At 43.0% G+C, this 72,089-nt stretch overlaps 1 protein-coding gene across 1 annotated transcript; it reads left to right on the top strand.

Moving 5' to 3' along the window:
- Positions 1-14,475: 14,475 nt before the first annotated feature.
- EXTL1 (exostosin like glycosyltransferase 1) lies at positions 14,476-70,948 on the top strand. The gene is made up of 11 exons (XM_034413517.3): positions 14,476-17,024; positions 45,654-45,747; positions 48,434-48,541; positions 49,774-49,893; positions 52,637-52,769; positions 57,711-57,829; positions 64,251-64,340; positions 65,067-65,153; positions 66,260-66,420; positions 68,347-68,518; positions 70,511-70,948. The coding sequence occupies exons 1-11, from the start codon at positions 16,087-16,089 to the stop codon at positions 70,697-70,699; spliced, it is 2,211 nt and encodes a 736-aa protein (XP_034269408.2). The 5' UTR covers positions 14,476-16,086; the 3' UTR covers positions 70,700-70,948.
- The last annotated feature ends 1,141 nt before the right edge of the window (positions 70,949-72,089 follow it).

The raw sequence follows: 72,089 nt of genomic DNA, 5'->3' as shown, positions 1-72,089 counted from the left end.
CACCAGCGTCAAGGTTGACTCAGCCTTCCATCCTTCCGAGGTCGGTAAAATGGGGACCCAGATTGTTGTTGGGGGCAAGAGGCTGACTCTGTAAACTGCTTACAGAGGGCTGGAAAGCACTGAAGCAGTATCAGGGGTGGGTTCTACATTTTTTTACTACCGGTTCTGTGGGCGTGGCTTATTTTGTGGGCGTGGTTTGATGGTCATGTGACAATTCTTTAGGATTTAGCAGAGGTACTGGTCTACCAGGCTTTTAACTGCTTGCAGAGCTGTACCGGTCTACCCATTTGTTCTTGGAGCGTTCCAGTCTGCCCATTTGTTTTTGGAGGCACCGGTCTACCCATTTGTTTTTGGAGCGCACTGGTCTACCACCATACTGCTTTTAACACTGATCAGCTGTAGAGCGGCCCTTTGAAGCCCCGCGGCAAGAGTTTAAACAGTTTTTTTCCTTCTAGCCGATCAGCTGGGACTCGGGAGGCAGCGAAGATTGGGGGTGGGGCCAAATAAAAGGTAAGAATAATGCGGGGGGAGGGGCAGGAGGGCCCAGCTCCCGAACAAAGAGAACTGGTTCGGTGACGTCATATCGTCACTGCTATCAGCTCGGCCGAACCGGCCCAAACCAGGAGGAACCCACCACTGAGCGGTATATAAGTCTAAGTGCTATTGTTATTAAGAACTAGCCTAATTACTAGTACATCACCTGAAGCATCAGCAGCTTCTGAAAGCAGCTTCTAGAGACCATCATCATGATCACTTCATTCTCCTTCAAATCAAAATCAACTCCATGTGACTTCATGAGTAATTCCCATAGTACTGTCTTATGCCTAGGAAATTTACCCATGTAAGTATTACTATTATCCTTCTCATCCTTCATACTAGTACCTTCTCCTATTGGTATCTTATGATTTTATTACTTGGTTGTTTATGTATACTGAGAGCTCCTGAACCAGAGACAAATTCCTTGTGTCCAAGGAGCCGATAAAGAACATTCAGATAACTGTTTGTTCTGTTAACTTTTTCACATACTGGCTGGGAGAATTCTGGGAGCTGAAGTTCACACATCTTAAAACTGCTGAAGTTGAGAAACGCTGCTGCAGTCAAATGCCACACTAATACAGCAGCTTGCAAAGCGGTTGAAACGAAGCAGGATTTCATGAAGACAGATGCTGAAGTTGCTTCCAGCAACGGGAGAGTCTCTGAGCAGTGTGAATTTTCTCCCCACCGAGATTGCCCAGCTGAGGCTTTCCCTGCTCAGCAGTTGCCAGTTGCAAGCACTGGGTTTGCCTGCACAATCTTACTGCTTGTTCATTAACACTCTTACTTTGATGGAGTGCAAGATGCATAGGCCAGGAAAGGGTTGCTTTGCTTCTTGGCACCCACGTTAACTAAAGAGGGACCTGAGAGCAGTGGTGAAATCCAATTTTTTTTATTACCGGTTCTGTGGGCGTGGCTTGGTGGGCATGGCGTGGCGTGGTGGATGTGGCAGGGGAAGGATACTGCAAAATCTCCATTCCTATCCCACTCCAGGGGAAGGATACTGCAAAATCCCCATTCCCTCCCCACTCCTGGGGGAAGGATATTGCAAAATCCCCATTCCCACCCCACTCTGGGGCCAGCCAGAGGTGGTATTTGCCGGTTCTCCGAACTACTCAAAATTTCCACCACCAGTCCTCCAGAACCTGTCAGAACCTGCTGGATTTCACCCCTGCCTGAGAGGTATCAGTGTTGGACTTAGTGGCTGTTGAATCAGTAGGATACTGAGCCCAGTGGGATCTGATCTGCCTGCATCTTGCAGCCCGGTTCTGAGGTCATATTAGCCAATATGTTGGCTGAGGAATTCTGGGAGTTGAAGTCCACACATCTTAAAGTTGGCAATATTAGTAAGCATTGCTCCTCTGCCTTATCTGCTACAGGTAGTCCTTCATTTATGACCGTATTAGCAATAGCACTTAGACTTATATACCGCTTTACGCTGCCTACAGCCCTCTCTAAGCGGTTTACAGAGTCAGCCTATTGCCCCCAACAATCTGGGTCCTCATTTTACAAACCTCGGAAGGATGGAAGGCTGAGACAACCTTGAGCCTGGTGAGATTCAAACTGCCAAATTGCAGGTAGGCGGCAGGCAGCCGAAGTAGTCTGGAGTACTGAACTCTAACCACTGTGCCACCACGGAGCTTACCCCATTACAGTTATAAGTCTTGATGGTCATAAAACAGGTCACTCACGTAACCAATCCGATCTTACGACCCTTTTTTGTGGGCTGGGGAATTCTGGGAGTTGAGTCCACAGGCTTTAAAGTTGCTGAGGTTGGACAAACCTGGAGTAGCAGCTGGCTTGATTCAAGAGTCATTTTGAAGTCTCCTTCTCCATATAGGTAGTCCTCAACATATGACAACAATTGAGCCCAAAATTTATGTTGGTAAGTGAAACATTTGCTAAGTGAGTTTTGCTCTATTTTACGACTTTTCTTGCCACAGTTGTTAAGTGAATCGCTGCAGTTGTTAAATCAGTAGCATGGTTGTTAAGTGAATAATTGGTTTCCCCAATGACTTTGCTTGTCAGAAGGTCACAAAAAGGAATCACATGACCCCGGGACACTGCAACCGTCATAAATATGAATCCGTTGCCAGGCATCTGAATTTTCATGTGACTATGGGGATGCTACAACGGTCGTAAGTATGAAAAACGGCCATAAATCACTTTATTCGGTGCTGCTGTAACTTTGAACGGTCACTCAATGAACTGTTGTAAGTTGAGGCCAGGGGTGAAATTCAGCAGGTTCTGACAGGTTCTGGAGAACCTGTAGTGGAAATTTTGAGTAGTTCGGAGAACCAGCAAATACCACCTCTGACTGGCCCCAGAATGGGGTGGGAATGGAGATTTTGCAATATCCTTCCCCCAAGAGTGGGGAGGAAATGGGGATTTTGCAGTATCCTTCCCTTGGAGTGGGGTGGGAATGGAGATTTTGCAGTATCCTTCCTCTGGAGTGGGGTGGGAATGGAAATTTTGCAGTATCCTTACCTTGGAGTGGGGTGGGAATGGAGATTTTGCAGTATCCTTCCCTTGGAGTGGGGTGAGAATGGAGATTTTGTAGTATCTTTCCCTTGGAGTGGGGTGGGAATGGAGATTTTGCAGTATCCTTCCTCTGGAGTGGGGTGGGAATGGAAATTTTGCAGTATCCTTCCTCTGGAGTGGGGTAGGAATGGAAATTTTGCAGTATCCTTCCCTTGGAGTGGGGTGAGAATGGAGATTTTGCAGTACCCTTCCCTTGGAGTGGGGTGGGAATGGAGATTTTGCAGTATCCTTCCCTTGGAGTGGGGTGAGAATGGAGATTTTGTAGTATCTTTCCATTGGAGTGGGGTGGGAATGGAGATTTTGCAGTACCCTTCCCCTGGAGTGGGGAGGAAATGGGGATTTTGCAGTATCCTTCCCCTGCCATGCCCACCAAGCTACATACCTACCAAGCCACACCCACAGAACCGGTAGCAAAAAAAAAATTAAATTCCACCACAGGTTGAGGCCTACCTGTATTCCTTCTTTGGCCAGTGGCTGGCAACAGCATTCCACAAATGACTTTTTTTTAAAGTCAGCTTAGAAAAAGAGCTGATTGTGGAAAGGCTGTTTTTGGGCAGCACCTCTAGAAGGGCTGCTCTCGGGGGTGGGTGGGTGGGTGGGTGGGGGGAGTGAGGGTGTGTCTGTCTGCCCCTGGCTCCGTCCCGTCCTTAAAAGAGGATCGAACTGCTGTAGTACAGTTGGTTTCTGTGGGCTTGACCAGAGTTTTAAATTACAGTAGCCGCACTCCAAACCTGAGCCTCACCTTTAAACAAAGAAAAGCTTTGTTGGGGTAGAAAAGAGCTGCAAATCCGTCGTGCAGAAAAATAAACACTGCAATGGCAGCCTGACTAACACAAGGAGTCCTTGACTTGAAGAGTTTCAGGCTGCTCCTTGTTTGCTCTTATCCAGGGCACCAGCAGCAAGTTTCTACACCCAACCAGGTCATGTTGGAAGCTTAGATTTCTTCCCGACGGAAAGGAGAGAGAAGGTAAGCAGACACCCCTCGTCTTCCAGGCACTGCTCTTGGGAGTACAAGTAGTCCTCGACTTACAACAGTTCATTTAGTGACTATTCAAAGTTATAACGGCACTGGGAAAAAAAGAGACCTATCGTATTTTTCGGAGTATAAGACGCACCGGAGTATAAGACGCACCTACCTTTTTGGGGTGAGGAAAAGAAGAAAAAGAAATCTCCCTCTGCCTCTGAGCAATTTTGCCTCCTTGCAGCAAACAGCCAACAGCCTGCTTTACTTTCAGTTTCGTTTTCAGCATAGCTTGATTAGCAAAGAAAAAAAAAACCCATGACCTGGATGATTGAGAATATCCACAGACAGTTGAATCCCTGCTCCTAGAGGACATTGTAGAAGGAGAAGCGTATCAGTTTGGGGTAGGCAAAACCAGTGGTGAAATCCACTTTTTTTTACTACCGGTTCTGTGGGTGTGGCTTGGTGGGTGTGGTGTGGCTTGGTGGGCATGGTAGGGGAAGGATACCGCAGAATCTCCATTCCCACCCCACTCCAGGGAAAGGATGCTGCAAAATTCTTGGGCCACAGTTATATAATTCTTTTAATAATTTTAAATTTTGTATTGATATGTGTTTTAGTTCTGGCTGTGCACCGCCCTGAGTCCACTAGGAGAAGGGCGGGATATAAATTGAATAAATAAATAAATAAAAATCCCCATTCCTTCCCCATCCAGGGGAAGGATACTGCAAAATCCCCATTCCCTCCCTACTCCTGGGGGAAGGATATTGCAAAATCTCCATTCCCAACCCACTCTGGGGCCAGCCAGAGGTGGTATTTGCCGATTCTCCGAACTACTCAAAATTTCTGCTACCGGTTCTCCTGAACCTGTTGGATTTCACCCCTGGTCAAAACCCCAGGAGAATCGTGGTAGCCCCTTTTTCTGACTCATGGATTTTACTGAAGAGGCAAAAGCTTTTATGAGCTGCAGCTGCCTTTTTAATAAAATCTCTTAGTTGGAAAAAAGGCCGCCAAACGCCTCCTGATTTTTTGGCTCCCGCTTCTACACACCCACCTTTAATGAGTGTGCCGTCGTGCCAGCTGCCCTGGCCTTTAGCGATGGCACATGCCTCGTTTTCTGAAAAAATGATCAAAAGAATGATGATGCACTGATCAGATGAAATGGAAGCTTTTTTGCCTTTGAGATTCCAACTTGGTCTCCTAAGAGAGACTTGGGTCGGCAACTTTAAACATTCAAAGAGCCACAAAGGTCCTAACCGGAAGCCCCCATTCAATTCTGGAGCCGACCGGAAGTCCGGTTCCTCCACCATAAAGTCTCCTCCTACCACAGCGCCCTTTTTCCTCTGCCGACTGGAAGTCAGTTCCCCCATCATAGAGTCTCCTCCTAGCACAGCATCCTTTTTCCCCTACCTGTCCTCACTGAAAGCCCTATCAATTGTGGAGCTGACCAGCAAAAGGGAGCCGCAGCAGAGGGATGAAAGAGCCACATGCGACTCCAGAGCCGCAGGTTGCTGACCCCTGTCCTAGGACACCCCCAGAGTCCGGTCACGATTGTGGAAAAGATACGGTATAAGCATACGGTATAATTTTTAACCTGCTGATGGGTTAAAATGTTTTTAAGGACTTGAGGAACAATTGAGTTCATTGCACTGAAGGAAAACGAATTTTATTTACATTTTAATGCAGGTTAACCAAATCCGTGTTAGGGAGTCCTCGATTTACAGCAGTTCATTTAGTGACCATTCAACGTTGCAATGCACTGAAAAAAGTGACACGACCATTGTTCACACTTGTGACCGTTGCAGCATCCCCATGATCATGTGATCAAAATCTGGATGCTTGACAACTGGTTCCTATTTATGACGGCTGCAGTGTTGGGGGTCATGTGATAATCTTTTGTGACTTTCTGACAAGCAAAGTCAACGGGGAAGCCAGATTCACTTAACAACCAATGTGCTAATTTAAGAACTGCAATGATTCACTTAACAACAGTGGCAGAAAAGGTCCGCAGTTAAGTGAATCATGCATTAAGTAAATCCAGCTTCCCACACTGACTATGCTTGTTGGAAGCCAGTTGGGAAGGTCGCCAATGGCAACTGCAGGACTCTGGGATGCTGCAACCATCATCAATATATGATGGTTGCAGGTGCCTGAATTTAGATCAGGTGATCATGAGGATGCTGCAATGGTCGTACGTGCGAGGACCATGATAAGTCATATTTTTTCAGTAGTTGTAAATTTGAATGGTCGCTAAATGAATAGCTGTAAGTCGAGGACTACCTGAATACAGATAGTCTTCGACTTACAATTCATTTAGTGACTGTTCAAAGTTACGACGACACTGAAAAAAGTGACTTATGACCATTTTCCGTACATTTTTCACAACCGTTGCAGTATATATGCAGGACAACTTCACTCCAGAAGTTGTGAATGCTCCAACCCTGGAAGTTTTTAAGAAGATGTTGGATAACCATTTGTCTGAAGTGGTGGAGGGTTTCCTGCCTAAGCAGGGGGTTGTTCTAGAAGACCTCCAAGGTCTCTTCCAACTCTGTTATTCTATTCTATTCTATTCTATTCTATTCTATTCTATTCTATTCTATTCTATTCTATTCTATTCTATTCTATTCTATTCTATTCTATTCTATTCTATTCTATTCTATTCTCTTAATTCTTATTCTAATCTATTCTATTTCTATCTTATCTTATCATCTTATCTTATCATCTCATCTCATCTCATCTTATCATCTTATCCTATCCTATCCTATCCTATCCTATCCTATCCTATCCTATCCTATCCTATCCTATCCTATCCTATCCTATCCTATCCTAATTCTTATTCTATTCTAATTCTATTCTATTCCATTCCATTCCATTCCATTCTATTTCTATCCTATCCTATCCTATCCTATCCTATCCTATCCTAATTCTTATTCTATTCTATTCTATTCTATTCTATTCTATTCTATTCTATTCTATTCTATTCTATTCTATTCTATTCCATTCCATTCCATTCCATTCCATTCCATTCCATTCCATTCCATTCTGCTTTCATTTTCAATGGTCCCTTCCAACTGTTATTCTATTCTAAAATAATCGTTGTCATGTGATCAAAATTCAGACGCTTGGCAACTGATTCATATTTACGACGACTGCAGTGTCCCGGGGTCATGTGATCACCTTTTGCGACTTTCTGACAAGCGAAGTCAATGGGGAAACCCAGATCCCCTTAACAATTGCAGTGATTCCCTTAACAATGGTGGCAACGAAAGGTCGTTAAAATGGGGCAAAATTCGCTTAACCAATGTTTCACTTAGCAACAGAAATTTGTTGGGCTCCATTGTGGTCATGCGTCGAGGACTACCTGTACACTCTAGAACAGTGTTTCTGAACTTTGACAACTTCAATAGCCTCCAATAGAATTCTGGGAATTTTTAATTCCTGGAGAATTCTGGGAGTGGAAGTCTTCCATTGAAGTCCGCATCTTCCAAGTGGCCAAAGTTGAGAAAACTCAGGTTTAGAGAAAAAGGAAGGGTTCCTAAATGCAGACCTCAGGAGTCAGATGAGAAAACCACAGTTTTAGGGTACTGATTGGTCTTCTCTCCTGCATGTCAGATGGTTTCAGATTAAACCTCCATAAAGGATTCTCAATGGAAAAATGAGGTTTAGCAAATACAATTTCTCCCCTTCTCTTAGTGTTCAAGAGGCGAAGGAAAATGCACCGACTTCAATTCTTATTTTATTTGCACCAATTAGTAGCACAGGGGGTCTTTTATTTTAATGAACATAATCCAGAACCTGTTCATCAATTATCTCCATTGGGGGGGGCACACTCACCCAAATCCTTTTCTCTCCCATCCTTCCTTCCTTTTTCAATAATTGTAGCTTTATTTTAATGTCAGTTTTAAAGCCGCAGAGAGTGTTGGTTTTGATAACAGCAGGCTGCCAATTGGCAGGGATGTGCCATGCAACTTTCCTACAAATCAGGTCAATTGTGTTGCCATGGTGAAAGGCTGTGATCTCATAAAGAATGGAATTATCAGATTATGAGCAGAACCGAGAGATTCCGATGAACAAAAGTGGAAATGGGAGGTGGCTGGGGGGATCAGTCCGGGGATCCCATTATGAAGATCTGCAGGGAGAGAAAAATATCCCTCTGGCCTAATTCAGTATGATCTAGTGGTGAAAGCACCAGGCTAGAAACTGGGAGGCTGTGAGTTGTAGTTCTGCCTTAGCATGACTTAGCACAGCTGGGTGTCTTTAGGCCAGTCATTCTCTCTCAGCCAAACCCACCTCAAAAGGTTGTTGTGAGACTCTAGAAAGAGTGCAGAGAAGAGCAACGAGGATGATTAGGGGACTGGAGACTAAAACATACGATGAACGGTTGCAGGAACTGGGCACGGCTAGTCTAGTGAAGAGAAGGACCAGGGGAGACATGATAGCAATCTTCCAATATTTGAGGGGCTGCCACAGAGAGGAGAAGGGTCAAGCTATTTTCCAAGGCACCTGAAGGCCAGACAAGGAATAATGGATGGAAACTGATCAAGGAGAGATTCAACCTGGAAATAAGGAGAACTTTTCTGATAGTGAGAACAATCAACCCATGGGACAGAAGTTGCTTTCAGAAGTTGTGGGAACTTCATCACTGGAAGCTTTCAAGAAGAGACTGGACTGCCATCTGTCAGAAATGGTGTAGGATCTCCTGCTTGGGAGGTTGGATTAGTTGGAAGGGACCTACATCTGTTAATCGGTATCTGGATTAGGTATGTTTGCCTCCTCGAGTTATTTATATATAAACATATAAAAGTGGGATATAAATAAAACGCTTGAGCCATCCTGCAGTTTCCTTACTGTTGTTTGAGCATACTATGCACACATTCAGTCATCAGAGTTTACCAACCAGGGTTTACAGCTAAATGTATTCTATGAATCCAGCCAATTGGGGTTTATTCAATAAACCATAGTTAAGCAAACAATGGTTTAATACAAATGGTGAGCCAATTCTATATTGCTTTCTTTCTGCCCAACCCACCCCTGTCATTGAATAGGTGCTAGAAGAACAATGCAAGAGCCTAGGGGTGAAATCTAAAATTTGTTACTACCGGTTCTGTGGGCGTGGCTTGATGGGGTGGGGGGTAATGTGACTGGGTGGGCGGGCCAACTTTTTTTTTTTTTTAACTTTTCAAAGCATTTTTTCTAATGCTTTGAAAAGCCTCTGCTGATCAGGCAACTCAGCTGGGATCGTCAGACTTTTCAAAGCATTTTTTTACCACCTCTTCAGCCAAGAGGTTGCAGAAAAAAATGCTTTGAAAAGCCTCTGATGATCCCAGCTGAGCCGCACGATCATCAGAGGCTTTTTTTTTTTAACTTTTAAAAGCATTTTTTGTCGGAAGAGGTTGTAGAAAAAATACTTTGAAAAGTAAAAAAAAAAAGCCTCTGATGATCGCGCGACTCAGCTGGGCATGGTGGGGGGGGGGCGCAGGGATTTTTGCTATTGGTTCTCCGAACCACCCGCCGCCATCGCTACCGGATCAGGCGATCCAGTCCGAACCGGGAGCATTTCACCCCTGCATGAGCCCTCACAATGAAATGATCCTTTGAGATACTTTTCTTTGGAACTGCTATCCTTTTCACCATAGTTCTCTTCCTAGCTTGAAAGGAGGCAATACCTATCCATTGCACAGGTAGTCCTCAACTTATGACCAGTCGCTTAGCAATGGTTCAAAGTTCTGGATGGACCTCCCCAGAGCTATTTACAACCTGATTTCAAAGTTCTGATAGCCGCCCACCCACCCCACTCTCCGATCATGTGATCACATTTGGGGCACTTGGCAACTGGCCCACATTTACAGCCATTTGCTGTGTCCCACAGTCACATGTTCATAATTTAAGTTTTCTGCCAGAAACCAAAATTTATGTTGTAAGATGGGACCCGGTCACGTAGCGACATGTTTAATGACCATTACAATTTACGACTGTAATTTTGGGCTCAATTACAGTCATAAGTCAAATGTAGTTGAAACACCAGCATGGTCAATTGCACAGGCAAAGAATTCACCATGTGGGCAGTGGTGAAATCTAAAATTTGTTACTACCGGTTCAGTGGGTGTGGTTTGGTGGTGGTGGCGTAATGTGACTGGGTGGGCGTGGCCAATTTTTTTTTTTACTTTTAAAACCATTTTTTCTACAACCTCTTCCGCGAAGAGGTTGTAAAAAAATGCTATTGTTACCATGTTTCTTATATTTTTTTGAACCCTGAAATAAGCGCTTGGCCTTATTGCCATGCGCTCAAAAGCCTGATTGGGCTTATTATCAGGGGATGTCTTATTTTGGGGGAAACTGGGTATATAAATCTAAGCGCTATTGCTATTGGAAGTTCTGTATCTGTCCTTCAAGATGCAGAATAGAAACAGCATTGTTAGTCTTACCTACTCTGGAAAGACGCAGTTTAGATTTGGTTTATCACGGTTTGATTTTAATTCAGCAGGAGCTCTTGTTAACAGGATGTGTTCCTGAGCATAAGCAGGGTGCTGAAAGAATAGAAAGTATGCAAATGGAGAACATCCCATTAACCAAGTTAAATATTCTCTTAAAATAGTTTTCTTGGATACAGGCAGACAATTAGTATATTTTGGAGCAAAAATGAGGCTTATTAAGAAGTACATGAGGATAGAAAAACTCATTTTTATCCAAAGTAGATAACGAAGAAGAGGAAAGAGCAGAAAATTGAATAATATTTCAACTTTGCCTTTAATATTAAGTATAGCTCATCTAACTAGCAATAAGCAGGTAAGGAAGACCAACAGAAACAGAGATAAGTGATCAAACTCCAGCCATTTGCTCTAGTGGGTCAAAACCAGAGGTGCTATTCAGCAGGTTTTGACCAGTTCAGAACCGGTAAATACACCTCTGACTGGCCCCACCCACATCTATTCTCTGCCTCCCGAGTCCCAGCTGATAGGGAGGAAATGGGGATTTTGCAGTATCTTTCCCTTGGAGGGAATGGAGATTTTACAGTATCCTTCCCCTGCCATGCCCACCAAGCCACGCCCATCAAGCCATGCCACCCCCACCAAACCACCCCCACAGAACTGGTAATAAAAAAATTGGAAACCCACCACTGGTTAGAAACCACCTCTCAGTAGCTGATTATGGGAATCAAACATGGCTTAGCTTTGATCAATCAAGCCATGTATAATTTCTCAACAAACAAACCTCTAAGCAACCCATAGCTTTTCAATTTAACATCAAGATTTTAAAGGCATCCTATGCAATGCTGAGTCAGAAGCAAAGTTTACTATGATAGGTACTCCCAACAAAGTCTTGCCCTATTCTTTTCCAAAAAAAAGCAGGGTTTGTAAAAGTAGTGGTCCTACTTCAGGTTGGAATGATGGAAGTACTCAGGGGTAGGTAGGGAACGGCACAATTATCAAGATAGGTTTGGAATTATCTAGCCCAGGGGTGTCAGATGCGATTTCATTGAGGGCTGCATCAAGGTTGTGTTTGACCTGGGGGGGGGGGGCTGTGTGGGCGTGGCCTGTGTGGGCGTGGCCAGCTCGACATCACTCATGTCAGAGGCACCTGTGGTGGCACAAGAGCTCTGCCAGCGAAAGAGGGCTCCCGAGCTCTGTTTTCGGCTGCAACAGCCTCCTGCAACCCTCTGCCAGCGAAAACGAAGCTCGGGAGGGCTGTGCATGATCCTCCCAAGCTGTTTTCACTGGCAGAGGCACCGCAGGCCGGTCCTTCGCTATTTCCAGGGCAGCCACATGGGCCAGATCTAAGCACCTCGTGGGCCGAATCCAGCCCCCAGGTCTTGAGTCTGACACCCCTGATCTAGACCATTGGTTCCCAATGTGGGCCCTTTTTTGTCTTTGTGTGTGTGTGTCCCTACTCCAACATGTAGTAGGGCCACATACATACACATGTGTGCATCATAAAGTTTTATAAAAGTAAAAATTAAACAAAAAGCTAATAGTCAAGAAAGACTATAAAAATTGTTGTTGTTGTTGTTAGTTGCGAAGTCGTGTCCAACCCATCGCGACCCCATGGACAAGGTTCCTCCAGGCCTTCCTGTCCTCTATCATGCTCTGGAGTCCATTATTATTATAAAAATAGTAGAAACATAAAAAATAAAAAAATAGAAATATCTAAAAAAGATATTCTGGGCTTCGAAAACTTAGAACTACATCGCCTTTGGTATGACCTAAGTGTAGCTCATAAAATCCTCTGTTACAATGTCCTTACCTGTCAATGACTACTTCAGCTTCAACCACAACAATACCCGAGCATACAACAGATACAAACTTAAAGTGAATTGCTCCAAACTCGATTGAAGAAAATATGACTTCAGCAACAGAGGGGTCAATGCCTGGAATGCACTACCTGACTCTTTGGTTTCATCCCCAAACCCCCAAAATTTTAACCTAAGACTGTTGACCTCACCCCATTCCTAAGAGGTTTGTAAGGGACCTGCATAAGCGCACCAAGGTGCCTACTGTCCCTGTCCTAATATTTCCTCTATTTGTATCTATTTTATGCATCCAAACCATGTTTATACTTATTACCTAAATACGTTCTTGACAAATAAATAAATAAAATAAATAAATAACTATAACCTTCTACCTTGCTGCTGGTCGTCTCTTTACATTCATCTTTCCCAGCACTAGAGCCTGCCGAGAGGTGGATCTTTACATCCTGTGCCCTAAATAAGATAATTTGAACCTGGTGGTGAATCAAGATGACATGAAGCATTAGTACCGCTTTATAAAACCCTAGCAATTTCACATCTGGAATATTGCAATCAATTTTAGTCACCATATTACAAAAAAAGATGTTAAGACTTTGTAAAAAGTTCAGAGAAGAGCAACTAAGGTAATCAAAGGCCTGGAGACTAAAACATATGAAGAACAGCTGCAGGATTTGGGTTTGGCTAGTGAGAAAAGAATTAGGGGTGGACATTATTATAGCAGTATTCCAGTATTTGAGGGGCTGCCACAAAGAAGAGGGGGGGTCAAATTATTCGCCTAAGCACCAGATGGCAGGACAAGAAATAATGATTGGAAACTAATCAAAGAGAGAAGCAAGTTGGAATTAAGGAGAAACTTCCAAACAATGAGGACAATTAACCAATGGAACACAACTTCAGAAGTTGTGGGTGTAACTCCATCACTGGAGGTTTTTAAGAAGAGAGTACTTATCTGAAATGGTATAGCTTCTCCACAGTGGTGGAATTCGAATTTTTTTTTTTACTACTGGTTCTGTGGGTGTGGCTTGGTGGGCATAGCTTGGTAAGTATGGCAGGGGAACGATACTGCAAAATCCCCATTCCCTCCCCACTTCTGGGGGAAGGATATTGCAAAATCTCCATTCCCTCCCCACTCTGGGGCCAGCCAGAGGTGGCATTTGCTGGTTGAATAATAACAGTAACAGAGTTGGAGGGATCTTGGAGGTCATCTAGTCCAACTTCCTTCTTCACCTATACTAGGGATTCGAACCGCCGAACCGCCAATCTTTCTGATCGACAAGCTCAGCGTCCTAGCCACCTATCCAGGCTAGTGGTTCTCCGAACTACTCAAAATTTCCACTACCGATTCTCCAGAACCTGCTGAATAGAACCCCTGGTTCTCCTGCTTAAGCAGGGGGCTGGACCAGGGGTGGGTTCTAAATTTTTTTACTACCGGTTCTGTGGGCGTGGCTTATTTTGTGGGTGTGGCTTAGAGGTCATATCAACTACGTGGGCATGGCTAGCTGGTTAGTCATTTCTGGAAGGTCCTCGCACTTACGACCAGTCCTCGCACTTAGGACCCAACTCATTTGTTTGCTTTTAACACTGATCAGCTGTAGGACAGCTCTTTGAAGGCCAGGGGCAAAGAGTTTAAACAGTTTTTTTCCCTCTAGCCATCAGCTGGGACTCAGGAGGCAGCAATAGATTGGGGGTGGGACCAAATAAAAGATAAGAATAACGTGGGTGGGGGGGTAGGAGGGGGGGGAGAACCGGTTCGGTGACTGCTACCGACTCGGCCGAACCGGACTAAACCAGGAGGAACCCACCACTGGGCTGGACTAGAAACCTCTCGAGGTCCCTTCCAGCTCATTCTATTCTCTTTGTCCCATGGGACAACTGTTGCTCCCCTCCCCCCCCCAAAAAAACCCCCCAACTAGGTTAGCAACCCATTCCATCTGGGACGCTCATGCTTGATCCAAAGTTAACCCACCCTGACTGACTCTCAGCGGCCCTCCGGAGTTCGAGACAAGAATTCCTCCCATCCACCCCCGGAGAGAGAAGCCTTGGCACCCAACGCGGCGCTCCAATTTTCCCCACGTGGACCAGCATCCCGGACAGGGCGCGGCAGGAAGGAGCCAATGAGCAACCTTCCCTCTCCCCCTTGGCGAGGAAAGAGTTAGGCAGCGGCCACGCCCTTGGAGGGGGCCGGGGACGAATCAGAAGAGAGCGGGGCGGGGCCGGGTGGAATGTTGTGAAGGTGGAAGCGGAACGCTGCGCGTAGAGTTGCGAAGGCGGGCGAGGAGGCAGAAGCGGCGATGGAGAGCCGGAGCTGGACCGGCGACGCGCAATGCCCGTGATTGACGGGCGGCGGAGAGACGGGACGGCGGAGAAAGGCGGAGGGGTTGCCGCTTGCCCAGGTTATTGGTGGTTGCAAGGAAGCCGGGGAGCTCGGATAATGCGGAATATAATGGACTGAGAAGGAAGGAAGGAAGGCAGGGCGAACGGGAAAAGCTTTTAAGGTGCGCTAAGGGCACTGCGGTGCCGTTGCCCTGGGATTCCCGCCGGATTGATTCCCTCTTCTCGGGGTAAACGGGGTCTCGGAGCCTCGGAAGAACCGGACGATCCAAGGACGAGCATCAAAGCGCCGAAAGCCCCAGTTTTCCGGCCAAAGAGAGAAAAGTGATAAGCGGGTTGGGGGGAAAAAAAGATAATTAAAAACCTGCCACCCACCCACCCCCCTCCGGACAGCGGTTTGAGAGAAAGGTTGGTGACTTCCAGGAGCGAATTAACTGGGTCCCAAAAAGAAGCGCAGGTGATGGGGAAAAAAAATAAAAATCAACGGGGGAAGGCTTCTGGGAAGGTTGAGAGTTAAAACTTGTTGAAAGTCCTATCTTCAAAGAATAAGTTATATTAATAAAACAAAGGAAAACCGCAGGGGGGGAAAAAAAACTTGGCTTGGCTTGACTTGGTGGATGAAGATTTGAGTTTATTTCTTCGGGAGCAGAGAAATGTCTCATCGGACAGCACCGCAGTGCCAAGAATCTAAGAAATTTGGGACTGCAAGTGTTTCTTTGCCTTTTTTTCCCAAGAGCAGAAAACAGTCACTGTTCTTTTGAAGCAAAAAAACAAAAAGTAGGATTCAAACCAATTTTCTGAGTGCAAGAAAGGTAGATTCTCCATGAAGGATCTGTTAAGGATCTAGTATCCCGTGAGACTTTTATCTGTTACTTGTTGGATTGTCTGCTCGTCCCCTAGAGGAGTGTGATAAGGGAATAGGGCTGTGCCAGGCCAAATCAGATAGCAGAACAAAAGAAGAACCCAATATAGTCACAAACTGGAAGGGTGAGTTGATAAGATGACACAGATTTATTTATTTTTTTAAATCTCAGGGGAAAAAGATAGGGCAGTCACCAAAGATTTAAAAAGAAAAACACCAGGAAGTAGTAAAGAGAAAGAAAAACACCCCGTAATCAAACTCAGGCTGTTTACCCAGCCTGAAATAAATACGAAGTGAAGATTATATAGAAGATAAAGACTGGGGTGGTTCAGAACCACACCAAATTGTTGGAACTGAAGAAGCCACCAAATCAACTCTTAACGTGAAAAACGGTGGCGTGGTGAATTTCAAAGCTAGGGTATATCCTAAAATGGGGAGAGAAATTGGACCCTTAGAAAGTCCCCTCTGCAGCATTCTAGACTCCCATTTCTCCTGTTTCTCTCCAACGAATTTAATTCCCCCTTGTGCCTGAATAATTCACTTTCTGGATTGCTGTATCGAGCTGATTGATTTCCTTTCTAAATAAGGATTTGGTGGGTTCTGCATGAACCCATGCAGGCCAAGAAAAAATACCTGTTCGTGACTCTCTTGGCCACGTGGCTTCTGCTTGTTTTGCTTGGAGGAGACCAAATAAGACACTTTCCCTTTTTCTCCAGCAAAAAAGCTGAAGTCTTAAAGACCTGGCCTCCTTGGGCCGACGAGTTTCTTCTCAAGAACTTTGCAGATTCTGAGGAGCTCCAGAGCAATGAAAGGGGCCACAGTGATGAATCTCCCCAAAGCTGGCAGCAGCTGAAGTTGAGCGTTTACAAGAACAGCAGGTGCCGTATGGAGACTTGCTTTGATTTTTCTAAATGTAGGGAACACGGGTTCAAAGTCTTTGTTTACCCCCTGGAAGGAGGGGATCTTGTATCCGAAAGTTACCTCAAAATCATCAGCTCCATTGAAGGGTCACGTTATTACACTTCCAATCCTGAGGAAGCCTGCCTGTTTGTTCTAAACATTGACACATTGGATAGGGACCATCTCTCAATACAATATGTCCATAACATCAACGAGAAAATCCAAAGTTTCCGGCTTTGGAATGACGGACAAAACCATCTCATATTTAACCTGTATTCTGGCACGTGGCCTAATTACACCGAAGACTTGGGCTTTGACATTGGACAGGCTATCCTGGCCAAAGCCAGTTTTTATGTCGAGAACTTTCGGCCTGGTTTTGATATCTCCATCCCTTTGTTTTCGAAGGAGCATCCTCAGAAAGGTGGGGAAAGAGGCTGGTTATACAAGGCTGCTCTCCCACCCAAGAAAAAGTATCTCTTGGTTTTTAAAGGGAAGAGATACCTGACCGGCATTGGTTCCGACACCAGGAATGCTCTCCGCCATATCCATAATGGTAAAGATATTATTTCTCTGACCACATGTAAACATGGGAAAGACTGGGAGAAGCACAAGGACAAGCGATGTGACAAAGATAATATCGAGTATGAAAAGTAAGTCGACACTTTTTCCTCTCCAAAATGCCTCATGAAAGGGAGGCAAATGGTGAAGCACTCAATTTTGAATATCGTTCATTATTGTTTAATTGACTCTGCCCCAGGTTATAACAGCATAGAGTGCAGTTTTCAGCTTCAGGTATTGAAATGTTTAGGGCAAGCTCAGATGGGTTTCTAATCACTTTAGTTCTTGGGTTATAGAAATTAGAGGAATCGGCACCTTTTAAAAAATGCAAATACTACAGAGATTCTACAGTTAAAAACTGGGATATATGTGGAAAACCTTGTTTGTTTTATGTCCCCTATATAAATTGGATTTGAGTGTCATTAGGATGTTTGCTCAAACTAATAGGGCTAAATTGTCCTAGTCTTTTTCACTTTCAGAACAGACCTGGAAAATGTCAAATGAAAAGTGGCTTTGAGAGTATGTAGAATATTTCTCTCCAAATAATGAATCATAGGACTAGTAGGGACTTTGGAGGACTTCTAGTGACCCAATATTTCTCAACCTTGGCAACTTTAAGATATATGGATCTCAACTCCCAGAATTCCCCAGCCTGCCAAGATGGGGAATTTTGGGAGTTGAAGTACACACATCTTAAAGTTGCCAAGGTTGAGAAACATTAGTCCAATCCCTTGTCCACATCAGGAGTCTTTATAATGTACTATATGGAACAAACTGTTACCCAATCTTTTCTTGTCCAGGATGGTATAAGGACTCCTGCCTTTGAAGCTGTTGAAGTCCATTTTTGTAGGATAAAAGACCAAGACACAAGAAATTAATTTCTTCTCCCCCCTATTTTTGAGATTTGATGCCTCCGTATTTCTGCATTCAAATGTTGGTTTTTCTCAGTATTTCACATGATTTGTAGGGCTGAAGCAATATGCATTATCCTCTGTGGTATCTAAACTAAACTAAAGGTCAGTAGAGATAGCTAAGCAATCATTGCTTTTGTTTTATCTCTTGGGATTCCCTAACAACTAAGTCTGAAGACTTCTGTGTGACTTTTAAGCTTGCATGGGACATTTACAGCACTGTAATAAAAGAGTCGTGTTAGATGCATGCATTAGTGTTTCACGCTCAGTTCTGGAGGCAGCAGCTGGTTTATAATCTTCCACTAATCTGCATATTTGATTTATTGAAATTGACGTACCTTGCAAATTATTTTCAGAAGGGAGGAGAATGTTGCTCACAGTTCATTGGTTCTTTTATGTAGTCATGTTTATCCTTCTCCTGATTTTTTTTGAACAGTCTTCTTTTTAGTTTTTAAAGAAATATTTATCCACTTTTCAAAGGTACAGTGGTACAATGGCATTGGACTTCTATTTATCATTGTGTGTCTTCACAAATTCATTTTTTTCAGTTAGCATATATTTTTTTTTATTTTTATCCTGCCTTTATTTATTGTGTATAAATAACTCAAGGCTGCAAACATACCTTTTCTCCTATTTTCCTCAGAACAACAACCCTGTCAGGTGGGTTGGGCGGAAGGATGGTGAGTGGCCCAAAGTCACCCAGCCAGTTTTTCATGCCTAAAATGAAGGGATTTGTTGATTAAGTTAGGGCACACATCTGTTGATAAGGTCATAAGTAAATCCACCCTGTCTTAACCCTTGGGTATAGGCTGAACCTGAGTACATAAATACGTGCAAGATATTTGTGTGAAAGGTTGATCAACATGTCATTAGGATAGTGATGAAACCATATATCTCATATTTTTTAAAGAATGTTTATAGAGGGCAAATAGATTACTTTTGATAGATAAGGAAAAATCCTTCAAGGGTCCTTCCGTGACACCTTTTTCTATTTTTTCTAGATGAAATATATGACAATAACTTGCATATGATAACGCACTCTTAAGATTCTGCTTTAGAAATATTTCTTATACTTTTTTTTGCTGCTTAATCCCATAAAATAATATATCAGCATGGCTTTAAGTTCTTGGTGTTCCAAGCATTTGATTTTTTCCTCATTTGTCAGTCAGTCCTATAAATACACCATCTTCTGGCAAACAGAGACGGTTTTCAAGTGACAGAAAAGCAAATTGTTGTGTTGGAAAGACAATTGTTCCCTGGCTTTATTATACTGTATATAATCAAAGGGCTACCCCGCTATTTAGAAATTCTAAATTTGCTGGACTTGAACATTTTGACTCTACAAAAAAACCACCTTACTCGGAACAGCTTACATCCTCCAACGATACCTTAACAGTTCCTAGGTTCTTGGTTAGGACTCGAGCTGCTGAGCTATTAACCAGCCTCAAAGGCTGTGAATCTCACTAAAGATTTAATAATAATAATAATAATAATAATAATAATAATAATAATAATAATAATAATAATAATAATAATTTTATTTCTATAACGCCCTTCTCCCGGAGGACTCAGGGCAGTGTACAGCCTATTAAAAGCACAAAGACAAACATCAATTAAAAATAATTAAAATTATTAAATAGTTTCGGCTCAAATTTAAAAAACCCCAAATTTAAAACACCTAATTTAAAATCATTACATTGATAGCCCAGCCTGGCGGAACAGCAGGGTCTTGAGGGCACAGCGAAATACACGGAGGTCGGAGATCTTACGCATTTCCGGGGGCAGTTCATTCCACAGGGCAGGGGCTCCTATAGAGAAGGCCCTCCCCCTGGGTGTCGCCAGCCGACATAACTTGGCCGATGGCACCCTGAGGAGACCCTCTCTGGGAGCGGACTGGCCGGTGGGAGGCTATTGGTGGCAGAAGTCGGTCTCGAAGGTACCCGGGTCGTATGCCATGGAGCGCTTTAAAGGTGGTAACCAGCACCTTGAATCGCACCCGGAAGACCACTGGGAGCCAGTGCAGCTCGCACAGGAAAATATATATTTTCCCCATGCTTCCTCCACATCCTTCAACATTTCATTATTTGTTTATACTCTACCTTCATAATTTGTATAAATAGCTCCAAGGTGACTAACAGTCTTTCCTCCTCCTATTTTTCCCTCTACAACAACCCTGTGAGGTGGTTGGGCTGAGAGACAGTGATTGGCCCAAAGTCCCCCAGCTGGTTTTCATGCCTAAGGCGGGACTAGAACTTACAGTCTTCTGGTGATTGGCCCAAAGTCACACTGCAGACTTTCTTGGCTAAGGTAGGACTAGAACTCACTTGTCTCCTGGTTTCTAGCCTGGTGACTTTCTGGCCACCAGTTTACCATAGGCATTAGTATGTGTGTCTATATATCTGTGCACCATTATTATGAAGTTCTCAGATAACATTCCTGTACTTCAAGGACCAGAGGTATCTGATTTTTTCCCCCTGAGTGATATTTATGAAGGAACTTCTGGATTTATTACAGATTGTGAAAACAAATTTTTGAACATACAGGTCTCTTTCCAGACCCAGTGCATGTGGTATTCCCCCAAACTTATTAAAACTCTCCCTTTTAATTTGCTTTACAGAAAGAGTGCGGGGCGAATGCAGGAAAAAAAGGGCCAATAAATCAAAACTCAACATCTCAAAAGAATATCTGCCCCCCCCCCATTGTCTTCAGTCCAGAAAATGAGACAAAGGGAATGTAAAAAGATGGGGGAGGGAAGGGAGATGGATTGGACATGTATATATTTATATGCATAGCAATGCATCTCCTCCGTGCTATTCTTCCGCTTAGATAGGTAGTACATAAAAATGCTGTGGGAGAGCAGATGTGAGCAGCGGATATTTGATGGATCAGGGAAGGAAGTTGCTTTATATCTTTTCTTCTCACCTTGAGAAATCTTGAGCTCTGCAGTGCTGATAAAGAATATGATTTTTGGTTTCGGGGAGAGTAACAGATGGTGAGTCATTTCCCTGATCTTCCTTTTCTTTGACACCTTAATATGTCACTGCTCAGTTTTCTGGATGGGAAAGATAATAAATACAGAGGGATTTTTTTTTTCCAGGCATCACCTCATTAAAACTCAGATAATCTAACCAGATCAGTTTCCATTTTCTTGTGTGAGTGTGTGTGACTCATCCTTACCAGAATTCAAAGAAAATGCAATGAGTATTGTAGTGGTTTCATCAATACACATTTGATAAAACTCAATCTCAGGGGCCAGTTGGCACAAGCACAAACATTGCTTGTGACTCCGAGCCAGATAGGTTAACTATCTTATCTCCATAAATGTGCTTAAAAAAAGGTGAGAGACGTGGGGATTCAGTTTGCTTGATCTTTGCTGGTTTTGTCATATGGACACAAAGGGTTCAGCCATTTTGTTAAACTACAGTTTATCTATTGGTATAACAAAGTCTTTGAATACCAGATTTATGTTTAGGTATCCATAGCTGTTGAATAAATCACTTTTGGCTTGATTCAGACAATGTATTTAAGCCATAAACTGTGGTATAGAAACCATTTGTGGTTGAGTTCGTGCAAAATGCAGAGATAAAACCAAATAAACCATGATCTGGCTCACCATAATGGGCGAATGCAGTCATGCCACATTTCAGTTTCAGCCTCACTGTGGGTTTAGATAGTGTTTAAAGTTTTGAAACAATAGAAAAATCCAGGGCATGATTCTTCTACATTATTCCTATTGATCGATATTATAGAAGTGTTGTTTTGTGAGTGTTTAAAATGGTTGCATTCTATGATTCGGATAACAGTCTAGAAATGAAAATTTTGATGTGGTAAGGAAAAGCAGCTGAGGAGAAACGGTTTTGGGGTTTGAAATATTGTTTGGGACTTATTCTGCTTTGTAGATACCATCGTACTGGTGTGTCATTTTAATATATATGTAGGCAAGGGAGAATGGGTCTGCTGTGGCAGGTTCTGTCACATAAACCAGGATTTATTAGAACAAGGATTACTTTTATACTATATCTCCTTCATGAGCTGCCCTGTACTACTTTGTTTCTTATTGGAAATGTTCTGGGACTATCAAACTCCCCTTCCTTCCTTCAGAGCAATCAAACCATATTTGAAATGCCAATTAGAAACCCAAGACTGGAAAAACAATCAGATTGCAGTGTTGTGGTCTGCCAGCAGCCTGCAGAGCTAGCAGTGGAGTCAGACAGTGAGGAGGCTGGGGAGGACCATGGGCCAGTCCTGGAGTCTGGAGAAAGCTGGAACGAGGGCTCTGCGTCAGAGGCAGAGATGGGACCAGGGCCATCTAAGAGTGATGTGCAGACTCCGGAGCCTCCAGAGGCGGATAGCAGAGAGGCAGAGAAACAGGAGGACCCTGTTTCTAGTGCGCGCATGCGCAGAGCTGCCAGAAGGCAAGAGCAGCTGAAGCAAAAAGGGCGACTCAGGAGTAAGGCCAGGAGATGATTGGCCCCTCCCATAAGGCTTAAAAGACTATTGCTTAACGCATTGTAAACCGCCCTGAGTCTCTCGAGAAGGGCGGCATATAAATCAATTTTTTTTTAAAAAAAAAAGAGCAGCAAAGGCTCTTGGGCTCTTTGTAGGAAAGCAACGTTGCTAAATCTGTTTTCCAGTCGGTGTCTCTTATTTCTGAACTTCGTGGGACTTTGCCAAGAAAGGCCTTTGGCAGGGTGTCAAAGAAGATAAAGGTTTGTGGTAAAAGTCCTTCAGAAGGACTTTTTCTGAAGGACTTGTTTTGGAATTAATTTGGACTAAGCTGGGAATGAAGTAATTCTCAGCTGTTATAATAAAATAGTTTTGTTTGAGACCAATTGTGTCCTGTAATGACTAAGTGAGCCTAAGTCACAACATGCAGGTAGTCCTTGACTTATGACCATAGTTGAATCAAGAATTATGGTTGCAAGTTATGCCAGTTGTTAAACAGGTCGCCATGTGTCCCTGATTTTATGACCTTTTTTTGTGGCAGCCATAAGCGAATGGCATAGGCTTTATGTGAACCTCAAAGCTGTTAAATTAATCCATTATCCGTAATGGTTGTTCTTTTGCCAGGAACCAGACCAGTGGTGGGATTCAAATTTTTTTACTACCGGTTCTGTAGGGGTGGCTTGGTGGGGGAGGCTTGGTAGGCGTGGCAGGGGAAGGATAATGTAAAATCTCCATTCCCTCCCCATTCCAGGGGAAGGTTACTGCAAAATCCCCATATCCTCCCAATCAACTGGGACTCGGGAGGCAGAGAATAGATGGAGGCGGGGCCAGGTATTTACCGGTTCTCCGAACTACTCAAAATTTCCGCTACAGGTTCTCCAGAACTGGTCAGAACCTGCTGAATAGCACCTCTGATTTACCAGACGTAAAAGACAGTTTCTGGCAAAAAAAAAAAAGTTGCAAATTAGAGTCACGTGACCACGAGATGTGCAAACGGTCTAATGAAGAGCCAGTTTGGTCTAGTGATTAAGGCACCAGGCTAGAAAACAGGAGACTGTGAGTTCAAGTCCCGCTTTAGCCATGAAAGGGTAACTTTGGGCCAGTCACTATCTCTCAGTCCTATCGACCTCTCAGGGTGGTTGTTGTGGGGAAAATAGGAGGAAGGTGTGTTGCATATATTGGCTGCCTATTTGTGAAAATAATAAAGGCAGGATACAAATAAATAAATAAAAAGGCCAAAAATGCAGTCTGGTTTCAGTGACGTGACTGGGGGAGGAGCAAGCAGCTGTATTAATTTGGAATCTGTGTCATAAGTAGGTCCATTGTAATTTTGAACAATCATTAAGCAACTGGTTGTAACTCTAAGATTATTTTATGGTCTTCAGTCCAGGGCTGGAGTTGGAATTTAAACTGTAATTTCTTCCTTTGCATTTTGTAGCTTCTCATTTTGCGTTTTGTAGTTTCTCATTATGTCATATATTTTTTTCTTAAAGTTTGCAAGAAAACCAGGAGCAGAGTTGAGCAATATGGTCTTAACTTAAAAAACAAGGAACTTTATATTATACTGAATTTCACAACGGTAATAAATGTTGGTATGCATGACCAGTTCTCTTGGGTGAAACTAACTCATACATATATCTTTCGCCTTTTATTTGAACAATTAAGGCAAGTCCAACTCTGCCTGAAAACTCTTGATTTTATCTCACTTTAAATATACTTCAGTTGTTTCTCTAAGTCCCCGGAAGATATGCAGTGTGCAATTTGTTTTATAGACTTGAGATTTTCAATCCGTTTTCTACACGATGGACCAATGATTGTGAAACTGTTTTCCAATCAATGTTTATTTGGTTTCTTTATTTCTGATATTTAAGACCTTAAATCTGCCTTTTTTTTGTTTTTGCTGTTGAATTTCTGTAAGGGCATATAAATGTAAATATTTTCCCCATCCATCTATTTAATTATGTCCAATTTATGGGTATAGATTTTGCTTAATTTGGGTTTCTTCTGTTTTGCTTTGGAGAGGGGACGATTGTTCCGAGAAGAACTAATAAATAACTGGAATAAAGCTTTTACTATTTTCCCTCTGACCATAAACTATGCAAGGCAACTTTATAAGGGGACATTTAACACTTGAATAAAAATGGTAGTTGTAGCCATAATGGTGAAAAACAATAATCTTGCAAAATAATAATAATAATAAAAAACTTGCATCAGTATAAATTGTCACCCTTGAATCAGATTCTTAAATCAAGTTGTTTTCCATAAAGTGACAATGTACTAATTTGAATAAGAGCAAGTTCCTAGTTCTCATTATGGTGCAAATCGGTTTGCCGAATCAGAATCCATCTATAGATATACTGATTATTGATCATTTGAAACTGCTGAAAAAATTGTGATTCAAGTGAATTAGTTTTTCCCAGATTTTTCCCTCCAAAACCTGTTGAAGGAAAATTTAGCTCTTGCTCCGTGAAATTCTAGCTACATTTGTGAAAATAGAGCAGGTGGAATATATCTGAACCCTGTGATTGCAGCCCTCCAGTCCCATCCTTTGCCACAAAAACTCCTCGTTGTTTATTTTGAATAAAGCTGCCCCATTGTAATTTATTTGATAAGACACGGTTGAGCAAATCATGGCTCACCCTGGAGTGTGAACCCATAGATTACACTGAAGCCTGAGTACATAGATAGATTTGCACTATTAATCATTTGTGGGGGAAACCCCTTCTCTGATTCCTTTGCCTTCTTTTTCCTTGGGTTTGCCTGGCCAAAGAGGCTGCAGTCAGTTAATTTGCAAGCTAAGCTTTATTTTTTGGGATCTCCCATGGAGTGTGAAACCAGCCAGATGAGAGCATGCCTCGGTTTAGAACAGCAGAGAAAAGCTGCCAAATTCAACTTTTGCTACTTGTGCACAGTGAATGTGAGAGATCCCTTCCCTTGCTGGGTCTGAGGCTGCAAATGCAGTGTCACACGGCCCAGGACTTGCTCCCAGCAAGGTTCCCAATTGCGTGGCTTCTTACAGCCTGTTCTGTCCCCGTTTCACACGCACACACACCAACAGACGTCCAAGAGTTAAAAACCAAACCAGCCGACAAAATCCTTTTCCTTATGATAACGGAACTTGGCAGCAACCTAATGGCTGCCTGCCAAGAGTTTATTACTCACGAAGGGAAGAGATAACTTCTCTCCGCTTCTAGTACATCAAAGTAAAATGTTCAATAATTACAGAGTGAATTAAATCCAAAGATAATCCAGCAAAGTCTATAGCAAAAGTCCGGCAATGCAGAGTGGCGTGGAAGCTTTCAGCTTTGTTCGTCACAAGGTTTGACTGGCCACCATGCTCCCTTTTATACCCTGTGGGGTGTGGTCCAGTGACTCAGCCTAATCTCGGGCACGCCTTTTCTTCTGTTGCGCGCGCTTATCTCTGCGATGCTGCCGAGGATCCAGCCAAGACTCATTACTCTCATCTCTGTCCACCTGTGGCTGCGTGGATGTGCTTGGCCCCGGCCCTATCTCTTGACCTTCGGCGGACACCAAAGGCATTGCCAAAGAGGAGGATCCTGGAGAGGGAGGCCTTGCCAACTCCTCTCCTTCACTCTCGGAGTCCTCTCCTGCCGATGACACAGGCTCAGGTAACGGAGCCACAACACAACCAACAATGAGGACTTTTGGGCAGCGCCGCTCAGCCAGCAGGAATCTGCTGGCTTATGACGAATGATCTTGGGTGCATTTAGCATCGTCCCATGTTATGTAGCATATCAGACAGGAAGGGATCTCCTATATTTTCAGTTTTGGCCAAGTACAGGTAGTCCTTGAGTTATGACCACAGTTAGGCCCATCATTTATGTTGCTAAGTGAAACATTCATTAAGTGAGTCTGCACCCCATTTTACAACCTTTCTTGCAATGGTTGTTAAGTGAATCATTGCAATTGTTAAGTTAGTAACACGGTTGTTAAGTGACTCTAGCTCGTCCATTGATTTTGCTTGTTGGAAAATTGCAAAAGCTGATCTCATAACTCCAGGACACTGCAGAGTCATAAATGTGAGTCAGTTGCCAACCATTTGAATTTTAATCTTGTGACCATGGGGGATGCTGCAATGGTCGTAAGTGTGAAAAAAGTGTGACAGGGAGCCACAGCAGAGGGCCCAAAGAGCCACATGTGGCTCCAGAGCCGCAGGTTGCTTACCCTTGTGTTAAACTAATGCTTGTCGGATGGGGAATTCTGGAGTTGAAGTCCATACATCTTAAAAGTTGCCCGGTTTGAGAAACACCATGTTAAGCAGAATGCCTCGACTTAGCCTAATGTGTGAAGCCAGACAATGTTTTAATGAAGATAAATGTGGGCTGCAGCAGAGAGACATCTGCAGGTGCAAAATGAAATCCATGGAGAAAAAGCAAGACACAAATTAAAAAAATAAATCAATCAGGACTCCACTTTAGTCCTGGAACGATTCAGTTGTTTCCTCATATGGGGGGCATTTCCCTCCCCCTCTTCCTCTGGATCTTGTTTGCACCTGGAAATACTGATAGTGTGAAAAACGTTTTGCTGGGGCCCTGGAAGGATGTTGAGAAAGTAGATGAATTCATTAATTTAAAAGAATGGAATAGGAATAGGAATTGGAATAGGAATAGGATGGGATGGGATGGGAAGGGAAGGGAAGGGAAGGGAAGGGAAGGGAAGGGAATGGGAATGGGAATGGGAATGGGAATGGGAATGGGAATAGAAATAAGAATGGAATGTAATAGGAATAGAATAGGAATAGAAATAGGAATAGGAATAGGAATAGGAATAGGAATAGGAATAGGAATAGGAATAGGAATAGGAATAGAATAGAATTCTTTATTGGCCAAGTACGATTGGACACACAAGGAATTTGTCTTTGGTATATATGCTCTCAGTGTACAGTATATAAGGAGGATAAAATACATTCATCAAGAATAAAAAGATACAACACTTAGTGATAGTCAAGGTTACTAATAAGCTATCAATTCATACTAGGAAACAAGTAAAGACAATATAAATTGAAAGATACAAGCACATAAAAAAAATCCATATCTTGATTTAGATCGAAGGACATTAAGCCGAAGCATTTCTGGTGGTGCATTTTTTTCATATCTCTGTATCTTTGCACGAAAGGCCCAAGAGAAAGCGAAGATGCATCCTTGCAAAGAAGGCACGAACCCAGCTTCTTGCCAAGAGTCGAGATACTCACCGAGGCTGCAATAGGAACGGAGATGCTGCTTTTGAATGCATCACACATGTCATCAAAGAGCTGCCAGATCCACAGCAGTGTCTATTTTGTTGCGTGCAAAGATTTAAAAATACCCCTGGCTGCTGATTGGCACTTCAACACTTCTCCCCACCGTGTCTGGACGTTCATTTTTAAGCTTATGCCCAATATTCACTTGTAAATCACCATATTCAAAGTGACCCAAGTGATTCTCTCCTAAATATTTACCATGTCATTCCCCTCTCCCTCCATGACAGGTGTTCCTTTTCATAGTCTTACCTGCTGCTGCTGGCTTCCACTCTGTAGGCTGAAGAGCCTTCATTGTGCTTGCAGGTAGTCCTTGACTTACAACCGTTTGTTCAAACTTACAATAGTCCTCGCCTTATGACCGTAATTGAGCCAAATTTTTTTGCTGCTAAACGAGATATTTGTTAACTGAATTTTGCCCCATTTTATGACCTTTCTAGCCACAGTTGTTAAGTGAGTAATTGCAATTGTTAAGTTAGTAACACAGTTGTTAAGTGAATCTGGATTTCCCCATTGACTTTGCTTCTCAGAAGGTCACAAAAGGGGAATCACATGACCCCTGGACACTGCAATGATCATCAGTATGAGTCAGGTTGCCAAGCATCTTTAATTTTGATTGTGTGATCATTGGGGATGCTGCAACAGTCATAAGTGTGAAAAACAGTCATAAGTCACATAGATTGTAATTTTGAATGGTCACTAAATGAACTGTTGTAAGTTGAAGATCATCTGTACAAGAGGCAGTTTTTAAATACCGTGTTTCCCCGAAAATAAGACCCTATCTTATATTTGTTTGAACCCTGAAATAAGCACTTGGCCTTATTTTTGGGGAAATCTTATTATTCTGGGGCACTTTGAGCAAGAAGGGGCTCCTCTTGCTATCTTACCTGATTTCCAGCTCTGTCTCCCTAACACTAACCCGAGGAAATGGCGGGGACCGGCTGTGCATGTGTTTAAATATTTTCAGGGAGGGCTTATTTTCAGGGGAGGGCTTATTTTTGGGGGAGGGCTTATTTTCGGGGAAACATGGTAGATGAAGAAATTTACTACTTCAGATGTGTCTACTACAGTTCCCTGTTTCCCCCAAAATAAGACACCCCCCGATAATAAGCCTAATCGGGCTTTTTGAGCATATGGCAATAAGGCCAAGCGCATATTTCAAGGTTCAAAAAAATATAAGACAGGGTCTTATTTTCGGGGAAACACGGTATATAAATATATTTATAGAACAAATATAATAAATATCGTAACTATAAATATTTCACAATAATATTTGATGCAGAAATCATCCAAGTCTTCAAAGGCTTACTTTCATCCCCCAGAACAAAGAGAGATTTTGAGAGAGGAGGACAGGAAAATCCATCTCTCTCTGCTCTCAAACCCCAACAGGAGGCTCAAACTATATTAAGATGCAAACTAGACATCAAGAATTTCTCGTCTCAGAAATACCTAGCGGGAGGTCAGCGGTTTTAGCCACCCCTATTCAATCCGAAACTTCCTCTCCGTCCCCCCCACCCCAGCTCGTCCCATCAGCTGACGATTCAGTCTGTGGCTTCTGATCAGATTCCATCTGCCTTCTAACTGGGTGTCCTGCACGCATCCCAAAGCAAAATCTTTTGGAAGTGATGTTTTCATTAAAGAGCCCATATGGCTGCTTTTAAGCATTATTCCGCCTTTTTTTCTGCAGGTGGCTTGGCAGAAGGTAAGCAAATCTGGTGAGTTTCTCCTTTTGGAGGAACCAGCTGGTGCAAAAATAAAATACCCTCGGCTGCATCTGTGAGAGAAACACAATTAGTAGGAAGAAGACTCACAAGGGACTCTTCAGAAATCACTCTTCCTCTGCCTGCCTGGTAATTCCAGAAGGCCTCTCCTATTACTGAGTAACGATTGCTCTCTCCCATTTATTTACTCTGGCGATATACCATCATAACTCTCTTTAGAGCAAAGCTGCTGAATAAAAACTGGGGAGAGGAAACTTCTATTCCTTTGAAGACCTAGAGAAGGCAACACAAATTGAGGAAATGCTACGACAGCGATCAGTTCACAAAGCAAAGGGGATGGACGGGATCACTGGCGGCAACAGCCGCCTGCCTCAATATATCCACTTGCTTAAAATCAGCAGGGAAAAAGAGCGACTTTGCAAGCAAGAAGATCGGGAAAAGCCACGGTGGCTGCACTCGCCTTTTAAGTGGGAAACAAGGCAGGAAAATGCTAAACGTCTCAAGATTGGTATCAAGTTGGCAACTGTAGAACACCTAAAATAATTCTTGCCAGTGCATAATTCTCACCCTTGGTTGGGGAACGTTTGTTGCGGTAGTGGGATTCAAATCCTGTTGCTACTGATTCGCTCATGGGCGTGCGCGCATGCACGCACAGAGATGTCCGGGCGGGTGGGTGGAGCCTCCCACCACTGTTGCTACCGGTTTGCCCAATCTGGGGCGAACTGGTAGCAACCCACCATTTGTTTGTTGAGAAGAACAGGATGGGATTCTAGATCACTGCTGTGAGACTACAGGTAGGCTGTTGTGGCTCCGTTACCTGAGCCTGTGTCATCGGCAGGAGAGGACTCCAAGAGTGAAGGAGAGGAGTTGGCAAGGCCTCCTTCTCCAGGACCCTCCTCTCTGGCAATGTCTTCGGTGTCTGCCGAAGGTCAAGAGATAGGGTCGGGGCCAAGAACAGCCACGCAGCCACAGGTGGACAGTAATGAGGGAGATGAGTCTTGGCTGGATCCTCAGCAGCGTCGCAGAGATAAGCGCGCGCAACAGAAGAAGAGGTGTGCCAGAGATTAATCTGAGTCACTGGACCACACCCCACAGGGTATAAAAGGGGGTGAGGTGGCCATTCAGACTCTGTGACGAACAAAACTAACTACTATCGAGTCACATTGCATCTTTGGAAACAACATTATCTGCCTTGGATTTAATTACAGACTGGACAATTCTTGAACTGTGTGTATCTTGTTTATGAGTAAAGTTCTTGGCAAGCAGCTACTGGGTTGTTGCCAATCCTCTTATCGGAAGAATTGGTTGTCTGCCAGTTTATTTAACCCCCCAGCTGTCTGTTTGTGTGCGTGTGTGAGATGGGGACAGAACATTGGCCTTGACTTACTACCACAGTTGGGACAGGAACGTCCATCACTGAGCGAAGAAGACCTTTTGCTATGGCGGTAAAGTGAATCACCATGGTCATTAAGTGAATCCGGCTTCCTCCTCCCCAGTGACTTTCATCATCTTTTTAACGATCCCATAATCCCTTGCGGGGTGGAGTCTGGGCAACTGAATGGAGCTAGCAGAGTGTTTAATGGCTGGATGCCCTTCCTGTTGCCAATGCGGAGTTTTGTCCGGCAGATATATTGGAAACCGTCTGGGAAGGTCACAAATGGTAATCAGATGACATCATAAATACATGCTGGTTGCCAAGTGCCTGGATTTTGATCACATGACCATGGAGATGCTGTGATAGTATAAGGATTGGTTGCAAGCCACTCAATGCTGTTACCTGTATTAGAAATAGACTAGACTAGACTAGAATATTTATTTATTTATTTATTTATTTATTGGTTCAATTTATATGCCGCCCTTCTCCGGAGACTCCGGAGACCCTTCATACTTTTTTTTGTATATACCTGCTTAGTAGGGCTTTTGGCCCCCCCAAGCGGTATTCTTTTTTATACAAAGTCAGTTTATTGCCCCCACAATCCGGGTCCTCATTTTACCTACCTTGAAAGGACAGAAGGCTGAGTCAACCTTGAGCCTGGTGAGATTCAAACTTGCAGTAATTGCAGGCAGCTGGTGTTACTTAACAGCACTTTAATCTGCTGCGCCACCAAGGCTCTTAAGAATAGAATAGAATAGAATAGAATAGAATAGAATAGAATAGAATAGAATAGAATAGAATAGAATAGAATAGAATAGAATAGAATAGAATAGATTACATAGCTGTGTAAATTTTGTGTCCCATGAAATAAATAGACCAAATGAGATTTCCTGAGAATTTTGAGGTTATGGAGAATTAAATGAGTATTAACTGGCTCTGCAACTCAAAGGCTTTTGCCAACAATGGCCTGATGGTGATTTGTTGATATGTATGAAGCATTAAAATGCACGCATTTCTGTGAAAAGCATGCAGATAATTATTTCCTAACTTGACAAATAGCTGCCAAAGAGATAATCTTTGATGTGCAATTGCAGCACCTGACCCACAAGCACAAAGAACAAGTCTCTACAGCTCTATCTCCCATGCCTATGGCTTTCATCCTTGGTTACGCATTACTGAATACTGGAATTGTGCATGTTTTGAAAACCATTTGGAAGACGTGCTTCAGAATACATGGGAGTGTGCAAGCCACATCTCTTAAAAAGAGCGGTGTCTTTTTTTCCAGGCTCCTCCTCCTTTGAGGAAAGAAAAAGACCTAGCTACTTTGATGAGTCACCTCAAATGCAGCTCAAGAAAACTGCAACTTTTCTCGTGTTTTCTCAAGTTTAGCCCCTAGTGAATTTTTTTTCCTCTCTTCTGTATAATTGAAGATGGATGCGGTGGCTCAGTGGCTAAGACACTGAGCTTGTAGATCGAAAGGTTGGCAGTTCAGCAGTTTGAATCCCTAGTGCCACGTAACGGGGTGAGCTCCCTTTACTTGTCGCAGCTTCTGCCAACCTAGCAGTTCGAAAGCACATAAAAAATGCAAGTAGAAAAATAGGGACCACTTTTGGTGGGAAGGTAATAGCGCTCCGTGCGCCTTTTGCGTTTACTCATGCTGGCCACATGACCATGGAGATGTCTTCAGACAGAGCTGGCTCTTTGGCTTTGAAACGGAGATGAGCACCATCCCTTAGAGGCGGGAACAACTAGCACGTATCTGTGAGGGGAACCTTTTCCTTTTATAATTGAAGAATATGCTTAAACTTTTTTTTGTTTCCTACTTGAAGCAACACAACCAGAAATGGGGGTATTTTGGTAAATTTGGGAGGTTGGGTATCATATTATTGAATTAACTTACTAGTATCAGAAACTACGCTCCATTGGGAGCCAAGAGTTGGCAACCATATTTTCCTCAGATCAATCTGAAAGTTGTGCCATTTCATGAAAAGGCAATCTACCGCTAATAAAAAAAAAAGATTGTTCCCATTGGGGGTGGTCAAAATACTTTGAAACACTACTATTCTAAATGTTCTAGTTTTGAGATGTTTAGTAGTGTTAAAATGCAATGATATGAGTGTAGAAATCTGATGAGTTGGCTCTGAATCTTTTTTTAAAACATAGTTTTATTAAAACTTTTAAAAAGAAGATAAAAACTAACACAAACCAATATTAAGGAAGAAAAGAGAAAAGGAAAGAAAGAAAAGAAAAAATGTTGAAGAAAAATAGAAAAGGAGGAAAAAAAGGAGGGGGGAAATAGAAAATAGGAAAAAAAATGTCATTTCTTGATTTGAAATAGTTCAGTGTTGGACAGAGATGGCGTTAAGACTGTGAATTATTGTAAGTTATTGATCAGTAAAAGATGAAATTCCTACATATTCCTCAACTATCTTGGAACTAAAGAACATGTAAGAATACCAATCCCAATACAGTAATAACAGTATTACTAAAATATTATTCCCCCCCTTTTAAAACAGAATTGGTTCCTATCATATCTAATGAACCGTTGAAAAGAAAAACTGCAGAAAAGTTATTCATCTGATAACTGGGTGTATGAATGCACAGATAACTCTTTCTATTGGTTCTTTTCCCTGACATAAGTAGGTTGCAATATTGATGTGGATTCATCCGTCATATGCAATGAAAGAATTTGCCAGGTCAGAGATTCCTACCTGAGTTTGCAAAATCTGAATTTCTTCCCATTTTGCTTCTCTGACAAAATAATAAATAATGCCATAGTAATTCCCTTAGGATTACGTTTTTTGCCCCTTCAGCAATCTGCAAGTTATTTACTTACTTTGGATGTATGGAATCATTTGCATGGCCATTAGCATTTAATTTAGAGGAGACTGTCAGTTATTGCCCCAGGGAACAAGAACCTGAGAAGGGTGTAGAAATTGTACTCAGAGCAACCTTTATCAGCCGGTGCCAGCCACTGAAGACGTTAGGAAAAGTTTGAATTGGATGTTCAAATGCTTCCCTGAGGTGAACATTTACATTTGGGATGCTAGCGCACATCAAAGAAAAACATTTTAGCCTCCCGCCGCCACTACCTGATCACACAATCCGGATAGATCCAGCTGAATTTCACCAGTGGTCCAAGGGCTTTGTAGAACTACTGGGATTAAGGATTGTGTCCCCTGTCCCTAGAGAATGGAAGTTTTGCTGTCTGGGGTGCAACCATGTAATTTTAGAACCCTGTCTATGTGTATATGGGTGGAACTTCCTCTCTCTTGAAGCTGTTTTTTAGGTCACTCCACAAACACACCAGGACAGGAGAAGAAGAGCAAGGAATGTTTCTTTCAGAAACTCAGATTAATAGGATTTTGAGGAAATCATTTGCAGTGATAACGCTGGAATTCTGACAAGTAATGTAGATTTCAAATGTGGAAATTAGTTACAGGCAGTTCGCGGCATTTAATTCTGGCTTTCTGCCTTCTGTGCTTTTGGTTTAATGGGGAGAGTGTTGGTCACTTCTGGAGAAGCTGTCCTTGGGCTCTGTTTGCATAATGGTTCCTAGCCATGTCCTCAAAGTGGAGCGTCCTTGGATAATAATTGTTCAAGCTAGTGGCATCATCAGACCTTGTGGCACAACCAACCCATTGTGTGAAAAAAAAATACTAGTGATTTTCCATGCTGGTAAAAGGCATAAAGGTAAAGTTATGTGAAGGAAAATAGATGGAGTTGAATAGGTTTAGCTGAAAAAACAAACAAACATAGCATAACATAGAAGTTGGATACACAGATGATGGGGTTGGGGCAAACACAGTATGTCCTCTGTTGCTCCAAAGTGATAGAGACTGAACCAGCTGGAGTAGATTCAGGGGTGGGCTGCTGGGGGTTCGGAGGGGTTCGAGAGAACCTCTAGCTAAGATACTGTGCAGTTTGGAGAACCCCCAAATCCCACTCCTGGCTGGCCCACCCTACCCCACCCTGCCCCTCCCAGGAGTCCCCACACAACCCATTTTGAATGCAGATAAGTGCATGGAGAGCGCAGAGGCTTGGAGAGGGCAAAGAACGGGCCTACCGGAAGTTCGGGAAGGCCGGAAACGGGCCCGTTTCCAGCCTCCAGAGGGACTCCGGAGCCTGGGGAGGCCATTTTCACCCTCCTGGAGGCTCAAGAAAAGCCTCCAGAGCCTGGGGAGGGCAACCCCCCCAACTGTGGTGTAAGAGACAGACTAGGCCACGCCCACCATGGCCACGCCTACCCAGCAACTGGGCAGAAAACCCCTTGCTAAAAATTTTTTGAAGCCCACCCCTGAATAAGTCCTCTGTTGCTGCAAAGTAATAGGGACTAAACCAACTAGAGTAGATTGCAAGAGAAAAGATCTGGAGTAAACATAAAGGAGAACTTGTTGATAAAGCAAGCTATTTAATAGCGGAGCAAACCATTTAGGAAGATTTCTAAGTTGGCTATCCATCTATCAGAGGGGCTAGAGCCATGGATGCTGTGTTAGTAGGAGATGGGACAATAAGATCTTTGAGACATTTCTGACTATATGATTCCGTAATAATGCTGCCAAAACATTGGTCCCTCCAAATCAAATCTTTATTATGATCATAGGCCAGCAGAGGGGACTCCCAAGTTATAATTTGGTGAGAGCTATTTTTCTGGTGAGAAAACTCTGCAGTAGACTTAGGAATTGGGAATCAGTTTCTTTGACTTTGGTTTCTTGTGAACAAAACCGCCGTGGCCATCTAGTATGTTCCTGTTGATCAGAAAGATCAGCAGTTCGAATCCCTAGTACAGGTACAGGTGAGCAGGGGGTTGGATTAGATGACCTCCAAGGTCCCTTCCAACTTGTTACTGTTACATTGTGTATTGAGAATTCAACTCCCTGAGTTGTCAGCCATCCTGAGCATTATTTGTGCTGGCTGGGAATGTTGGGGTTGATAGTCCTCACACTTTTACAGGATTAAGAGAAGAAAAACCCTTAATACTTCTAGCCTCAGCTGGAGGACAGAAGTATTTGCTTTGCTCCTTGTCTCTCTTAAAAGGCAGCCGAGTTCCTTTTTTAGTCTCCTTGGGGCTTGTTGGAGTGCCAAAAGAATTTGAGGCCCTTCTTCCTTTCAGTTAAAAATGCACAAAAAGTCAAAGCTGGTTTAGCAACCGTTGCTGCTGCTATTACCGTTCTTATTTGAAGTTGGACAAGTTTGGATTGAGCCACAAATCAAAAGAACACATTGAGGGCAGAATATTCCCCCCTGGAAAATTGGGTCTTGCAGAAATTGTGCCCTTGTGCTTTTATACCGAATGCCCTCAAGCTGAGCCACAGTGTCTGTATGGAGAGAAAAAAAATATTTCATTATGTAAACTTCCTCTTGGAATCAGGGTCAATTGCATTTGGACTCAAGGATCCATATGGTAAACCAGGATTATTACTATGGTTCATCACACAATCAGCCAGATGTTTAGAATGGATTTAGAATAGAATAGAATAGAATAGAATAGAATAGAATAGAATAGAATAGAATAGAATAGAATAGAATAGAATAGAATAGAATAGAATAGAATAGAATAGAATTTTTTATTGGCCAAGTGTGATTGGACACACAAGGAACTTGTCTTTGGTATATATGATCTCAGTGTACATAAGGAGAATAAAATACATTCATCAAGAATAAAAAGATATCACCCTTAATGATAGTCAAGGTTACTAATAAGCTATCAAATCATACTAGGAAACAAATAAAAACAATATAAATTGAAAGATACAAGCAACATGCTTATAGTAATAAGTGGGAAGAGATAGATATGGATAGATATATAGACATGGTGGCTCAATGGCTAAGACCCTGAGCTTGTTGATCGAAAGGTTGGCAGTTCAGCGGTTCAAATCCCTAGTGCTGTTGTAACAGGGTGAGCTCCCATTAACTTGTCCTAGCCTTTGCCAACCTAGCAGTTCGAAAGCACGTAAAAAATGCAAGTAGAAAAATAGGGACCACCTTTGATGGGAAGGTAACAGCGTTCTGTGCATACGCTCTCAGTGTAATAAAAGAAAAGATATGTTCATCAAGAATCATAAGGTACAACACTTAATGATAGTCATAGGGTACAAATAAGCAATCAGGAAACAATATCAATATAATTTGGCATTTTTATCCACCTATTGAGTTCTTCCCAAGGATCCGGGATAGGCAGATGTTGTTATTATAATCACTACGAAATATTATAGTCTATCAGTTATTTTTTTGGTGCCAACTGCCAAAAAAAGTTTCGGCAGTCGTGAGAATGTTAGAAGTTCAGCCTGTGAAACCTTCAACTTTTATCTTTAAGAAAAATGTCTCCAGCTGATTTTATGCTTGTCAAACATCTATTAAAAGCAACAGAGTTTGCAAAGGACAGAGGGAAAAGGGCAGGAGTGGTGAAGAAGAAACAGCCATGTTAGCTTAGCGTTTGCATTCATTTGTAACAGGAAGAGTCCTGGTATTGTAGTTATTTTTACCTGGTCTATTATGGTTTATCATTGTAGTGTTTAAGAATGAGTATGCTGACAGAAGAGAATCTTTCTAACTGTGGGGTCCTTGGTATTGTCTCAGCTTGGTTGTTTTCTTGCAGATATTTCATTGCCCATCTAGGTGGCATCATCAGTAATGAATGAATATGGTTGACCGGTGGGGATGCAATAATAATTACTCAGATATTACTTTAGAATATTCCACAAAATAAAGTCAAGCCATGCTGAAATGTGGCTGAGTGAGAGTATTCATTGTATTATGAGGACCCAGATTTTGGGGGGGCAATATTCTGACTCTGTAAACCATTTAAATAAGACTGTAAAGCACTATAAAGCGGTATATAAGTCTAAGTGCTATTGCTATTGCTATTATAGGAAACCGAACGAGTGCATTGGGACATTGGCTAAACCAGGCCATTATGTTAAGTATAATAACGTTTCTTTTTTAAAAAAAATTTATTTATTTATTTAAAACAATAAATCAAGAAAAAGAAATAGTGAAACAAAAGATCGCGACAGGAACTTTACATTATATTTACACTTTCTACGGTATGTAGACTTCAGTCAGATTTAACAAATATTAAACATAATCCTGGTTATATTTGACTTTTTGGGCGTCTGTTGTTCAACCAAACATACCATTTGTCCCAACATTGGAAATATATGGAGTCCTTTTGATCTCTCAATGCTTTAGTCAGAAATTTAAAAAAGATAGGGAACAAGATGGTATTAATTTGAATCAGCATGAGCTGGACAATATCATTCTAGGAAAAGAGGACAAAATGTTATCAAGGATATATAAACTTTTAATAGACTATTGGATAGGGGATGAAATAGTTAAAGACTCTATGATTGCCTGGGGGAGAAATATTGGCTATCGAATTGATATGACAAAGTGGGAAGAAATCTGGCTTAAACATATGAAATTCCTGTGGGCAACATCATACAAAGAAAATGTGTACAAGATGCTGTATAGATGGCACCTTCCACCTGCTCGTTTTTAAAAATGTATTCAAATCTCTCACCAAACTGTTGGAAGTGTGGGGAGATTGGCACCTATTTCCACGTGTGGTGGACCTGTTCCAGGACGACTGAATTCTGGAAAATCATACAGGCATGGATCATGGAAATCACAGGTTATAACCTAATTCTGAAACCAGAGTACTATGTACTGAACATTAGGCCAGACAACATAGGCACAAATATATGGTGTCTGTGTGTTTTTATCACCACGTCAGCAAGAATATGTTTCGCCCAACATTGGAAGAGGAAAGACCTGCCGGCTGAAGACTTGATTTTGGAGAAAATTTTGGATTATGCGGAAGCCGACAGACTGATAATAACGTTTCTTTTGTTTGGTGCGGCAAGTTAGGTGAATTCTTTTTATTAATTATATTTATCATCCTGGGTTTAGCCCATTGTACATATTCATATGCTGACGCTCTACAATCCTCCCTCTTTGAAACAAAATTTAAAATTTAGTATTTGCTAAAAATTGGAAAAAAGAGTAAATACCTACTGAAGATGAAGTCATTAAGAAAATTATGGAATGTGCTGAAATGAGTAAATTGACATTTGAAATTAGAGAACAGGAAGAAAACAATATTATTTAATATGGGATTTGTTTTATCAATGGCTAGATAATAAGGCATGGAAATGAAGTATGAAATATGAAATTAATGTAATGATAAAATATATGAAGTGTTTTTTTTTTTCATGAGTCAAACCCTTGTTAAACAATTGTTAAATGAGAATTATAACATAAAGGAATATATAAAATTATCAAATAAGAGAAATTAAATAATTTGTAAATTGTGGATATGGGATTAAGCACAAAAGGTTTTTAACCGATCGACACACTTTCTGTGATTGTAATGGATGATGGTTGTTTTACGTTTTGTTATGTTTAAAAATAAAAAAAAATTTGGGAAAAAAAAATTAAAATTCAAACCAACCTTCCAGGTGGGTGGGGGAGGACAGAATGATCCGATATTATTTTTTATTTATTTTTTATTTATTTTAATTTATTTTTATATGCCGCCCTTCTCCGGAGACTCAGGGCGGCTTACAATGCGTTAAGTAATAGCCTTCATACTTTTGTATATTTTTATACAAAGTCAGTTTATTGCCCCCACAAACCGGGTCCTCAATTTACCCACCTTAGAAAGGATGGAAGGCTGAGTCAACCTTGAGCCTGGTGAGAATTGAACTCGCAGTAATTGCAGGCAGCTGGATGTTAAATGCTGCCTTAGTAGGAGGCATTAGCCTCCTACGCCACTCAGTCTGTTAGAAATATTAGAATTTCTGTGATTTATTTATTATTTTATTCCCTCTGTGCCCACCTAGCTCCCAATGACTCTTGTTGCTAAATGATCAGTGGCTCGTGGCTTCTTGGCTGAAGTCAGTATCCTTTTAAAATGGGTCGTCTTCTCTTTTTTTGTGTGTATGTGTACGCATGCTGCCCCATAGATCAGGCGTGGACAGGCTATGCGTGGCTCTGGCTAAACTCCTAAGAAAGATGTCGAAAGAAATCCGGGATGGGCCTGCCAAGCCTGTAGCTAGTTCACTGCAAGCATGCCGGGAGATCTGTGGTACTGTATCTGGGACAAAGAATTGGCAGTCTGAGGGATTGCTGGATGCTCTCCAGCCCCATGACACTTGTTCCCCATCCAGTCACAGGCTGTTTGCTGCTTCTGACCACAGCTGCATTGATTTCACGCAAGCTTTGCCTGCTGCACTTCCCTGCTCAGCTTCTCCCAGTCCTCTGCCCATGTTTACACATGCCTCACTTTCGGAATTATCTAAAACGGTCCAATTCTCTCCAACTTACCCTCATTTTTTTAAAAACAATGGCCATCTCTGTGCATTTTTGTCTATGACACGGGTGTCAAATTCAATTTCATTGAGGGTGGGTGTGGCCAGGGTGGGTTTAGCCATCTTGACATCACTCGTGTCAGGGGTGCTTGCGGTGGACTGAGTGCTCTGGCAGCAAAAATGGGCTCCCAAGTTCCATTTTTGCTGGCAGAGACGCCACAGGCTGGTCCTTTGCTCTTTCCAGGAGGGCCCCGCGGGTCAGATCCAAGCACCCTGTGGGCTGGATCCACCCCCGGGCCTTGAGTTTGACACACCTAGTGTATGAGGATAAATGCTTTTTTTGGACATAGGCTTTGTAGTGTATTTCATACATTCTGATCATATCCATCTGGGAATGCGGTGGCTCAGTGGCTAAGACGCTGAGCTTGTCGATCGAAAGGTCGGCAGTTCAGCGGTTCGAATCCCTAGTGCCGCGTAATGGGGTGAGCTCCCGTTACTTGTCCCAGCTTCTGCCAACCTAGCAGTTCGAAAGCACGTAAAAAATGCAAGTAGAAAAATAGGGACCACCTTTGGTGGGAAGGTAATAGCGTTCTGTGCGCCTTTGGCGTTGAGTCATGCCGGCCACATGATCACGGAGACGTCTTCGGACAGCGCTGGCTCTTCAGCTTTGAAACGGACATGAGCACCGCCCCCTAGAGTTGGGAACGACTAGCACATATGTGCGAGGGGAACCTTTACCTTTTTAATTATGTCCACCCAGTTAACATATTAAATCAACACAGAAACCTGGATTAGTTTATGTTTATGGTAGGGATCATCATCTCCTTCAGGAAGCTTGAGGCTGTTTATCAACCCACAATATTTATTGCATGAAAATAATTTAATAAAGACGACTTTAACTAATAGTACTATGAAAAACAGCAGCAGCAGCATCAACATTGACCCCTTGAATAGTCTCATTGACCACTTTGTTGGGGTGATATTGACACTTTGGGGAATCCTGGTTTATGTCTTGAGGTTTGATGTGAGCCCATGTTGTTTGATTAGTGTATGGTGCAGTATACAGGTCCATTCATTGAACAGGGTAAGTTTGCTAACACAGGGAAAATTTTTGATTCCCTGTGAGATCTATTTTACTTCAGGGCAGAGGTCTCTGCTTTTGATCTGGGGATTTAGGAAGCATAAGAAAAAGGAAATAGTGACAAGGTTGCCTCTGGCTAAGATTAACCAGTATGAAGGGGGAAAAAAGTATATGGAAGCTGGAGCTCCCTTCCATGAAGATGTTCTAAATCAGTGTTTCTCAACTTCAACAAATTTAAGAGGGCAGACTTCAACTCTCATGGATGGTACGTATATATACGGCAAGATTTATATAGGTCATTTTTAAATTTTAAGTTGCATGGATTTTAACTCCCAGAATTCCCCAGCCAGCAATATTGGCTGGAGAATTCTGGGAGTTGAAGTCCACACATTCTTAAAGCTGCCGAGGTTGAGAAAATACTGTTTAAATGACCTACTTAAATTTTGCCATGTACTGTACCTGATATCCAGAAAAGGCTTGGGAACCTATCCATGCCCTAAAACAATGATAACCATTTGGCAGATTTCTATCCCTTAACTTTACCTCATTACCAAACAAAAATCATTTTATTTTAATGAGATAAGAGGGAAAGAAGACAAAGATGACTCAGAAAGTTTTTTTTTAAAAGTAAGAGTATTCAGAAATCAAAATGAGATTGCCCTACATTTAATTTTATTTTTTGCTTAGTTCCATTTTTTCATTTTGTCTTTTCTCTTCCCACCTTTGTGTCACTTTGCTAAGTCATTGGCACCATGCCTCTTCTCCTATCCTGTGTCATTAATCCTATATAAGAATATCATAAATTTTCATAACTTATTGATTTTCTAGGGCTTGCATATGTTTGTAACCACATTTGAATGGACCCAGCAAAGAGACTGCTTCAATTTGGATTTTTGTGGCATGAGAAAATGCCTCAGATTCGCAGCTCAGCAAAACAAGCTCTTAGCTGGTTGGAAAGCCTGAAGTGTGAAGCCGCTGTTCAAATTTTACATTCCTAACATGGTTTGAACAAGCCGGTGGTCCACCCAGCAAATGTTGGCAAATTGGCAACTTTAGAGAACTGGTGTGAGATTACAGAGCAGGGTGGAGAGTTTAGCTCAACAATTTGTTCATCCTTAACCTTCTCTTGAAGTTTTGGACCAGGAGGTGGCCCACCTCCTGGTTTAAGTGGAGAAACCCTTCCATGCTGGATCACACTAATTTCTTTGTTCCCTCTGACCCACTGTGCTGCTGATTGGTGGAGCACACAAGATGATGTGTCTAAACCGAACACAAATATTGGATTTTCCACTGTGGTTATAGGCTCCCTACAGTGCCTTTAACCTCTCCTTTTATAGCTTCCAGAAAGTTCTCTTTCATCCCATTGAACTTCAAGAAGGCTGTAGGCAGATGCCAGGTTGCAGGCCACCAAGATGTGGGGGAGCCAGAAATTTTCTTTCAGGGCCCCCCTGAACTGGGGAGCATATTTGAGGACAAACAGAAGCAGAAAAATCCATTTGATCCGTACTTTTTATGTCAATTCACCTAATTATCCTTCAGGTTTCCAGCAGTTTCAGACAGCCAAGGCCAAAACGTGAGGAATGATAGGAGCCATACTTCGGAAACATCTGGAGGGCGACAGATTTTTTCATCTTTATCTCATAATACTAAGTAATTACTTTGCGTGAAAAATATATTCCCCGAGCAATTGAGAACATGGCATCTTTTAGTGAAGGAGACATGTCTTAAAGCCTGCAAATGCATTGTAGAATATCTATTATGTGCCACAGGTGAATTTATTTAACACAGTGTGATCACTGTGAATATCTCATAGGAGGCATATTAGCCAGCAGATGCAAGTTTTGTGCAAAACAAAATATATTGTCTATGGTCGAACATCTCACAAAATCTGGGCCTAATAGGAAAAAGTTGTGGGTGGGGGGAATGGAGGGTCGGGGAGCTCACATAGCGTTTCACAATCCTTCCCCAAATTTATGATTGGATGAATTGATTCCCCCAATTTCTCCAGAGGCAGCAGAAATTCTCCAGTAATTCTTCATGGGTCCTTCAGGAGAGTTCCTTCGAAAAACCGTGTGCCTCAAACTTGGGGACATTAAGCCCTGTGTACTTCAAGTCCCAGAATCCCTCAACCAGCATTGCTGGCTGGGGAATTCTGGGAGCTGAAGTACACAGGGCTTAAAATCCCCAAGGTTGAGAAACACTGTTCTAATATCTTTCCTTTTGTATTAGAGTTACATAGGGATGACTTTGTTGGATAAGGAACCTGAAGACTCACTTAGTCATAGCTCCCTCAAGAGCTTTGATCATCCTCCTCTCTCAGTGCGATTTATCTCACAGGGTTGATGTTGTGGGGAAAAATAGGAAGAGGAACGCAATAGACGGGCCCCTGAGCTCCTGAATCAGCAAGCCAACCAGTCAAAGTAAATAACTAAATGGTAGTGTAGAAAGCCAGGAAAGTTGCACATTGCCAGAGAAATGATTATACGGTACAATGAAAGGCAGGACATTCACATCATACACATCCGTTGGCCTCTTCACTGAACCAGGCAAGTCTTATTACATCCCTGCAAAAGAATAAACAGAATATCTCCTCCTCCTCCACCATCACCACAATACAAAATAATAATTTCTTCTTCTCCTTCTCCTTCTCCTTCTCCTCCTTCTCCTTCTCCTTCTCCTTCTCCTTCTCCTTCTCCTTCTTCCTCTTCTTCTTCCTCTTCCTCTTCCTCTTCCTCTTCCTCTTCTTCTTCCTCTTCCCCTTCCCCCCCCTCCTCCTCCTCCTCCTCCTCTTTCTTCTTCTCCTGTAAGAAAATATACAGGAGAATGAGTTTGAATGAGCATTTGAATTCCTACATGTTTAGAAATACTCAGCTGTTTTTTTTTAACCTGTGCATGGATTGGGACTGCAGCTTCCCACATCAGCAGAGGCCTTGCTCTGCACTAAGACGTAGTGGATGCCTATTTGAGAATAGTCCTTTTCAGCCATAACCTCAAAGGTACAGAATATCCTCCCCTGAGAGACCTGCCTGGCGCCTCCCTTGTTATTCTTTTCTGCATTTAGTGATGCAGAATCTTTCCACTTTCTCAGTCCTTTCATTCCTTGTATTTACACTGTGTTTTGGGGAGCGTGTATCTCCAAATAGTTTTAGATATTAAGATGCCATTTTAACCATCTGCTGCTTATCCAACAATTACTGTCCCCGTCTCATCTCCTCCCCTGCCCCCCCTCCCCAATTCGTTTTAAGGTGTTCTTCCTTTGATTTGACATGGATTTTTATCTTCTGGCCTTATGGCTGGGTTCCAGGGTGACTAATAAATCTCTGGAAGTGAGAAATAATTTATGGGCATATCCCAAAGCTGCCTGAAGCGGGAGCCACTGTTGGCTGTATGCATAAACACCTTTGCTTCTGTTTGCAAGTCAGAAAGCGGGAGGGGTTGATAGAAAAATCCTCTTGTCTACATCCTGGGGGAAATCATCCCACATACAAAGGTGTTTTGTGGATTGGCCTCCTCTCATTACTAAGGATGTTTGTACATTTGTGGTGAGGGAAAAGTCCGCCTTTTTAACAGAACACAGTGGAAATTTCTGTCCTCCACCTCTGGTCTCAGTTTTGGCACACAGGGCTTTCTGTGTCAGGCTCCGAATCCATTCCTTGCTCTGTGTTGTGCTTAGAGATTTATTAAAAGGAGACATTTGAAACGAACCTGCTTCAGACCTAGCCTAAGTTGGCTCTGCCTTGCCAGGAATTTCTCAATGGAAATTTTCCGAAAGAAATTCCATGAAGTTCTTCATGGCTCTGTCTGAACATAGTTTGGTATAAACCAGGAATTTCCAAGTTGAAGACTTATGGACTTAGAAGGTAAAGGTAAAGGCTCCCACTCGCACATATGTGCTAGCCGTTCCCGACTCTAGGGGGCGGTGCTCATCTCCATTTCAAAGCCGAAGAGCCAATGGTGTCCGAAGACGTCTCCATGGTCATGTGGCCAGCATGACTAAATGCCAAAGGCGCATGGAGCACTGTTACCTTCCCACCAAAGGTGGTCCCTATTTTTCTACTTGCATTTTTTACGTGCTTTCGAACTGCTAGGTTGGCAGAAGCTGGGACAAGTAACGGGAGCTCACCCCATTACGCGGCACTAGGGATTCGAACCGCTGAACTGCCAACCTTTCGATCGACAAGCTCAGCGTCTTAGCCACTGAGCCACCGCATCACCATACTTATGGACTTACAGACTTCTAAATCTGACCAGGGAATTCTGGGAGTTGAAGTCCACAAGTCTTCAAGTTGCCAAGGTTGGACACCCCTGGTGTTAAACCTATCCCAGTACAAAACTCTCAGAAGGAGAGGGTGTGATGGGTTTGGGATTGATGGTAATCCCAAAATGCTGGACGGGTATATTTGCTTGGATATTATTCAGATAATATTAGGATGGGACACCACTGGGAAATCTAAAGCCTATCCAAAATGAGAAAGGATTCATTTTGTTCCCCAAAGTTCCATCCTGTTAGAGAATTCATAAATTATCTAAATTTATGGGAATTAAATTAAGATAAAGGGACAAGAGCGCCGAACGATTGCCACTACACTTTGCAACATTTTTGTGTTGTCTTTTCCCAGGTTTGATTATCAGGAGCTTTTGCACAACTCTACCTTTTGTATCATCCCCCGAGGGAGACGTTTGGGATCCTTCCGGTTCCTAGAAGCTTTGCAGGTACATGGCTATTATTACTGTATTGTTCTTAGATTTTTATCCCATCTTTTTATATCTAATTCAAGATGGTGAACATACCTAATCTTCCCACCTCCTCTTTTCCCCACAACAACAACAACAACCCTGCAAGTTGGGTTGGTCTGACAGGGAGGGACTGGTCCAAAGTCACCCAGTTGGCTTTCATGCTTAAAGGAGGCATTGGGTTTCTTGGCCAGCCTCTTCGCCACTATATCACACCACACTAGCTCTATGTCACAGGTTTGAATTGTTTTGAAAGTTGTTTCTATTTCTTGTAAATACACACAAACACACAGCTTTGCACAGACACAAAGGAACAATATAAGGAAAATTTAATATTAAGTGCAGTATTCCGTTTAAGATCAAAAGCTCTATTATAATGATAGTGATAGCATTTAGACTTATATACCGCTTTACAGTACTTTACAGCCCTCTCTAAGCGGTTTACAGAGTCAGCATATTGCCCCCAACAATCTGGGTCCTCATTTTACTGACCTCGGAAGGATGGAAGGTTGAGTCAACCTTGAGCCTGGTGAGATTCGAACTGCCAAATTGCAGGCAGCCGGCAGTCAGCAGAAGTAGCCTGCAGTACTGCATTTTAACCACTGCGCCACCACGGCTCTTTATACAGATAGTCCTTGACTTACAACCATTTGTTTAGTGACCAGTTGAAGTTACAACGGCACTGAAAAAAGTGACTTATGACCATTTCTCACACTTAACAACCGTTGGAGCATCCCCATGGTCACGTGATCAAAATTCGGATTCTTGGTAACTTGACATGTATTTATGATGGTTGCGGTGTCCCAGACCACCTTCTGACAAGCAGAGTAAATGGAGAAGCTTGATTCACTTACTAACTTAAAAACTGTAGTGATTCACTTAACAACTGTCAAAAGTTAAATTGAAATAAATTGCTTTATTTCACATTTTATATGTATGTTATTTTAACTGTTCACCGCCCTGAGTCCTTCGGGAGAAGGGCGGTATAAAAATTAATTAATTAATTAATTAATCAATTAAATAAATAAATAAATAAAAGAAAGGTCATAAAATGGGTCAGAACTCACTTAACAACTTAATAACTGTTTAGCAACAGTAACAACTCACTTAATAACTGCTTAGCAACAGAAATTTTGGGCTCAATTGTGCTTGTAGGTCAAGGATTATCTATACAACCAGTGCTTTGATGTGAGTTGTAATGGTTCTTTTTTCAATGTTATCCTCAACTTTGGAATAAAAAAAGCCAAGTCATTTTTGTGCTTGTAATGTTGACATCCTAAATTGTAATTAACATGAGTAGAATATTTTTCTTTCCATTCTCTCTTCCCAGTACTCTAAGCTATCTAAACAATGGTATGTTAATTTTCTCTAATCGTATTATAGAAACATTCCTATGTTTCAACAATGCAGTCTGATCAAGATTTATAACAGCATAATAAAAAGGTTAATAGCAATCTTGCAATAATACCTTTAACACCATCAAACAACATCTACCTATCTCAGGTCCTTGAGAAGGACTAAGTGGGTGGATAAAAATGCCACATCCAGTCTAAACCAGTGGTGGGTTGCCCCTGGTTCAGACCGGTTCGCAAGAACCAGTAGTAAAACCGGGGGAAACTCCGCCCACCGACCCAGACATCGTCAGGGAGCTTCTGCGCAGAAGTGCGAGCGCACGGGCGCAGTCCCATTGCAAACTGGTAGTAAAGGTAAGTAGAACCCACTCCTGGTCTAAAACTCTTGCTGGCTATGCAACCAACTCTAATAAAGTTATTTCTACTTCTTGAGAACTGTCTTTCCAAACTTGTCCTAGTTTTCCAGAGGTTCCCTCCCATTTCTCTACTAGATGAAACAAGCAGATGAAATAATTCTTTTAGGTGAGCTTCTTAGCGTTGTAAGAGTGCTAGACTGATCTTCAGAAATAGCCTAACTGATAGGTCACAGACCCAAAGGAGCAGTTGCACTGAGCAAAAGCTCTCATTCACTTCCCCTCCCCAACACTTTCCAAAGGGTGCCAGACCTGTTTTCGGAAATAGCCCGGCTATCAGATAAGAGGGGCAGATGGAGGGGAGCAGAAGATTAGGGAGAAGGAGCAATTGATAATAAGTGAACTGGCAGTGCTGGAGCTGGATTACATCTGCAAAAGCCTCCAGGCTGGGCAAGAAATAGAGAAAAGAGCGCCTGGTGCCAATTATTGTTATGTGTGAGTGAGTGTGTATGTGTGTTTGTAAGTCAGTGTTGATTCCTGTCAACTGCTTGGTCAATTCCCTGCAGCTTTCTTGGCAAGATCTTCAGAAGTGGTTTGCCATTGCCTCCTTACTGGGGCTGAGAAAAAGGGACTGGCCTAAGATCACCCAGCTGGCTTTATGCCTAAAATGGAACTAGAACTCACAATCTCCTGCTTTCTAGCCTGGTGCCTTAACTGCTACATCAAACTGACTTTCCACTGCCAAATAATAAAAAAGAAAAATTATCTGCTGTGCGCCCATTAGTGACAGAGCCAACAACACACCCAGCTTCCTTTCCTGCTTTAGATTTACTTGTGCATCATGGAGTTGTCCAAAACCCAGATCCAGCAATCTTTCAAAAGAGCACTAAACCGCATATAAAGGGAGCCCAGATCACCTGCAACCTGGTGATCCTTGCTCTGTTTCTCTCATTGATCCAGGCTGCGTGCATCCCGGTCCTGCTCAGCAATGGATGGGAACTGCCATTTTCAGAGGTGATTGATTGGAGTAAATCATCCATCGTCGGGGACGAGCGGCTTCTTCTGCAGGTAACATGCTGGCTTGGGAATTCTGGGAGTTGAAGTCCCTACATCTTAAAGTCATCAAAGTTGGGAAACATTGTTCTAATTGGTGAGCTTTGGAGCCCTTGTTCATTGTTACTTAATTTTTTTTTAAAAAAAACCACCTGAGAAGAACATTGTCCTTTGTATAAGATGCTTTCATTTTCCGATATAAAGTTCAGCAATTATTTGCAATATGAAGGTATTACCTCTTTGCAGTATTTTTATATGGCCTTTCATTGATCATGTCTCACTTATTTGTTGTTCTTGCTATGGGTAACTTAAGAATTGATTTAAATAGAGAAACTGATCTAGTAATGTGTTGAATTCTGGTAGCCAAATTACTGTAACCTTTGTTATGACATTGCCCTGAGCGTCCTGGATAGATCCTTGCTGGTCAAAGGAATATTGATTCTGCGGATAAATAGCTATAATATGCATACGTAGCCTTAGTCAATGCCCATTCTGCAATTTATTTATTTACATCCCACCTTTTATTATTTTTTAAATAATCAAAGGCAGTGTACATTCTTAATACTCCTTCCTCCTCCTGTTTTCCCTACATTAACAACCTCAATGAGATGGATTGAATGACTGACCCAATGTCACCCAGCCAGCTTTCATGCCTAAAGTGGGACTAGAACTCCCAGTCTCCTGGTGATTGACCCAAAGTTACCCAATTGGTTTCATGCCTAAGGTGGGACTAGAACTCCCAGTCTCCTGGTGATTGACCCAAAGTTACTCAATTGATTTCATGCCTAAAGTGGGATTAGAACTCATAGTCTTCTGGTGATTGACCTAAAGTCACCCAATTGGTTTCATGCCTAAAGTGGGACTAGAACTCATAGTCTCCTAGTGTGGTGCTTTAACCACTAGATCAAACTGCTCAGCTTGGTTGGTTGTCTCCACATCATCGTTGATGCTTTTTGTTATTGAAGGAAGATCTCTCGATGCTTTCTTCCCATCAAAACAACAAGACTGTATTTCAGTTATAGAGTGTAGTAGCATAAAATACGAACAAGAAAAATTACATCCATTTTAATAATTTCACTGAAACATATAAGCAGTATAAGATCCTTAGAAGCTTGGAAAACTAACACAATACTGTAAAATTAAAAGACTGAAACACCTCTATAAAAATGATTGTGGTTGTTCCTTCTATCATAAACTACTCTGCATTCTCCCCTTCATATCTTCTGCTCATGCTGCTTCCTCAACAGATTCCATCCACGGTCCGATGTCTGAACAGTGACAAAATCCTTGCCTTCCAACAGCAAACCCAGTTTTTATGGGAAACGTATTTTTCTTCTGTAGAGAAGATTGTGCAAACCACTCTTGAGGTAAGCTGCAGAAATGTGCCCACCATTTGCCCAAATATTTCATCTGTAATTATTTCTGTATCTATGTTTGGGGTCACAAGCCATGGTGAACTGTGGTTTGCTAAATAAATTGGAACTGGCTGGATTCATGTAACACAAACCATAAAACATGGCTTGCAGAGTGCCGTGAATAGGATCACACAATGCAGTCAACCCTGAAACAAATCGGCTTGCTTCATGCAACGTGTTCAGCACATAATAAGGATGAGCCTGGTGGCGCAGTGGACTAAGTGCTGTTAAAGTAGCACTTAGTTGCCAGCTGTCTGCAATTACTGCAAGTTCAAATCTCACCAGGCTCAAGGTTGACTCAGCCTTCCATCCTTCCGAGGTAGGTAAAATGAGGACCCGGATTGTGGGGGCAATAAGCTGACTTTGTATAAAAAAAGACCACCGCTTGGGGGGTGGTGGTGAAAGCCCTACTAAGCAGGTATATACAAAAGTATGAAGGCTATTGCTTAATGCATTGTAAGCCGCCCTGAGTCTCCGGAGAAGGGTGGCATATAAATCAAACTAATAAATAAATAATAATAAATAAATAATGGTTCTGCATGATGACCAAAGGAAGCCACAGAGAGGTGGGAACCTTTAGCTTTCAAGTTGGTCTAGGTTGTGTCAAGGTGTGTCAATCCTCAGGGTGTGTCCCCATGGCCCATCAACCTCCTTCCAGTAGTTCTCTCTTTGCTTCTAGGTCAGGGCTGAGCAGTTGGAGGAGCGGGCGGGGGGGAGGGGGGAAGGTATGGTTAAACTTCATATAATTCCCTCCATGGCTTCACTGATCCTTGGGTCAAGCTCCACACAGCTGGTCTAAACCACATAAAAAGGTAAAGGCAAAAGTTCCCCTCGCACATATGTGCTAGTCGTTCCCGACTCTAGGGGGCGGTGCTCATCTCCGTTTCAAAGCCCAAGAGCCAGCGCTGTCCGAAGACGTCTCCGTGGTCATGTGGCCGGCATGACTCAACGCCAAAGGCGCATGGAACGCTGTTACCTTCCCACCAAAGGTGGTCCCTATTTTTCTACTTGCATTTTTTACGTGCTTTCGAACTGCTAGGTTGGCAGAAGCTGGGACAAGTAACGGGAGCTCACCCCATTACGCGGCACTCGAACCGCTGAACTGCCGAACTTTCGATCGACAAGCTCAGTGTCTTAGCCACTGAGCCACCCCGTCCCTTCTAAACCACATGGGGATGGCTATTATTTGACCAACCTCCAACCTGCTGTCCACCAATAGATCTTCCTGTCTATTGCTTGATGCACCAGTTAGGTTGGTGGTGAAGTTCTCCAGATCTATGAATGCAAGGGGGACTTCAACTTGCCTTTCTTGGACCCAGAACTGGAAGAAATTCATAGGTGCCAATAAAAGGCAGAATCTCTTTGACTGGTTTGAAATGTTTGCTCCCGGCTTTCTTACCACCTGGGCTGAGTTGCCGTTTATGAGATAAGCTGCCAGTTTATGTTTTTATTTTCTTTCCTTCCTTCTTCAACCTCCCCACCCCACAATCTCTCTCACCTTGGGAAACATCATTGCTTCTTTTTCCCTTCTGGTCAAAAGTTTGGAGAAATGGGGAAGGGAAATCCAAGAGTTTAAGTTTCACCTTCTTCATGAAGTGTCCCAATTATATCATATAATGCTTAAAAAATATTTTAGGTATATAGATGTAAATATAAATGAATGAGAAATCTCCTTTTTCCTCTTGATCTATTTAAGTTGTTTTTAGCCAGGAAATTCCTGTCTAGAGATGAATGCCTATAGCAGATCTGGTCATTTTATGGCCTCTTTGGCTGTCCCTATCCGGCCCACGTGAGGTCATTCGGAAATAAGAAATCAAATATAAATAATTGTACCCCCTGCATGCAATAAAACAGCTCTGCTTTTATTTTTGAAGGCAACTGCTATTTTTTTATTCAATCCAGCTCTTAACTCCTACATAGAGTTTGTACCAGGTGTATTTCAGCCTAGCATGCTTCGCTTAATGTTATAGTAATAGTTAACATTTATATTAAAAAATAGTTATGTTAAAAAGGGATGCGGTGGCTCAGTGGCTAAGACGCTGAGCTTGTCAATTGAAAGGTCGGCAGTTCAGCGGTTCAAATCCCTAGTGCCGCGTAACGGGGTGAGCTCCCATTACTTGTCCCAGCTTCTGCCAACCTAGCAGTTCAAAAGCACATAAAAAAATGCAAGTAGAAAAATAGGGACCACCATTTGTGGGAAGGTAACAGCATTCTGTGTGCCTTTGGTATTGAGTCATGCTGGCCACATGACCATGGAGACGTCTTCGGACAGCGCTGGCTCTTCAGCTTTGAAACGGAGATGAGCACCGCCCCCTAGAGTCGGGAACAACTAGCACATATGTGTGAGGGGAACCTTTACCTTTTTAACATTTATGTAGCATTTTCAGAGCTTTTTCAGACTGTCTCACCTACAGTTTCTTACTAAGCCACAAAATATGCCTGCTGGTAGTTAACCAGTGTAACCAGTATCCTCACACTGGAATTACAGAGGAGGCATCAAAAAGACAATAACGGCATGCCAAATTTGAATCTGGACTTCCTGGCTACTCTGCCACAGAAGCCTAACTTTTTCTAATTGGAGCCAAGGGAAATCCAAGAACGGTTGAAGATTGATCTCATATATAGGAGACACCTCCGTTTCCAGCAGGTGCAGATGGCTCCAGGGTGTAATGACAACTATCTTTCTCTTCGCTAGATAATAAAAGATCGGATATTTCATCAGGAATCACGCCCAAAGTTCTTCTGGAACACACTTCCTGGAGGGTTGGTGGCCTTACCAGAATACTCCACTCATCTCAACGACTTCCCTTTCTATTATCTGCAGCAAGGTAGGGGAAATACCTCTGCGCTGTTTCTAACGTGATTTTTTTAATCCCTACTTCTTCTTTCCTAAAAAGTTGAAGTTGTTGGGGTGGTGGTGGACCGACCACAAAACGTTGCGGCAATGAATGTTCCTTCTCAAGGGTTTAGAGAAAGTCCTTGATTTACAATCTCAACCGAGGCTAGAATTTCTGTTGCCCATCAAGGCAGTTGTTTGAATGAGCCGCACCTGATTTTATGAGCTTTTTTGCCCTGATTGTTAAGCGGATCAGTGCAGTTGTTAAGTGAGGTGGTCATTAAGTTGAATCCAACTCCCCCCGCCCCCATTGACTTTGCTTGTTGGAAACCGACTGGGAAGGTTGCAAAGGGTGATCGCACGACCTCAGGATGCTGCAAGCGTCATAAATACATGCCAGTTGCCAAGCACCTGAAATTTGATTACGTGACTGTGGGGATGCTGTCATAAGTGCAAGGACCGTTTATAGGTCACTTTTTTCAGTGTGGTTATCACGGTCATTAAACAAATGGTCGTAAGATGAGGAGTATCTGTCGTCTCTCTTTCAGGATACTCCATCAGGCACCGTGACTTCCGCCACCTGTTTTCCAGTTTCATCTTTTACAGATGCTCAGAATTATCATTAACTCGAATGTTTATTTGTTTGCATGTTGATCTATTTGTAGGAGGTGTTGCTTCGTAGACTTTTCCCCACTAAAGTATTTTTGTACTTTTGCAAATTTTAAGGTTTCCCGAGTAAGCTGATGCCTATCTTCTGGGTTTTTTAAATCATTTTTTTTAAAAAAAATTAGCATTTACCCACTGCATTTATTATTAGGGGGAGGTGTTGTGGCCCGCCAGTGGCCAGCAGAGCTGGCAGCAGAGTCGGACAGTGAGGAGGTTGGGGAGGAATGTGGGCCAGTCCTGGAGTCTTGGGAAGGCTCAGATGAGGGCTCTGAGTCAGAAGCAGAGAAAGGGTCAAGGCCATTTGGTAGTTCTTTGCTGCCTCCGGAGTCTCCGGAATCTGACATCAGTGAGGCAGAAGAACAGCATGAGCCTACTCCCAGCGAGCGCATGCACAAAGCTGCCAGAAGACAGGAACAATTAAGAAAACAGGGTCGACTTGGGAGTAAGGCTTGGAGATGATTGGCCCATCCCATAAGACATTAAAGAGGAGCGAATGGGACATGAGCTTTTGCAGGAAGCAGTTAGTTCATCTGGTCGGTAAAAGCTCTGGGAAAGCTCTATTTGACTCTGTGCCAAGTTTGGCCTTGCCCTGCGTGTAGCAATTAGTTATCTGGCAGCATTCCAAGGGAGTTAAGGTGAATGTTTGTAAACACTCCCCTGATAGACTGTTTGAGAAGACTTTCGGACTGGGAATGACAATAATTCACAACTGTTTGAATTAAAGAGGTTTGCCGGGACTAAGTTTGTGCTGTTTACTTTCTAAGGAAGCCTAGGTCAGAACAGGAGGATCTAACCTTACAGAATGTAAAGAATCATAGAGATGACTTTGGGGAAGGTCTGAGAAAGCCGAAGAAACAAGCCGTTGAAGTGGGACGTAGAGATTGCATAGTCCGGGGATTGCAGGAAGCATGAGAAAGAAACAAGGCCGCTGCGGGTTTTGTTTACTTTAAGATGGGACAAAGAGAAACTTGGACAGGTTTTCAAAAATTAAAATAAACAACATTCCTGGAGTCCCTGCTGTGCCTGTTTCTTGACCTGATCTCCTTTGAAGGGCTGACAAAGAGTTACATAAGTAACACAGACAAGCAGCCTCTGCTCCCAAGACAGTTACAATCAGGCCTCCAGGACAGAAATCCAAAGGGAGAAACCCACACAGTAAAGAGGATGGAATGAAATAGATAATTACGCATCCGTTTCTGCCAGGCATCCCCAATTCCCTCTTTGGTGAGGCTGGTGCAGGGGTGAAATGCTACCAGTTCGCTCCGGTTCGGGAAAATCGGTAGTGATAAAAACTACAGATTCGGTTGAACTAGTAGTAAAAGAAAAGCCCAAACTGGTAGTTTAAAAAAAGCTACCGGTTCAGGCAAACCGGTAGTTAGCTACCGGTTTGGGCAAACTGGTAGTTAAAAAAGCTACCGGTTCCTCTGAACCGAAATTTCCGATGATCAGCTGTGCTGTGGGGTTTAGCTTTGCTAGAAAGCAGGAAATCCTGCTTTCCAGCAAAGCTAAATCGTGCGGCACAGCTGATCCCTCCCCACTCGCTGTTCTACTTACCTTCCCAAGCCTCCTTTTGGTGTGTATTGTGCATGTGCACACGCAGTGTGCATTTCTTGCAGCATGTGTTTGGCGCATGGTGTGCGCATGGTGCACGGCACACATGCGTGGCCAGCAAACCAGTAGCAAACCGGTTCAGATTTCACCACTGGGCTGGTGGGCATGGTTGGAGTCTCAACAGTGCATCCTGAGCAATTGAGCATTGCCACCAAACAGCTACAGGTAGTTCTTGACTTTCAAAGTTTTAGTGACCGTTCAAAGTTACAACATCACTGAAAAAAGTGACTTGCGATCGTTTTCACACTTATGCTCGTTGCAGCATCCCCGTGGTCACGTGATCAAAATTCGGCTGCCTGGCAACTGCTTCATATTTATGACGGTTGCAGTGTCCCGGGGTTATGGGATTCCCTTTTGTGACCCTGTGACAAGAAGCCGGATTCATTTAGCAACCGTGTTTCTTAAGTTAATAAACTGCAGTGATTCGCTTAACAACTGTGACAAGGAAGGTCATAAAACAGGGCAAAAATTCGCTTAACAACTGTCTCGCAGCAGAAATTTTGGGTTCAATTGTGGTCATAAGTTGAGGACTACCTGTGCTATGACAGTCATAAGCCATCTATTCCCCAAAAGGCAAGCTGGTAAAATTGGTGCCTCTGCTTCTTCTGGAGCAGTGATGGCTAACCTTTTCCGGACCGAGTGTCCAAAGCGCGTCCGCCCGAACCCTCCAAATGCAATGTGTGCGTGCCCCCGTGCATGTGCACTATGCATGCACATCCCCCCGCATGCACCTTACCCCCCGCGCATGCACAGCAGAGATCCGAAGACCAGCTGGCCAGTGGGAGGCATGCACATGTGTGGCGGAGCTGAACTGGGGTGATGGCTTGCGTGTCCACAGAGAAGGCGCTGTGTGCCACCTGTGGCACACGTGCCATAGGTTCACCATCACAGTTCTGGAGGAAGTTCAAATGCTTTAGTTTAATGGTCTTTTTTTTTTATCAAGGCAGGTGAGGAACCATCCAGGCAGAGCACTGAGCAATTCCCACACATACTTTTTATTTACCAGAAAGCCTCTGAGATTCATGTGGAGCAACCTGACATTTTAGGAAGGAAGGAAGGATAATGCAGAATTAAAGTAAAGGAGGCTTGCTATAGAGTCGTCAATGTGTTGGATTGTTCTGACCTAGGCTTCCATAGAAAGTATACAGCAAAATCTTAGTCCCTCTTTAATTCAAACGGCTGTGAATTATTGTCATTCTCAGTCCGAAAAGCTTCTCAAACAGTCTTTCAGGGGAGTGTTTACAAACACCCACCTTATCTCCCTTGGAATTCTGCCAGAGAACTAATTGCCACACGCAGGGCAAGGCCAAACGTAGCACAGAGTCAAACAGAACTTTTCCAGAGCTTTTAGCGACCAGATGAACTAATTGCTTCCTGCAAAAGCTCACATCCCCTTCGCTTCTCTTTTATGTCTTATGGGAGGGGCCAATCATCTCCAAGCCTTACTCCCAAGTCAACCCTGTTTTCTTAATTGTACCTGTCTCCTGGCAGCTCTGCATACACTGGGAACAGGCTCCCTCTGTTCTTCTGCCTCGCTGATGTCAGACTCCGGAGGCAGCAAAGAACTACCAAATGGCCTTGGCCCCCTCTCTGTCTCCGACTCAGAGCCCTCATCCAAGCCTTCCTCAGACTCCAGGACTGGCCCACATTCCTCCCCAACCTCCTCAGTGTCCGAATCTGCTGCCAGCTCTGCTGACCGTTGGTGGGCCATAACGTGGATTAGAACTGGAGTTCAGATGCTGTCTCAGCCATTCCTGGGGAGATCTTGGGCCTATCACTTTTCCTCATTCAATCTACCACTCAGACAACTATTTGCAGTTAAAGTGAAGGGGGATTCTTGCATAGGATGCCTCTAACTGCTAGGGCAGAGGTCTCTAAAGTTAGCAGCTTTAAGATTTGTGGACTTCAACTCCCAGAATTCCCCAGCCAGCATAGCTGGGATCTGAGGTCCCCAAGTCTTAAAGTTGCCAAGTTTGGAGACTCCTCTGGTAGAGGAACCATGAAATATAAATGGATAAAATAATAAAGACTGATGAGGTAGTGTACCTGACAATTGGCGCCCATTGCAGCCTGGATTAGCTCAGCAGACTAATGCATTGTAATTTAACTCCAGCTGTCTGCAATTAGTAAATTCGAATCTTGCCAGGCTCAAGGTTGACTCAGCCTTCCATCCTTTCTAAGGTAGGTAAATTGAGGACCCAGTTCGTGGGGGCAATAAGCTGACTTTGTAAAAATATACAAAAGTATGAAGGCTATTGCTTAAAGCACTGTAAGCTGCCCTGAGTCTCCGGAGAAGGGCGGCATATAAATCAAATTTAAAAAAAAAAAAATTGTGGACTCCTCCTGTAAATGAGCATAGCTGAAATTGTCACTAATGTTATCTCTGTTATCTCATCTGCCTTAATTCCTCCTGGTTTGTTTGATTTTTTTCCCTACTGTTTTCATTGGCAATGAAATCTGAATTGCAAGTTTCCTGTGGGTGGAGACCTCTCTTCTTTTATCTTCTGAAATGTCATGTAAGCTGGTAGCACTAAATAAACCACTAATGATAATTGGTTAGATGGGGATTAAATTTCAGCACATGAGCCAAAAACCCAAGACAGGTTTGGAGGAGGGTTTCGAGCATCTCAGACTCACCGGTTCTCTCCCCTAACAGGATCCAGCCCCTCCGAGAAGTTTACGGCATTAATCTGGGCCGTCTCACCAATTGTCTCCCTTTCTCAGCCCATCCTCAAGCTCATCCAAGCTGTCTCCAGATCCCAATACTGCGCCAAGGTAAAGGAGTTGCTTGCTGTTATTGCTGTGTTGATGTTTACCGCCAGCGTCCCCCCAATCACACGAACAAACTGTGGGCGCTTTGCAACAGGCATGTGTTTATTTACAATGATTGCGTTGTCCTGGGGTCCTGTGATCCCAATTTGCAACTTTCCTGGCTGGCTTCTGACAAGCAAAGTCAACGGGAGAAGCCGAATTTGCTTGATGACTGCGTGATTCACTTCACAAGTGCTGTGACTTGCTTAACAACCATTGCAGACAAGCAATAGCAATAGCGCCTAGACTTATATACCGCTTCACAGTGCTTTTACAGCCCTCTCTAAGCGGTTTATAGAGTCAGCCTATTGCCCTCAACAATCTGGGTTCTCATTTTACCCAACTTGGAAGGATGGAAGGCTGAGTCAACCTTGAGCCGGTCAGAATCGAACTCTTGACAGTGAGCAGAGTTAGCCTGAAATACTGCATTCTAACCACTGGGAGGGAGGGAGGGAGGAAGGAAGGAAAGAAGGAAGGAAGGAAGGAAGGAAGGAATAGCACTTAGACTTATATACCGCTTCACAGTGCTTTATAGCTTTCTAAGTGGTTTAAAGAGTCAGCCTATTGCCCCCAACAATCTGGGTCCTCATTTTACTGACCTCGGAAAGATGGAAGGCTGAATCAACCTTGAGCCTTGTGAGATTCGAACTGCTGAACTGCTGGCAATCGGCAGTCAGCAGAATTAGCCTGCAATACTGCATTCTAACCACTGCACCACCACAGTTCTAATGGATGTAAAATTAGGCTGATCTCACTTAACAACTGCCTTGCATAATGATGAAAGTTCCGGTCCCAATTCTGGTTGTATTGCCTCTTTCCCATCACTCTCATGTTTAACAGCAGCTCTCATCTCCTTGCTACCCTCTTAATCCACTTCTGGTGGACTTCTGATGCTTTGGACTACAACCTCCATGTTGTCATTCACACCTCTTGTTGTGAAGATTGCTAGAAGGTGTGATCTTCCAGAGTTGTGCTGTTGTACAAAACCCACCAAGCTTTTTCCATTCCCTTGTATGTCAGAAGGTTGTGATGGGTGTGGCAGCCTTAGGATACACCTGGGTGGGCTAGTAACCTTCATTGCTGTCAGCAGGTCTCACCTTCCCCTTTAACTACAGGGCAGGTCCTGTCAACAGCCACGTCTCTACTGCAGATGAGCTCACCTAACCAGGCCGCGCCCATCCTGAGCATTTCAAAATGTGTGGCAGTAAATAGACTCTTCTAAGTATGTGAACTCGGGAGTCTAAGCACATTGTCCTTGTAGCTTGTCTGCTTTAGGAGGAAAGGTTCAGTCTGCTTCTGCAAAAGTACCAAGGAAGCGTGCATTGGTGTGTAATCTAGTGCATTCTATAGGAGCCCGTTTGGGGTTCTGCTTAAGGGTGCTGGCTGGAAGCTGGGAGACCGTGAGTTCTAGCGTTGAGGCCAATTTTTACATCTCAGCCCTGGGAAGAAAGAAAATGGCAACCTGCTTCTAAAAATGTTGTCCAGAAAACTGCAGAGACCTGTCCACCTTACCGTACTTGCCAGGAGTCAAAAGTAATTCAGAGACAGAAAAAGAAAGGAAGGAAGGAAGGAAGGAAGGAAGGAAGGAAGGAAGGAAGGAAGGAAGGAAAGAAAGAAAGAGAAAGAAAGAGAAAGAAAGAAAGAAGAAAGAAAGAAAGAAAGAAAGAAAGAAAGAAAGAAAGAAAGAAAGAAAGAAAGAAGAATTAACAGTGAAAGCTTGGGTTTCCTTTTGGAGAGGTTGAGTGGCAATTGTTTGGTCCTGCCCCACAATATGAATTACCGTATTTTTCGGAGTATAAGACGCACTGGACTATAAGACACACCTACCTTTTTTGGTGAGGAAAAGAAGAAAAAGAAATATGCCTCTGCCTCTGAGCAATTTGCCTCCTTACAGCAAACAGCCTGCTTTACTTTCATTTTCGTTTTCAGCATAGCTTGATTAGCACAAGGGGAAAAAAATCTGCTCCAGCAATTTTCTTCCTGAGAGCACAAATCAACTGAGAGTCTGGAGGCCGATCCAATCAACTTTTGCTAATTAGGCTGTGCTGAAGCTGAAAGGAGCTGTTTTTTCGTGCTGTTTGCTTGCAAGGAGGTAGCTGCTGGGAGGCAGAGGCCAAAGGGTGGGGGCCAGTGGGTGGGCAGGGCTACATTCAGTGTATAAAACGCACCTAAATTTTCACCCCCTTTTAGGGGGGGGAGGAAAGATGCGTTTTATACTCCGAAAAATACGGTACTGCCAAATCCTGCATTTTTAAAAACCAATTCTCATTCAGTTGGAGGAAATCAGGAATGTGCCTGCAAAATTCTCTTGGGTAGAGTATGATGGTCCTGCCTTTGTTTAGATCTGAGCCAGGGGTGAAATCCAGCAGGTTCTGACAGGTTCTGGAGAACTGGTAGTGGAAATTTTGAGTAGTTCGGAGAACCGGCAAATACCATCTCTGGCTGGCCCCAGGAGTGGGGTGGGAATGGAGATTTTGCAGTATCCTTCCCCTGGAGTGGGGAGGGAATGGAGATTTTGCAGTATCCTTCCCCAGGAGTGAGGAGGAAATGAGGATTTTGCAGTATCCTTCCCCTGCCACACCCACCAAGCCGCGCCCACAGAACCGGTAGTAAAAAAAAAATGGATTTCACCACTGATCTGAGCCACTCAATGGAATATGTGAATGTCCCACCTTTCGTAGTAGAGTCATGTCTCCAAACGTTGTCTGCTTCCCGGCTTCCCATGGTTACGTTGAATCCCAGAGGGACAGTTTGGGAGGGAGTCTTTTTCCTAAGGCGTTTTGAGATTGGGAATTGCTAATGGATAGGGAGGCTTCAGAATGATGGAAGAAACCCTTAATAGAAAAGCACACAGCAAGGAAAGTACAGATAGTCTTAGGTTCGTTCATTCGTTGCATTCATTCAGTGACTGTTCAAGGTTATGACAGTACTAAACTAAGGGGATTTATGACCAGTCCTTGGAGTTCCAGCCATTGCAGCATCCCCACAATCATATGATTGTAATTTCTGACATTCCCCGCCAGCTTCCCATAAGCAAAGTCAATGGGGAAGATGGCAGGAAGTTGAAAGTTGGAAGTCGCAGTTATGTGAGATCCTTGCTTAACAACTGGAATTGCCAGAAGTCATCATCATCTTCTTTTAACCACCCCATAATCCCTTGTGGGGTGGAGTCTGGGCAACTGAATAGCGCTGAGTGTTTACTGGCCGGATGTCCTTCCTGTCGCCAGTGGCATTGCCAGAACTGTCATTGCTAAATAGCACAGTCACGTGACATTGTGCTTTTCAACCGTATCACTTAGCAAGGGAAATTCCGATTCCAGTTGCCATCATTAGCCAATCATTTGTAATCTTCTGCCATTCCACCGATGCTCCAAAAGGAAACTTGGAAAGGAGTTCTCAAGCGACTGAGAATAAGGCAAGAAAACGGAAACCAATAAAAGAAAGCCATGGAGAAATTGCAAGTCCCATTTTAGTACACCGTCGGTATGAATGGCTTTTCCCCACACACCTAGAAAACATTTTACGAAAAAGATCTCAAATACATCAAGTGGGAAAATTTCATTAAGAAAGACCAAAGTCTCCGCAGCTTTCATTACGGCAAGCAAAAAGCTGAAATGCATTTAGAATAGAATAGAATAACAGAGTTGGAAGGGACCTTGGATGTCTTCTAGTCCAACCCCCTGCTTAGACAGGAAACCCTACACCACTTCAGACAAATGGTTATCCAACATCATCTTAAAAACTTCCAGTGTTGGAGCATTCACAACTTCTGGAGACAAGTTGTTCCACTGATTAATTGTTCTCACTGTCAGGAAATTTCTCCTGAGTTCTAGGTTGCTTCTCTCCTTGATTAGTTTCCACCCATTGCTTCTTGTCCTGCCCTCAGGTGCTTTGGAGAAGAGCTTGACTTCCTTTTCTTCATGGCAGCCCCTGAGATATTGGAACCCTGCCATCATGTCTCCCCTAGTCCTTCTCTTCATTAAACGAGACAGACCCAGTTCCTGCAACCGTTCTTCATATATTTTAGCCTCCAGTCCCCTAACCATCTTTGTTGCTTTTCTCTGCCCTCTTTGTAGAGTCTCCACATCTTTTTTACATCATGGCGACCAAAACTAAATGCAATATTCCAAGTGTGGCCTTACCAAGGCATTATAAAGGGGTATAATGCCTTGTTAAGGCCACACTTGGAATATTTACTAGAGCAACTTTTTAACTGTTCCTTGGTTGTATAATTTAGATTTGCTGCAGGAAACCATTAACGTGTTTGGGGGGGGGGGTCAACCGTTCCTATGAACGTAAAATGTTGGCTTGAGAACAACCTTCTGGAGCCAAAACGTGGCAGCCTTTGCAGAGTGAAAATACTTGCTTCCAACCTCCAGTCGCAGTTTGAAAGCAGGGATTCGGGCAGCTCGCCAAGCAGGGTAAGGAAAATTGTACAAGCTGAAATTCCCGAGGCAGTCTGGTGATGAGACAAAACCAGAAGACCACCCCAAAGAGGGCGGCTTTGAGGATCAGTGCAGGAGGTACTGTTTGTACTGCAGCGCAGTTCAAACAAGGCAGTTTTAGCACAACAAGAATCGTCTGGGTGTTTTCTTATGTAAGACCCATAGAAATAGGCAGGGCTCTTGGGCTTTGGCACATTTCCTGCCCATTTCAATGAGGTTCTGTGCCAATGGGCTTTTGTTCCTTCCCACTAATGGGAGGAGACGTGCCATTGGAGGTGTTTGCAGCAGAAACCAAAAACATGCTTTTAAGGTCGCCTTCATGAAATTCTGTCTTCTGCCTAACTCTTTACCCAGTCCCCCTCCAACCCGATGATCCCCAGGGATGGATTTCAGCTTCCATAATCCCCAAGCAGGTGCCAATAGGCCAGGTTGGCTAAGAAGAGTGGGTCTTGCCATCCTGATGAGAGAGGGTGCTTATAAATCCTTAGCTGACTATTTCCACCACTACCCCCAACCTGAGTTGGAATTTTGTTGGCATTAGAGAGTGAGCAGGGAGATTTGATGTCAGTGAGTCAGTGGTTTTGCTTGTTTTATGGAGTTTTGTTGGTGAGTTACAGAAGTGGATGGGTTTAAGGCACTCATTTCACTCCTAAAGCCTTCCCAACCCTAGAAAAATCCAGTCTGATTTTTAGGGGAATCTGGGGCTTTAATATAGAATGGAATGGAGTGGAGAGTGGAGTGGAGTAGAGTGGCGTGGCGTAGCATAGTGTAGCGTAGCGTAGCGTAGAGTAGCGTAGAGTAGAGTAGAGTAGAGTAGAGTAGAGTAGAGTAGAATAACAGAGTTGGAAGGGACCTTGGAGGTCTTCTAATCCAACCCCCTGCTTAGGCAGGAAACCCTATACCATTTCAGACAAATGGTTATCCACTCTCTTCTTTAAAACTTATAGTGTTGGAACATTTACAACTTCTGCAGGCAAGTTGTTCAACTGATTAATTGTTCCAACTGTCAGGAAATTTCTCCTTAGTTCTAAGTTGCTTCTCTCCTTGATTAGTTTCCACCCATTGCTTCTTGTCCTGCCCTCAGGTGCTTTGGAGAAGAGCTTGACTCCCTCTTCTTTGTGGCAGCCCCTGAGATATTGGAAGACTGCTATCATGTCTCCCCTAGTCCTTCTTTTCATTAAACTAGACATACCCAGTTCCTGCAACCGTTCTTCATATGTTTCAGCCTCCAGTCCCCTAATCCTCTTTGTTGCTTTTCTCTGCACTCTTTCTAGAGTCTCAACATCTTTTTTACATCGTGGCGACCAAAACTGAATGTAATATTCCAAGTGTGGCCTTACCAAGGCATTATAAAGTGGTATTAACACTTCATGTGATCTTGATTCTATCCCTCTGTTTATGCAGCCCAGAACTGTGTTGGCTTTTTTGGCAGCTGCTGCACACGGCTGCCTCATATCTAAATGGTTGTCCACTAGGACTCCAAGATCCCTCTCACAATTACTACTATTGAGTAAGATATCACATATACTGTACCTGTGCATTTTGTTGATATAATTTCTGGGGGAAATGATATCATTTCTGGAGAAAATGAAGTATCTCACCATCACTCCACCTAAACCCACTTCAGGCCTTTCGAAAGGCCTGAAAAAACCTGGCTTTCCCTTCTGAATTTAGAGCCAGGGTGCTAGCAAGACTTGATTTGTTTATATGCTGTGCTCTGCAATGAATTGAACAATTTTCATCTGGCATCTTTTAATCTTGTAATTCTTTTAAATACGTATGTTTTTGTTTGTAAGCCTTGTTGGCTGCCCAGAGTTAATTGATGAAGATGGGCGGCCAGATAAAGTTGCAGAAGGAACAAACAAACAAACAAATACAGCATAAAATGAAGACAGTTGTTCTGTGGCACGTTTCAGTTGGCGTTTCTGTTTCTTGTACAGATTTTAGTCTTATGGAGCTGTGAGAAGCCGCCTCCACAGAAGTGGCCGCCGACCACAGTTCCCTTGACTGTCATTTTAAGCAGCAACAAGGTAAGAGGCCATCTAGATTGGGGTTGTGGTGGTTGTAATTGTCATGGAGCACATTTTAGGAAGGGAAGACCTTGGCAAAATCAGCTGAGATCCGCACTCCAGCAGGAATCCTGCTTTTTAAACACCCCAGTTCACCTCTCATTCAGAGCCAGTTCTCCTCCTCTTTCTTCAATGGGCATTTTCCAAACATTCAACCAAAGACAAGAGTAAAGCTTCCACTTGGTTTTTCTTGGTCTTTTAATTTTCAAAAGAAGTGTTCTTGTGGGCAAGGATTCAAGTGGAAGTAATTACCAACAGCCAAAAGAAAGCAGAAATCTGAGGAAACATCTCAGAAAAGTCCACCCCTAGTTCTTACAAAGATAAGATGGAGAGAGGGAGAAAGAGAGGGAGACTTGCAAGATTATCCCTCCTTTTCTCTATCATCTCTATCTAACCTATCTCGGGTTTTTAATAGTTTTACAAATAACTCAAGGCGGTGAACATTATCAAGCACACCTTCCTCCTCCAATTTTCCTCACAACAACCAACTAATTAGCTTTCATAGCTAAAGTGGGATTAGAACTCATAGCCTTTTAGTTTCTAGCCTGGTGCCCTAACCACTAGACCAAGCTGGCTCTCCACTATCTTTGCAATAAAAGTAGCATTGTTCTACATGATTTCCTGTCTGGTTCTTCTTTGAAGGGGTGACAGAAGGTACTTTTTTGTTTCTTTTCTCTTCTCCTGCAGGTCAGCGAACGGTTTTTGCCTTATTCTGCTATTGGGACAGATGCCGTGTTGAGCCTTGATGAATGTACCAGCCTTTCAACCAGTGAGGTGAGAAAGTTCTCCAGAATCTTTCTACTTGTGTTGTAGCCATGGACCGGTTCAGAAGTGCACGTGCGCAGAAGGTTAAAACCAGGAAGTAATGACATCCGGACGGCAATCGCTACCGGATCGCCAAACCACAGGGAAAAATCGCTACTGGATCGGGCGATCCAGTCCGATCCGGGAGCATTTCACCCCTGCCATGGACCTTGGATACAGGAAGGGACATATGACTACTTAAACTTAGGGCAAGGCCTAGAACCTGGACAGTTGAGAAAGTGTCCACTGCAGCTATCTTGGCTGAGAGGGGCTTAGGGATCCTTGAGAAATATTGTTTCCCCTTTCTCCAAATATATATATCTTACCTATTTGACAAAGCCTATATTGTAAGTCTATATGTTTATGTATATGCGTTGTAAATTAAATTATTGAAATGTAAATTGGTTGACATAGAAAAACGGGGAAAAAGGAATTGTACATATATAGACTAAAATATGGAATTCTATTGTCTATTAGTTATCCAATTCTGATTCCCCATTGTAAAATGCTTGTTTAGATATGGAAAGGGAACATTGAGTAATCTTTGCATGGTCTGCTTGCAAAAGGTTCTAGGTTTAATTTGTGACATCTCCACAACTGACTAGTAGAGACTGTGGCTGATCCTGGAGAATTGCTGCTGGTGAGAATAGGCCTTTCCCAACCTGATAACTTTCATTACTTACTTTTGGAATGCCCCATCAGCATGGCTAGCAGTAGGAATTCTAGAAATTTCTGGGTCACAGAAGGTATCTTAGTGGATACACATTACGGATATCATGAATGTCTTGGTCTAATATGTAGAGCAGGGAGTGTCCAATCTTGGCAACTTTAAGAACCTGTGGACTTCAACTCCCAGAATTCCCCAGCAAGCCATTGGAACTCTGGGAGTTGAAGTCCACAGGTCTTAAAACTGCCAAGGTTGGACATCCCTGCTCTAGAGATCATGCTCCTTGGAAAAAAAGAAGGAATATCATTCGAAAGTAGAAGGCATGACTTCCATGTAGACAACCTGAAGCCTTCCAATGAAAGATTCTCTTTCCTCAAACTGTTTTCCTGTCCTCTTCCTTACCTTTTAGGTTGACTTTGCCTTTGTTGTATGGAGAAAGTTCCCTGAACGGATTGTAGGCTTCCCAATGCGCAGCCATTTTTGGGATACGGGCAAGAACCAGTGGAGCTACACTTCAAAATGGACCAATGAGTTCTCTATGGTTCTCACTGCAGCAGCATTCTATCACAGGTACCCTTCCTGACTGAGGAACCTCCTTGAGTTGGAAAGAGCCCATTGAGGCAATCAAATCCAGTTCTTGCTCAGTGCTGGAATCCCTATGGATGTCTCTAAGATACGGCTGTCTGCTTTTGCTTGAACTCTTCCTAGCAAGGGACGCTCAGCACCCCCCTGTTGTGACCCAGGCCCAAGTAGGTATTATCAGACGTAAACAGTTCAAAACAAACAGACTTTATTAGAACAGTGAGAATTAACTCTTTCTCAGCGTAGTCCAAACTAATTCAAAACAAATTCTTCATAACACAATTCTACAGCCTTATCACCAACCTTGGTCTAATTAGGCAACCTGCCAAAGGCTTTTCTTGGCAAAAGTTCAGAAGCAGAAGACGCCAACAAGAGATAAGTGCAGCAAGCCAAGAAACAAATCTATCAATGTTGTTTTCCGACAAAGAGCCCAAGAGCCGTTGCTGGTCTTTTAAGCCTTATGGGAGGGGCCAATCATCTCTTGGCCCTACTCCCAAGTTGTCCTTTTTGCTTTAGCTGCTCTTGTCTTCTGGCAGCTCTTCTCATACATGCACTAGGAACAGGCTCCTCCTGTTCCTCTGCCTCTCTACTGTCAGCCTCTGGAGGCTCCGGAGTCCGCGTATCACTCCCAGATAGCCCTGGCCCCATCTCTGCCTCCGACACACAGCCCTCATCCGGGCCTTCCCCAGCTTCCAGGACTGGCCCATGTTCTTCCTCAGCCTTCTCACTGTCCGACTCTGCTGCCAGCTCCGCAGGCTGCTGGCGGATCACAACACCCCGTTTTTCATTGGTTCATACTGCTTTTGCTTGCAAGAAGTTATCCCTAACCTTCCACTGGAATCTGCTTTCATACTTTTCAGGTCCCTTCTTCCCTCAGTCACATTCTGGAACAAACGTGGGTGAACCTTAAGCATCTTTCAGATACGTTTGAAGAATAAATAGGAAGCTTGACGTTTTTACAATTAATCCAGTAGTAACTATAACAATGGATCACTGGAGTAGGTTCTGTGTGGATTGGCCTTGAAACTATGGGCCTCTTCCTTATGTACACCTAGCCAATGAATACAGGTAGTCGCCGACTTACAACCTTTCTTACAGTTCCACTCTAGGATAGTATGCATCACATACAAAATAAAGATGGGATAACAACAACAGGATTGCCTGCAGTTGAGCCTCAGTTGAACTGAAGTTACAACAGTTGGGCATCTGGTTTTTTGAAGGACACCAGAATGGGTCTGGAAGAAGATGCCACTACAAGATTAGTCTATTTATATACCAAGAAATATGGTTCAACTAAAGTTCTCCAGTCCAGAAAAAGAGTATAATATGATAATTAGAACATGGTCAGAAAACAGTTGGAAAAGCATTGTTCCAGCAACTACTCTTCAGAAATACTTTTTTAGGCTCTGTTTTCAGGGCCCCTACTTGAGACTCAACTGCAGGTAATCCTGTTGTTGTTGTTATCCCATCTTTATTTTGTATGTGATGCATACTATCCTAGAGTGGAAGGAGCTACTGAGTTCAGACACCTGAATTCCACTGTTGAATGGCTCTTATTGTTAGAAATATTGATGGAGGTTTTCAGTCATCAGATCATGGTTGTCCCAAAAGTGCTTTTTCAAGAGGCAGTTGGACTTTCTGGTTTTTCTTGGAAGACATTTTGCTTCTCATCCAAGAAACATCTTCAAAGAAAAACCAGAAAGTCCAGTTGCCTCTTGAAAAAGCACCTTTGGGACATGCTAGAAATACCCTAATATTCAACCAGAACATTCTAAATGATGCATTCTGAGATGATTATAAAAAACAGATTGTGGTGCAGGAGACACACCTGGAGGGAGCAGGTTGATGATGGGAAACTCTATACATTCCTGCAGGGCTCTTCTTTCTGCCCACCCCTGTGTTTTCCTTCCACAGGTACTATCACAGCCTCTTCAGCAACTATTTGCCTGCCAAACTAAGGAGCTTTGTTGACCAGATTGCCAACTGTGAGGACATATTGATGAACTTTCTGGTTTCTGCTATAACCAAATTGCCTCCCGTCAAAGTGACCCAGAAGAAACATCTCAGGGAGAGCCCACCTCAGCAGGTAGGCAGACACGGGTGGGAACCAAGGGGCCAGAGGAGAAAAGGGAAGGAATTATTTCCGTCTTGGAAGATTTTTCTTCCAACACTTCTTGATGCCCTTTAAGTACGACTTAGGCCGACCTTCTCCCATTTGGTGCCCTTTGGACATATGAGGATTTTACTCCCATAAGGGCAGTATTGGCTACTGACGGTGGGAATTGACACATCGATTTAAAGGATAGCAGATTGTCCAGCTGTACTTGTGCTACTCTTTGGAATCCATACCTAGCTGAGAGGTCTATGTGGCTCTTTTGAACCCGAGTTAATTGTTCAGTGTGGAGAAACTGTGTGCCAAGAGCACTTTTTTGATAGGGGTATATATACGTGAAGCTCTTATGGCAGCTGGAAACGTCCATATTTAGAGGGAGTTCACCTCTTGATTATTATCTCTTTTATTCATTAAACATGAAACTCAGTCAACTGAACATTTAAAAATTATTATTTATTATTATTATTGTTATTATTATTATTATTATTATTGGTTAATCTTTAGTGAGATTCACAGCTTTGAGGCTGGTTAATAGTTCAGCAGCTAGAGTCCTAACCAAGGACCTAGGAACTGTTAAGGTATCGTCGGAGGATGTAAGCTGTTCTGAGTAAGGTAGTTTTTTGTGGAGTCAAAATGTTCAAGTCCGGCAAATTATTATTATTATTGTTGTTGTTGTTATTTATTTATTTATTTATTTATTTATTTATTTATTTATTTTTGCATTTATATTGCCGCCTATTCGTCCATGGGGACTCAAGGCGGTTTACACATTATAAAACCAGTTAAAACAGTAAAACTGATTTTTAAAAAATCAAATAAATTAATGTAATAAAATCACCCCCCACCTCCCGCTCAAGCGACAGCAGATTACACGAGCCATTTAATGGGCTCCATCTCGCTCTGGGTTCCCCAGGCCCGCTGGCAGAACCAGGTCTTCAGCGCCTTCCGGAAGAGTGTTAAAGTGGGGGCCATTCTAATCTCTGGGGGGGGATGAAGTTCCAGAGAGAGGGAGCCACCACGGAGGAGGCCAGTCTTCTGGGTCCCATCAGGTGTATCTCCCTCGGGGATGGGACCCGCAGCATTCCCTGCCTCTCTGCTACTGATGCCAGTTGTTGAGTAGCAACAGCAGAAGGTAGCTTTGTTTTTGTCATCCTTATCCAGAATTTTTGAATTAAAAAATTGTATCAGCTCTGGTACAAGGAAGCACTCACTATGGAAAGCAAAACCGGCCAATTGTACTTCTTGTCCTTTCAGAATTTCACTCTCTGACAATGTGCCTGAAATTGAAATGAAAGTCATTTTGTGAAATGGTAAAAGTGCTGGCTAAAAAACAAGATCCAGTAGAACCTCTGGTCACAACCATAATTCGTTCCATAATTTTGGTCGCAAACCGATTTGGTCGTGACCTGAACCTAATTTTGGAAATTTGCTGCTTACCAAAAAAAAAAAAAAAAAAGGCATGGAAATCGGCCGCGAAAAAAACATTTGTGAATTTTTTGGTTAGAACTCAATTTGGTCGTGGTCAGAAGCGTTTGTGACCAGAGGTTCTATTGTACCATGAGTTCTAGTTCTGCCTTAGGCATGAAAGCTAGCTGGGTGACTTTAGGCCAATCACCAAGAGAGTTTGAGTTCTAGTCCCGCCTTAGGCATGAAAGCTGATTAATTGGTCCAATCACCAGGAGAGTTTGAGTTCTAGTCCCACTTTAGGCATGAAAGCCGATTGGGTAACTTTAGGCCAATCACCAGGAGACTGTCAGTTCTAGTCCCGCCTTAGGCATGAAAGCTGGCTGGGTGACTTCGGGCCAGCCCCCTGTCTCAGCCAACCCACCTCACAGGATTGTCGTCGTGTGGAAAATGGGAAGAAGCAGGATTTATAATGTATATTGAATAATTTGTAAAGTAATAAAGATGGGATAAAAATAACGATGCTCGGTCTCTTTCCTTGTCTTCTCTCGGTTTCTGAAGCTCCTGAAAAGTGCACCCTCATCCAACAGCAGCCTACATTTCGCTCAACGCCAGGAGTGCGTCAATCACTTTGCTGCCTGGTTTGGCTACATGCCTCTGGTGCATTCGCAGTTCCGTTTGGACCCAGTGCTTTTCAAGGATCAGGTATCTGTGCTACGGAAAAAGTACCGGCAACTGGAGAGGGACTAATTCTGGGGAGAAAGCCCACTGCTGCTCTCTGGGAAGGCGCTTGGAGAAGAAGCCACCAGCCATGCTGGACTCACTGCTTGCTCTAGGCCATTGGCGCTATTGCCCGATTTTGGGTTGGGTTCACTGCATTGATGCCCTTTGAACTTTGGATACTAAAAAGAGGAAGTTGTCACTGGTAGCCAGGATGGTGCCAGATGAATGTTCAGTCTTTATTGGGTTTTACCAGTATCAATAAAGTTTTGCAGAAAACAACTGTTTCTTGAATGCCTTCAAGTAGCCATCTCTTTTCAGATCAAGAGACAGAAATGCTGGCTTTGGTGTTTTGACACGGATGGGGAACATCGGTTCAAAATCTGTGGGGCCTGTTAAGGATATTGTTGTGTTAACCAACCAGCAGAGCGTAGAGCACAGGAAAACGGTGCTGAATAAAATACATACAAACTGGTTTATCAAAGTTGTTACTTTGTAGTGAAAAACAATCTCATAGTCTTTAATCAATCCAAGTCTTAGCCATTCAAATCAGTCCAGTGATACAAAAATCTTCTTACCATACAAAACAGCAGTAGATAATAAATAGCAGCGCATTCACGCTGGTAACAGATCACGATGGTAGCATATCCACCCACGATGATAGCATCTCCACACACGATGGTAGCATATCCATCCACGATGGTAGCATATCCACAGTGACTACATTTCAGCTCCCTTCTTAAATACACTTACAACAGAGCTTATCCAATCAGGATACAATGACTCAGCATTACAATGACTCAGCATTACAATGACTCAGCAGTACTTCTTAAAGTCATAGAATACATATTCATTTTAAAGTCATAGAACACATATATTGTCCATATATTGCCTGGACAACCTGTTAGGCATACACCATATCCTAACAGGGCCTAATCTATATTGGCTTCTCCTGACCATTAGCTAGAATTGTAGGTTGCGAAATCAGACAAAGGGTGTATTTTCAAGTTGATTGTTGTTTCCCTGCTTCTCAGCAGAGGCAGACTGTTTTTTTTAAAAAAAGAATAAAACATGATGTCTTTGGGGAAGATGAAACAATCTGAACATGCTGAAATCATGGTGTCCTCAGGCTAATTTTTTCTCCAATAGTTGACTAATGCAGGGAGGAAAATCTTTCTTAATAGCCATGCCACTTTGTTCTAAGGCAGTACCAGAAAGTAGAACAAGACGTAACAGATGGAAACTGGTTAAAGAGAGATCCAACCTAGAAATAAGGAAGAATTTTCTGACAGTGAGGACAGTTAGTTAACGGAACACTGTGCATCCCAGAGTTGTGGGTGCTCCATCGCTGAAGGCTTTCAAAAGTAGACTGGACAACCATTTGACTGGGGTGGTTCTCCTGCCTTGAGCAGGGGGTTGG

This window comes from Pantherophis guttatus, chromosome 10, assembly GCF_059756535.1.
Source record: "Pantherophis guttatus breed Tessera chromosome 10, ASM5975653v1, whole genome shotgun sequence".
Classification (NCBI taxonomy): domain Eukaryota; kingdom Metazoa; phylum Chordata; class Lepidosauria; order Squamata; family Colubridae; genus Pantherophis; species Pantherophis guttatus.
Note: the sequence above shows the minus strand (reverse complement) of the source record. Positions and strands in the feature narration are given on the sequence as shown.

Excerpts from the sequence above, each read along its gene's own strand:
- EXTL1 (XM_034413517.3), top strand. The coding sequence starts at position 16,087 with ATGCAGGCCAAGAAAAAATACCTGTTCGTGACTCTCTTGGCCACGTGG. Across the intron at positions 48,542-49,773 it reads ACGAGCGGCTTCTTCTGCAG|ATTCCATCCACGGTCCGATG; the intron begins GTAACATGCTGG and ends CTTCCTCAACAG. Across the intron at positions 52,770-57,710 it reads TTTCTATTATCTGCAGCAAG|GATCCAGCCCCTCCGAGAAG; the intron begins GTAGGGGAAATA and ends CTCCCCTAACAG.